This window comes from Pecten maximus, chromosome 1 (genome assembly GCF_902652985.1).
Source record: "Pecten maximus chromosome 1, xPecMax1.1, whole genome shotgun sequence".
In the NCBI taxonomy this organism is placed as follows: domain Eukaryota; kingdom Metazoa; phylum Mollusca; class Bivalvia; order Pectinida; family Pectinidae; genus Pecten; species Pecten maximus.
The window spans coordinates 19396465-19468553 of NC_047015.1; the positions used below are offsets into that span (position 1 = coordinate 19396465).

Genomic DNA, 72089 nt, shown 5'->3' on the forward strand with positions numbered 1-72089 from the left:
AAATGATAACACGAACTACAGCATACCTCGGTCTCCTTAATGATAACAAGAACTACAGCATACCTCGGTCTCCTTAATGATAACAAGAACTACAGCATACCTCGGTCTCCTTAATGATAACAAGAACTACAGCATACCTCGGTGTCCTTACAATAAGACGAACTACAGCAGATCACCTTAATGATAACACCAGAACCACTTGCAATTCGTTTGTTAAAAATATGATACAAACAAACATTCGTATTCGCTAATCGAAACTGATTAAAAGACTTAAAAAGGCCCGTCACAATCTTTCCCATTCCGCCCTTCCGAAAGTTTCGGAAACGGCATTAAGACAAATTAAAATATGCTTGACCTAATGATTCCAAACAGAAATAACACAATCTTACGATTCCTTAGTAAGATGATTATACTTGTTCTGGTTTCGAAATTAGATAAAGATTATAAAATAGACGGTGTAAGCATCCAACGTTTAAGGCTGATTTATGTCCCGTATGTTATCACAAATGTTAAAGGTTACAGCTTGTCCTGTATACGGTCCACAGATGATATCACAAATGTTAAAGGTTACAGCTTGTCCTGTATACGGTCCACAGATGATATCACAAATGTTAAAGGTTACAGCTTGTCCTGTATACGGTCCACAGATGATATCACAAATGTTAAAGGTTACAGCTTGTCCTGTATACGGTCCACAGATGATATCACAAATGTTAAAGGTTACAGCTTGTCCTGTATACGGTCTACAGATGATATCACAAATGTTAAAGACTACAGCTTGTCCTGTATACGGTCAACAGATGACATCACAAATGTTAAAGACTACAGCTTGTCCTGTATACGGTCTACAGATGATATCACAAATGTTACAGCTTGTCCTGTATACGGTCTACAGATGATATCACAAATGTTAAAGACTACAGCTTGTCCTGTATACGGTCAACAGATGACATCACAAATGTTAAAGACTACAGCTTGTCCTGTATACGGTCTACAGATGATATCACAAATGTTACAGCTTGTCCTGTATACGGTCTACAGATGATATCACAAATGTTAAAGGTTACGGCTTGTCCTGTATACGGTCTACAGATGATATCACAAATGTTAAAGACAACGGCTTGTCCTGTATACGGTCTACAGATGATATCTCAAATGTTAAAGGTTACAGCTTGTCCTGTATACGGTCTACAGATGATATCAAAAATGTTACAGCTTGTCCTGTATACGGTCTACAGATGATATCACAAATGTTAAAGACTACAGCTTGTCCTGTATATGGTCCACAGATGATATCTCAAATGTTCAAGGTTACAGCTTGTCCTGTATATGGTCTACAGATGATATCATAAATGTTAAAGACTACAGCTTGTCCTGTATACGGTCTACAGATGACATCACAAATGTTAAAGGCTACAGCTTGTCCTGTATACGGTCCACAGATGATATCACAAATGTTAAAGACTACAGCTTGTCCTGTATACGGTCTACAGATGATATCACAAATGTTACAGCTTGTCCAGTATACGGTCCACAGATGATATCACAAATGTTAAAGGTTACGGCTTGTCATGTATACGGTCTACAGATGATATCACAAATGTTACAGCTTGTCCTGTATACGGTCTACAGATGATATCACAAATGTTAAAGGCTACAGCTTGTCCTGTATACGGTCCACAGATGATATCACAAATGTTAAAGGCTACAGCTTGTCCTGTATACGGTCCACAGATGATATCACAAATGTTAAAGACTACAGCTTGTCCTGTATACGGTCTACAGATGATATCACAAATGTTACAGCTTGTCCTGTATACGGTCCACAGATGATATCACAAATGTTAAAGGTTACGGCTTGTCATGTATACGGTCTACAGATGATATCACAAATGTTACAGCTTGTCCTGTATACGGTCTACAGATGATACACAAATGTTACAGCTTGTCCTGTATACGGTCTACAGATGATATCACAAATGTTACAGCTTGTCCTGTATACGGTCTACAGATGATATCACAAATGTTACAGCTTGTCCTGTATACGGTCTACAGATGATATCACAAATGTTAAAGGCTACAGCTTGTCCTGTATACGGTCCACAGATGATATCACAAATGTTACAGCTTGTCCTGTATACGGTCCACAGATGATATCACAAATGTTAAAGACTACGGCTTGTCCTGTATACGGTCTACAGATGATATCACAAATGTTACAGCTTGTCCTGTATACGGTCTACAGATGATATCACAAATGTTAAAGGCTACAGCTTGTCCTGTATACGGTCCACAGATGATATCACAAATGTTAAAGACTACAGCTTGTCCTGTATACGGTCTACAGATGATATCACAAATGTTACAGCTTGTCCAGTATACGGTCCACAGATGATATCACAAATGTTAAAGGTTACGGCTTGTCATGTATACGGTCTACAGATGATATCACAAATGTTACAGCTTGTCCTGTATACGGTCTACAGATGATATCACAAATGTTAAAGGCTACAGCTTGTCCTGTATACGGTCCACAGATGATATCACAAATGTTAAAGGCTACAGCTTGTCCTGTATACGGTCCACAGATGATATCACAAATGTTAAAGACTACAGCTTGTCCTGTATACGGTCTACAGATGATATCACAAATGTTACAGCTTGTCCTGTATACGGTCCACAGATGATATCACAAATGTTAAAGGTTACGGCTTGTCATGTATACGGTCTACAGATGATATCACAAATGTTACAGCTTGTCCTGTATACGGTCTACAGATGATACACAAATGTTACAGCTTGTCCTGTATACGGTCTACAGATGATATCACAAATGTTACAGCTTGTCCTGTATACGGTCTACAGATGATATCACAAATGTTACAGCTTGTCCTGTATACGGTCTACAGATGATATCACAAATGTTAAAGGCTACAGCTTGTCCTGTATACGGTCCACAGATGATATCACAAATGTTACAGCTTGTCCTGTATACGGTCCACAGATGATATCACAAATGTTAAAGACTACGGCTTGTCCTGTATACGGTCTACAGATGATATCACAAATGTTACAGCTTGTCCTGTATACGGTCTACAGATGATATCACAAATGTTAAAGGCTACAGCTTGTCCTGTATACGGTCCACAGATGATATCACAAATGTTACAGCTTGTCCTGTATACGGTCCACAGATGATATCACAAATGTTAAAGACTACGGCTTGTCATGTATACGGTCTACAGATGATATCACAAATGTTAAATGTTACAGCTTGTCCTGTATACGGTCCACAGATGATACACAAATGTTAAAGACTACGGCTTATCCTGTATACGGTCTACAGATGATATCACAAATGTTACAGCTTGTCCTGTATACGGTCTACAGATGATACACAAATGTTACAGCTTGTCCTGTATACGGTCTACAGATGATACACAAATGTTACAGCTTGTCCTGTATACGGTCTACAGATGATATCACAAATGTTAAAGGTTACGGCTTGTCATGTATACGGTCCACAGATGATATCACAAATGTTAAAGACTACAGCTTGTCCTGTATACGGTGCACAGATGATATCACAAATGTTAAAGGTTACAGCTTGTCCTGTATACGGTCTACAGATGATATCACAAATGTTACAGGTTGTCCTGTATACGGTGCATAGATGATATCACAAATGTTAAAGACTACAGCTTGTCCTGTATACGGTCTACAGATGATATCACAAATGTTAAAGACTACAGCTTGTCCTGTATACGGTCCACAGATGATATCACAAATGTTACAGCTTGTCCTGTATACGGTCTACAGATGATATCACAAATGTTAAAGACTACAGCTTGTCCTGTATACGGTCTACAGATGACATCACAAATGTTAAAGGTTACAGCTTGTCCTATATACGGTCTACAGATGATATCACAAATGTTACAGCTTGTCCTGTATACGGTCTACATATGATATCACAAATGTTAAAGACTACAGCTTGTCCTGTATACGGTCTACAGATGACATCACAAATGTTAAACGTTACAGCTTGTCCTGTATACGGTCTACATATGATATCACAAATGTGAAAGGCTACAGCTTGTCCTGTATACGGTCTACAGATGACATCACAAATGTTAAAGACTACAGCTTGTCCTGTATGCGGTCTACAGATGATATCACAAATGTTACAGCTTGTCCTGTATACGGTCCACAGATGACATCACAAATGTTAGAGCTTGTCCTGTATACGGTCTACAGATGATATCACAAATGTTAGAGCTTGTCCTGTATACGGTCTACAGATGATATCACAAATGTTACAGCTTGTCCTGTATACGGTCCACAGATGATATCACAAATGTTACAGCTTGTCCTGTATACGGTCTACAGATGATATCACAAATGTTACAGCTTGTCCTGTATACGGTCTACAGATGATATCACAAATGTTACAACTTGTCATGTATACGGTCTACAGATGATATCACAAATGTTAAAGACTACAGCTTGTCCTGTATACGGTCTACAGATGACATCACAAATGTTAAAGACTACAGCTTGTCCTGTATACGGTCTACAGATGATATCACAAATGTTACAACTTGTCATGTATACGGTCTACAGATGATATCACAAATGTTAAAGACTACAGCTTGTCCTGTATGCGGTCTACAGATGATATCACAAATGTTACAGCTTGTCCTGTATACGGTCCACAGATGATATCACAAATGTTAGAGCTTGTCCTGTATACGGTCTACATATGATATCACAAATGTTAAAGACTACAGCTTGTCCTGTATACGGTCTACAGATGATATCACAAATGTTAAAGGTTACGGCTTGTCATGTATACGGTCCACAGATGATATCACAAATGTTAAAGACTACAGCTTGTCCTGTATACGGTGCACAGATGATATCACAAATGTTAAAGGTTACAGCTTGTCCTGTATACGGTCTACAGATGATATCACAAATGTTACAGGTTACAGCTTGTCCTGTATACGGTCCACAGATGATATCACAAATGTTACAGCTTGTCCTGTATACGGTCTACATATGATATCACAAATGTTACAGCTTGTCCTGTATACGGTCTACATATGATATCACAAATGTTAAAGACTACAGCTTGTCCTGTATACGGTCTACAGATGACATCACAAATGTTAAACGTTACAGCTTGTCCTGTATACGGTCTACATATGATATCACAAATGTGAAAGGCTACAGCTTGTCCTGTATACGGTCTACAGATGACATCACAAATGTTAAAGACTACAGCTTGTCCTGTATGCGGTCTACAGATGATATCACAAATGTTAAAGGTTACAGCCTGTCCTGTATACGGTCCACAAATGATATCACAAATGTTAAAGACTACAGCTTGTCCTGTATACGGTCTACAGATGATATCACAAATGTTAAAGACTAGAGCTTGACCAGTATACGGTCTACAGATGATATCACAAATGTTAAAGGATACAGCTTGTCCTGTATACGGTCTACAGATGATATCACAAATGTTACAGCTTGTCCTGTATACGGTCCACAGATGATATCACAAATGTTAGAGCTTGTCCTGTATACGGTCTACAGATGATATCACAAATGTTAAAGACTACAGCTTGTCCTGTATACGGTCTACAGATGATATCACAAATGTTAGAGCTTGTCATGTATACGGTCTACAGATGATATCACAAATGTTAAAGACTACAGCTTGTCCTGTATACGGTCTACAGATGATATCACAAATGTTAAAGACTACGGCTTGTCCTGTATACGGTCTACAGATGATATCACAAATGTTAAAGACTACGGCTTGTCCTGTATACGGTCTACAGATGATATCACAAATGTTAAAGACTACGGCTTGTCCTGTATACGGTCTACAGATGATATCACAAATGTTAAAGACTACGGCTTGTCCTGTATACGGTCTACAGATGATATCACAAATGTTACAACTTGTCCTGTATACGGTCTACAGATGATATCACAAATGTTAAAGACTACGGCTTGTCCTGTATACGGTCTACAGATGATATCACAAATGTTAAAGGTTACAGCTTGTCCTGTATACGGTCTACAGATGATATCACAAATGTTAAAGACTACGGCTTGTCCTGTATACGGTCTACAGATGATATCACAAATGTTATAGGTTATAGCTTGTCCTGTATACGGTCTACAGATGATATCACAAATGTTACAACTTGTCCTGTATACGGTCTACAGATGATATCACAAATGTTAAAGACTACGGCTTGTCCTGTATACGGTCTACAGATGATATCACAAATGTTAAAGGTTACAGCTTGTCCTGTATACGGTCTACAGATGATATCACAAATGTTAAAGACTACGGCTTGTCCTGTATACGGTCTACAGATGATATCACAAATGTTAAAGACTACAGCTTGTCCTGTATACGGTCTACAGATGATATCACAAATGTTAAAGACTACAGCTTGTCCTGTATACGGTCTACAGATGATATCACAAATGTAACAGGTTACAGCTTGTCCTGTATACGGTCTACAGATGATATCACAAATGTTACAGCTTGTCCTGTATACGGTCTACAGATGATATCACAAATGTTAAAGACTACAGCTTGTCCTGTATACGGTCTACAGATGATATCACAAATGTTAAAGACAACGGCTTGTCCTGTATACGGTCCACAGATGATATCACAAATGTAACAGGTTACAGCTTGTCCTGTATACGGTCTACAGATGATATCACAAATGTTAAAGACTACAGCTTGTCCTGTATACGGTCTACAGATGATATCACAAATGTTATAGGTTATAGCTTGTCCTGTATACGGTCTACAGATGATACACAAATGTTACAGCTTGTCCTGTATACGGTCTACATATGATATCACAAATGTAACAGGTTACAGCTTGTCCTGTATACGGTCTACAGATGATATCACAAATGTTAAAGACTACAGCTTGTCCTGTATACGGTCTACGGATGATATCACAAATGTTAAAGGCTACAGCCTGTCCTGTATACGGTCTACAGATGACATCACAAATGTTAAATGTTACAGCTTGTCCTGTATACGGTCTACAGATGATATCACAAATGCTATAGGTTACAGCTTGTCCTGTATACGGTCTACAGATGATATCACAAATGTTAAATGTTACAGCTTGTCCTGTATACGGTCTACAGATGACATCACAAATGTTAAATGTTACAGCTTGTCCTGTATACGGTCTACAGATGATATCATAAATGCTATAGGTTACAGCTTGTCCTGTATACGGTCTACAGATGATATCACAAATGTTAATTGTTACAGCTTGTCCTGTATATGGTCTAAATTAGGTTTTTATCCATTTTGGTTTAAAGGATCAGCATCTTAAAGCAAACATTCTACCAAGTTCCCAATCTTGGACCATTCCCCTCTGTCCCCATGGGTCAGACTAGCCTCATATAAATTAGGATTGCCCTTCCCCAATGATGTTTCATACTAAATATGTTTGTAATCAATTAAGGCATTAAGGAGGAGTAGCGTCTTGAAGCAATATTTAACCTAAGTGCTCCTTTTGGGGTCCCAATCTTTTTTCCCCAGGGGTCAGACCCGTCTCATATGATCATATGATTGAACTCCCCCACTGATGTTTCACACCGAATTTGGCTGTAATCCACCCAAGGGTTCAGAAAGAGTAGGGTTTTAAAGCAGTAATTCATCAAAGTTCCCCTTTTGGGGCCTCGCCACTCGGGCACCTTGGGTCACACCAGCCTCATTTATATACAAGAGATCCCATTTGGATCTTGGTGCCCACCATTGAATGCTCTTTATAGGTTCCATATCAGATTGATCTCTGTATTTTCCCCTTCCTCTTAATAATCTGTGTAAATTGAGAAACATCCCTCCAGTACTTTTCAAACAAGGGGAACCTATATATATGAAATTTGAGATTTAGCGATAATTGCTGTCTGTCGGCTATGTTGTTTTCAGATTGGTCCTAAAATGCATACAAGGAACCAAGGGGAACCTACATATGAAATTTTAGAAAGATCCCTTTATTACTATCTGAAAAATAGAGATAACAAACTTAAAATGTCAAAATCCAAGATGGCTGCCTGTCGGCCGTGTTGTTTTCTGATCAATCTGAAATTACTATATGCACAACTTGGGATCAAGGGCAGCCTACATATTAAATTTTCGATCCCTTCAGTACTTTCTGAGAAATAGCGATAACAAACTTCAATTGTCAAAATCCAAGACTGCTGCCTGTCGGCAATACAGTTTTCCGACTGGTCCGAAATGCATATGCATTATTAGGGAACAAGGGGAACCTACATATGAAATTTCAGAAAGCTCCCTTCAGTGCTTTTTTTTTTAGAAATAGCGATAACAAACTTCAATTGTCAAAATCCAAGATGGCTGCCTGTCAGCCATCCTACTGGTTCCAAAATGCAATATGCATAACTAGGGACCAAGAGCAACAACATATGAAATTTCAGAAAGATCCCTTCAGTACTTTCTAAGAAATAGCGATAACAAACTTCAATTGTCAAAATCCAAGATGGCCACCTGTCTGCCATGTTGTTTTCCAATCGGTCCCAAAATGGGAAATGCACAACTAGGGATCAAGGGAAACCAGCATGTGCAATTTGAGAAAGATCCCTTCAGTCCTTTCCGAGATCTAGCGATGACAAGATTTTTTTTACGGGCGGACAGAACACGGACACAAGGCGATATACTTCATAGAAAAAACACAAGGGTGAGGATTGCTTTGTCGGTGTAAAAGTCTACAGGTGAGAATTCTTTTGTCAGTGTACAAGTCTGTCTATAGGTGAGGATTCCTTTATTGATGTACAAGTCTGTCTACAGGTGATAATTCCTTTGTTGGTGTACATATCTGTCTACATGTGAGGATTCCTTTGTTGGTGTACAAGTCTGTCTACAGGTGAGGATTCCTTTAATTTGTTGGTGTACAATTCTGTCTACAGGTGAGGATTCCTTTGTTGATGTACAATGTTTACAAGTGAAGATTAGTGTCATCAGCATTAGGTATACATTAAAAAAGATGAAATAACAAGGGCCCAACGGGTCTGTGTTGCTCACTTGGCTCTACAACAACTTTTCTTGGTCATTTCTGCAGATACTATATGCTGATTACCACTTTATTCAAATATCAGATTAGTCTAGGTTTATTTTCTAGTCCTTCATTCCAGCATACTATTGGCCTAATATCAGGTTTCCTGGCTATCGAGAAATCATTGTGTCAAGATTTAAACCTATTTGTCCCCTGTGACCTTTAACGTAGGTCAAGGTCATTCATTTGAACAGACTAGGTAGCCCTTCAGCCAAGCATGCTACAGGCCCAATATCAAGTCCCTGGGCCTCTTGGTTATTGAGAAGGTAATTTCAAGATTTTAGCCTATTCGAACCCTGTGACCTTAAATGTAGGTCAAGGTCATTTATTTTAACAAACTTGGTAGCCCGTCACACTATCATGCTACAGACCCAATACCAAGTGGAAAAGTTGACTCCGGATAGATGGCTGGACCACGGACGGCGCACCATGACATAAGCTCAGTTGCCCGTTTGGCAGGTATGCTAAAAAGCATAATGTGTGAAGTTTCAGGTGCTGTACTTTAAGGGCACTTGGTAATACATCAATCACAATGTCAGCTAAACATAACACGTAATCAAATATAAATAAATTTATTTCTTGTTGAAATTACAAACTGCAATTAAATCATAAGGAATAGCATTTACTAGTATTGATTAAAACACATGCCATTTCATTTGCAATGTGGTTTCACTTTACGAAATGTCAGCTATCAGCAGGCCTTAGCTTTTACAAAAGTGAAATTCACATATATAACAGACCATAGCATTTGCATGAGTGAAATTCACATATATATAAGTTTAATAAATATGTATATATACTGAAATATCCACTCACCATATCAACGGACTAGTAATTTACAAACACTTAAATGTAAAAATTATTCTTATTTATTTGTCTGCAGAATTTCATCTTGTGTGAAATTCTGATCACATAATTAAGGTTAACAATTTATTGCAGTTTATTTAATCTTGCAATTCGTTTGAGTGAAAAAAAGAATTCCATTTATATAATGAAAAAAAAACCCAACTGTTATTACAATATTTCCTCTTTAGCTTGTGATAAGTTTTATTAAATGATAAAACTTTCTGGCATACAAACTACTGTATCTAATTAACATCAATGATAATTGTATCCACTAAGAATATGTTAAGAAAACTGGTATATACATGTATCCTGGCTAGGAAAACTTCACCCTGTGGGACACTTGTCATTCCATTTTTTTTTTTTTATAAATCAGTCCGATATTATCATATATATGCAATATTAAGGAAATTATTATTTCATTTAATACCGATAACTTTAAAGGAAAACTGTGATGTTTTAGTATCTTAAATCAAACTCAACTCAAACAGGAAACTGCTTAATAAATTAGTACAATGTAATGATAGGAGTTTCACTGAATGAAAATATCCACAAATTATCATAAGTTACCATTTTCATATGTTTGACCTGAATATATATATATTTATCAATCACCAGTTATTGGCATACCGTGATCTGCATTCTTGATTATTGAGTCAAATCACTTATCTGTTTACAATAAAATATTAGTGTAGCATTGTAGGATTAATAAAGTTAAAAATAGAAACATTTAAATCAACTTAGCTACGCGTATACGACCAGAAATAAAAATCAACATGCACTTAACAGCTACAGCCTATAGCCATACCTCTACAATTAGTTCTGTATTTCAGTTCTTGACCGATAAAAACATCTTGTCTTGAAACAACGGATTATAACAGTGTCAATACTGGTATTTCACAATTAAGATTATAAAATGAACTTATAAAAGAATATATTGTTAGGATTTGTTTCTACCAAATTAAATATACATGTATTCAGTATTACCTGTCAGAATTGAATGTCTGCCTGCATGATTTATAATTGTACATACCTGTACTTAAGTCTGTATACTTAAAATTAAACCTAGCACTGATGTTCAAACTGAGAAATGTTCCATTTCAATGCTTACCGGTAATTACTTGCAACAGTTAACAGGATAAGAGTTTATGGTTGACATGAGCAAGAAGAGGAAATAAAATCTCATTTCAGAGTAGACAGGGCTTAGATCCAACAAGACTCACATACCATTGAGGTAATGCTATCCGCCATACCCAAGCTGGTCTATGAAGTAGATATGGATTACGAGCTATGGATTAAAGACAGGTTAAACTATTAACAAAATCAGAAAACACTTCTTCAAGGTTAGGTGATGTACCTACACATATGTAAAGCAAGTTGTTTCATTTAAACCTCCGTTTCTTAATTCTGCACGTCATTCATATAAAATAGAAAGGATTTGTGAAGTTAAACTCTTATTAACCCTGAACATTTCATTTAAATATTAGCAATAGCATACATTTTGTGACAGTGCAAGGTGCAAAAACTTTACTTCACCTGGATACAATATCGAACCAAAACATAGACATTTCCTGGACACAAATTGAACCATAAGATAGATATTTTTAGGTCGTTGATTTATAAAATCATCCTGATTAACCAACATCAAACCATTTAAAATTAAGAGTCTAAAACAATATGTGTATAACGTTAATACAAAACTCATCATAGACAAAAAATAGAGACATTCCTTCACCATTCCAACTCAATCAAAGGAGTCAATATGTTTTACAGAGGTCAAATGGAGGATAGCAAGCCTGATATAGATGACCTATAGACAAAATAGTCTTTAAAAGATCTCTATATGCATATGATAAAAACACAACGGTAATTAACAAACAGAACAACCAAAAGTTATACTCATAAAGCTTTTAAAAAACGGAAATACAGATAAACTATTTTCTAGAATACTTTTGTAGCTCCTAATGACTACAGGATTCAACATCAACCCTGTTTCAAATGACCACATCTACTTGGCCCGAACCCATTCTTTGAGGCCAGGGCCTACTGGCCTTGAGGAAACATCAGAGTGCAATGAGGGAAAGTCTGAGCCTGTGTCGTGCATAGAAATGTGATGACTGTAGTCCTTCTGGAGCAGGACCTGTCTACATGTTGGACACACAGAGAAGGAGGGTACCTCCCATCCACCTTTTCTGCCATGTCCTCCTTTTTGTGACATGCCACTTGGTTTTCCAGACTCCATGCTATTGAAGGTTGACAGAAGTTCCTGCTGTTTACTGATGTCAGGAAGAAGAGCAAGAAGTTCTGGAAATACTGAAGTAAAATTTTCCTTGCCAAGTAGGCTTTCACACTTGTCATAATAATCAGCAGCTAACATCTTTCCATTGCGAAACTCTCCAGCCCAGGTCTTGAACTTGTCAAATTCTCCCTGTGCATGATTACGAATATCTGAAATCAACTTATGATTGCGTGATTGGGAATCTTCAAGTGGTGCATACAGGTAGTTTCCCATGTTGACCGACACTGGCACCATTGTCTTTAGGGTCAAACTTTCCTGTATAGCATGAAGGTCCAATACTTCACGTTGGACGGGGTTAGATTTTGTTGATGATCCAAAACCAGGAGGGGGCTTTTTAGGTGCTGGTTTGCTATCAAACCCTGGAGGAGATGTAGGCACTGGGGTCTTAGAAAATCCGGGTGGAGCTTTAGATTTCTTGTAACCACCAAGTCTTGGATACTCTTCTTCATCCAATAGTACATTGGTTTTCCCTTTACGGGGCTTTTCAGAAGCATTTGCCTTAGACACACTGTCCGTCAGCTGAGGGAAGTTCTCTGATCCCAATAAATCAAATTTGTTGAAGGTAGAATGATTCTGGACCACTGCTGCACAAGCACTTTCCGTAGGTCCATTTTTGTCACTAATACTGACCACTGGGTATCCTTCGAATTCCTCATCACTAAAATGTTTACTGTCCTTTGAACCCTTTTCAGGGTTTTTGTTCTCCTTTAACTTTTGCTGTTCAGTTGAGTCTGGTTTGCTTTTTACTGAGAATAAGGAGCTTGCTATGTTATCTAGTGTAGTTTGTCCTCCTAATGACGATGAATTTGTGTTACCTGATGTTGATTCAGCTACTCCCTTCAGTTTCTTTTTCTTTTTCTTACTTTTACTTGCAGTGTCACTATGTGAAATGTCACTCTTAAAATTATTAATACTGTATTCGTTGTCTTCAACATCAAACCAATCAATTTTCTTACTTGGTTGTGTTTTTTTACTCTCCGAGCTAGATTTCCCCCACTCCATGTTCAGTGGAGGGGTATTTCCTAGTGAAGGAAATTCTTTATCATCTACAAGAACTCTTTTAGAAGGAATAACATTATAATGTTTAGATTTATTAACTTTAGAGCCTAATGTCACATTCACACTTTGTGTAATGTCTTTCTTTGGTTGGACAGGTGAGTGAGGTTTAGGGGGAGCTGTAACACCCCATGACCCAACTTTGGAAGTGTTTTTTGATAATACATTTTTGGCAGTGGGTAGTTCTGGGAAATCATCTTTTTTCAATGACCGCACAGAATTAGAGTGGTTCTTATTTGACACAGTAGTAACACTTTTACTTGCTTCAATATGTGGTTCATTGTAGACTTTCCTTGGCACAGAAGGTTTTGATGGCTCAGGAACACCTCCGCTAGACTGTCCCAGACTGGGGAAGTCTGCCATTCCTAGACGACCATGTTGAACTGACATGTGATTGGCCTTGGCTAATTTGTGAGCGATAGACTGGTCCTTGATTACTTCTTCTGTTGGTGTGTGGGACCTTGCAGCTGGAATAATGTTTCCTAGAGTAGGGAAGTTGGATTCATCATGTACAATCTTTGGGCTTTCCTGTTCCATCTCCTCAACTGGGCTCTTTGATGGTTTTGTTCTTTCTTCCTTCATTGTTTCAAGAGACACCTTAATAGCCTTTTCAACATCTTCATCCCTAAAATCAAAATCAAACAATGTTAATGTCAGTGAATCATCTCATTGCAAAGTTTGTCCCCATCCTGTTTGGTAGTTTATGCGCCAAAGGCAATAACATAAACCTGCCTGTTCCTCCCAACCAGGCCTTAAGAAGTCCCTTCATGTGAAAGTAAGGTTTATTAGGGTCCTCCCAACCTCCCTGTGGCATCGAGCATGAATATATTCCATATCTTTTCTGTTGATGTGACTAAATATGCATCTGTAAGAGGATTCCCTTCCAATCACTTTCGATATTTGCTTCAAAACTCTATAACTGTAAGTCTGTAAGCCCTCTCATCCTCGACATAAGGCCAAGTCTGAATATATATACCCTCCCCCTCATCTACATGGCAATATGTCTTTATATGTCCCTCCTATACTCCTTGTGACAGTAAACCTAACTATTGCCCTTCAGTCTATACCCTCCCTACACTGTAATCAGGCTGTGATTATACTAACCTAAAGCGGTCCCTGTAAGAGGTCTGTCTGCCAGATCCACCACCTCGCCCTCTGTTCCTTGGTCCTTTCTCTTCATAGTCATCTCCAGATACAACACCTAGTTATAGGAAACAAATTTGTATGATACAACTCTATTGAGCCAAAACATGTAATCACTGAATTTAGAACTCGATATGAGCCTACTAATTATATAACAATAATGTAACTACTATCACAAACTAATTAATGTAAGCTAAGATGACTTATTAGCAAATTATTACTGCCTTTAAAATTGTTCAAATCATAAATAACTGTTTATAACTATTCTTTAATATCGAACTGTATTGTGTGCTATGAGTTTTGCAGTTATTGTTAACCTAATAGTGAGTTACTCTGGAGCCTGCTGTAAAGGTATGTATATTGTAGTGTTATTTTGTAATGAATTTTAGTGTGAACCCATCGGTAAGATCCTCTGTATTGTATGTTGTATATTTTTGCTGCTGACTGTTGTAAATCTATTTAGTTTTATTAGTTGCAGAATATATATGCTTATTTATGTTACACAATGTATACATATAGTCATATATACATGTATGTATTGCTAGCGACAGGTCAGCTGTTAAACAGTTACAAGTCTTTTCTGTTTAAGTTTTGTAAAAAATGTACATAATAGTTTACCTCTCTGTGGTTTTTTCCTGGGAGCCAGATGTATGTCTACATCTACAACACGCGACTGTCTAACCTGAGCCTTGGTGAGACCACGATTATGTTCACTTGTTTTGTGTGCCTTAAGGTCTATTTCTGAGCGGAAAGCATGTGTAAACTGTGCATTCACACAGTCCTCTTCTTGACATAGGTAATGCTGATCCCTGAAGTGTCGCTTGAGGTCTTCATAGTCACTGCAAACACACAAATAATTATTGAACAATTTACTGTAAAAAATCAGTTCTTGACTGTATAATATTGCACAGCAAAATTTATTGATAACTTTACTAGTGTTGAGAATCAGAAGACAGATTTACTATTGATTATTTGACATATTACAGTAACTGTGAACGATTAATTGATTAATCAGAATTATACAGTTTATTATTTATGTTTATAATGTCATATAATAACATATATATACAACACTTATTATTCCTATATTGTGATGGTATATTTGTATTTTGTTCTTTGATTTAGACCTATAAATGCCTGTCTTGTTCTGTTTTATTTTGCTGATGTTTAATCATTTTGTTGAAATATTGTGTTGATCAATATAACCATTTGGCATTAGATATCTTGTGAATGATAGCTGATTCATGTAGATGGTAAACCAGTAAAGATCAGGCAGTAACTATCTAACAAATAAGTTAATCAAACTTTATTTTCTAATCAACCAGAGAAACATAAACAACAAACATTGTCCTTCAATCCCTTCCTTTTTCCTGGATACAGATACAGGCCCTCGTTAGTCATTTCCGCCATTTTGAATGCATACATTCTTATGGCAACATTTTCGTACTTATTTTACGATTGTAACCTAAATGTGTATTCGTTGGAAACCACCATTTCCTTTCACAATACAAACAAAGTCTATATTTCGGTTTATTTGTCTGGATTATCAAAATTAATTCAGTGTAAGGGTTACTGAAAAGTACAAAATTACGTCTGATTAATCAAGCTTACACAATATGAGTTGAGCACTCAATCATCGTCCGTAGGCAATCGATTTTTGACTAAGGCAAAAGATAGAGTGCTGGACTATCGGAACACCATTAAAATTTATGTAGTATTTTTACTGTCAAGAAGTTTGGTATTACCTGTGTTTTACACATGCATCACAGTGTTTACATACAGGGGTAGAATTTAACTTTTTTAGTAACTCGCACGTTGTTGCGAGTGGATAAAATTTTAACTCGCAAAATTACAAACTTACTCGCAATTTTGAAATTATGTGTTAATATTAAATATAACAGATGTTTTATGATAAATAATCTTTACTTTTCAGAACCACAAACAAAAGAACAGTTGCTTCAAATAAAGTTTTTATTTGAGCCAAAATACAAATTTTTGTTTTGTTTTTTGTTTTTGTTTTATTTAACTCACTGTTCATATAAGCCAGGGTATACTCCCTTCAAATATCATCAACTTCAAGATCAATGAATATTGAAGGATTTTGATTCTATATATTACTTACATGTTATAATTTATTTTCAAGAGAACAAAAAATCAAAAAAAATCAGTCATTTCATTTGATTTAATCACGTATGATTTCTCATAAAATCTTTGACTAATAATGAAATAAGTATTAATTCTATCATATTAAAATGCTATTCCCTGTCCATCATGATTTTACAACATATTCGTGATTTGGAAAAAAACCCCGAATTTTTTCGTTTAAAAATTTCATTTTGTTTTTGTCATATCTGAAGTTGACTTGTTAAATTAGAAAATGGACAATACAGTAAGTGCTGATAGAATTTCAAGTAAGAACAAAATATTTACTGATGATGACTTGTCGGGACTATATTCTTTGCAAGTTTTGCAATAAATTTCAATAACGTGCACATGATCATCGTCACGGTTTTTTTCCAGGTCAATATGCAGTTCCCATTTCTCGACAGTTTGTTTTGTTGGCCTTGGGATGCATGTCACTTTTTTCTTAGGAGTTGGGCTACTTTCTCTACATGTGTCCTTGCTCTCATTATTTTCGCCGATCTTTTCATTTGATGTTCCGGCAGCGGCGGACTTAAAAAAATTGATTATGTCAGCCATGCTAGCGAGACGTCACGCTTTGTTTCTCGGAAACTCTCGTTTCTTTTCCATTACAATATATTCATGTATATCGTAGTCTTTGAGACGCTTGAAACTAACGAGTGCTGTGTACAAGCATCACCAAGATAATGCATTGTCTGTGTGTCGGTTTTTGTTTAAAGGTTTCGTCGATGTTTTACTAGATTCTATGTGTGTATGTCTTACCAGGATTTATATGCACTCGCAGAAAAATGCGAGTACCACAATTTTCTACTCGCAAAATGAAAAATCAGCTCGCATTTAGCGAGTGTGCGAGCGTTAAATTCGAACGCTGTTACATAGCTATTCACTATGTTTTGTTTATACTCTATTTCTTTATACAAAAAGACTAGTATCTTGAGGTCTGATTAATCACAAAGAGAACAAAGAGAGATGTCTGAGGTCTGGTCATCTAAGGTCTGACTGATCACAAAGAGAACATAAGGGAGATGTCTAAGGTCTGGCTGATCGTAACCACAGGGAGAGGTATGAAAGTCAAATTTTGTTTTTTTATTTTTATAACCCAAGAGATGAATTTACCTGTAGTAATCATTACAACCATCCTTCTCACAAAAGTGACAGTAGTAATGATCCTTCCTCAGGTGGCGATACAGCTCATCGTTGTCCATATAGCGTTCATCACAAAAGTGACACAAAGGGTGGCCTTTGTAGGATTTGTCATCCTTATCTCCCACACGGCGATGGGTAGCTAGGTCTTGACGGCTGTAGTATTTCCTCTCAAATGGAAAAATCTAAAAAAAATATAGAATGTGATGTGTTCAAATATTGGAAGCTTGTCTACCAAACATTAACTTGTAAGAGACCACAAACATAAATCTAGAAAGCTTTACTACCTGGCCAATATGATATGGCATGAACTTAAAACTGATAGATGGATATAGATTGCATGCATAATTAAGAAATAATTGTTATTTTTTGTTGTTCACTGGTGTATGAACGGTATTTTTTGACAGATATTTTAAATGACGCGCGTGTTGAAATATCTGTCAAAAAATGCCGTTCATACACCAGTGAACAACAAAAAATAATTATTTCTTATATTTACATTTCAAAACTATTTTTCAACTTAATCTTTGAAAAAAATCATAAGAAACAGTATTCTACGTTCGTTATACGTAGTGACGAAACAGCTGAATGATCGATGTAACAGCGTAACAGATAGTTCCAATTTGGCGGGAAAGGTGATCAAGTACACAAGTACACAAAATATAGTTCCACACAAATTCATTATTTTAATCATCATGAAAGAAAAATATTGAAATACTGTCTTCAATTTTACAATTATTAACAAGTTTTAAAGTTGATAAAACATTATTTCATGTGTAAAATCTTAGGTAGATTATCAATGTTGACGTTGGCACCGTCAACAATGCACTGTATGTATTCATCTAGGAATGAACGCTTATTTTGTTGTCTTCATATAGAGAACACACAGTGGAAATGTAAATATTACACTGTAAACTAAAACTATCAAAGAATCAATGGATCAAAACATCAGTATTTACATGAATATACAATTATTGATGTAATTTTAATTAGAAACATACCTTTAAATGATCAATGCAGAGATCACAGTAGAAAAGTGTGTGTTCCTTCCTCATGTGAGTCTGAAGTTCTCTAAATAATCTGAATGACTGTTTACACTTCGGGCAATTATATTCTAGCAATTTATCAACTTTTTTCTTAATAGAATCGTCTTCGAAGAAAATTTTCAGTCTCCTGTTTGGAATGTAACCATGACGGGGTATCTCAGACTCCTTTACTAATTTATGAACCATGTAAAGCTGAAACATAAAAAAAACACACAATTAAATATATATACACATATACACAATATAGCAATTTTAACTTCAGACTTAACAATTTTTCAAATAACGGGTACATAAATGTCATATATAGAGTAATAGTATGTTAGTAATTAGGTTTTGTCTATTTATGCCTAAAACTTAAATCATATTGCTGTATTTATGTTTTAAGATTTTGTGTTTTCATATTGGGTATAGTCATAGCCCCAAACTAGACACCAAAACATCTGTCTACCAAAATACCCAATACCTGATGGTGCCAGATGTTTTTTCTGAGGGCTTTTTGGGACTGTTAATGTCAATTTTTGTCAATTTTCAAATTCCCAAAATTTGCAGTTTACTCCTGAAAAAACAAACCTTTCCCAATTCAAATTTTGCCCACGAAAATGTGACAAAAAGGACCCATCCCAAACCAGTGAGAAAAAGTCTGGTAGATCAATGCAGCCATTAGAAATTTGGGTTTCATCTTATTGGTTTGAAGGTAATGAATATGTATAGTGTTGTATTGGGGATGTATTGGAACTTGTACAACTTAACTTGCTTGTCTAATGAAAGCCTGTGAGAGTGGATGTAAACAAACTATATCTTTTAGTTATTCTCTTAGGGATGTCCCATTTTTAGCAATTTTTACCATATGCATATGGTAGTGATGGCTTAAGTACTGTGTACTTATGTAGTTGTGAACATAAAAAATAGTGTACAATTCACGAGTTAAGAAAACCAAACACTGAAATATACTCTACTTCTGATTATATTGTACTTGTTGACCATTTACAATTTGTATATTGATGTTTAACTGTAGTGTATATACATATATACTGTACCATGTTTGTTATCGTCATGAATAAATGAAAGTATATCCACCTTAATGTTGTATTTTGTATGGTGTTAGATACATACATATTTTTATACACTCTTCTACAGGCACTTGCTTTGGTCAAAACCTCTACTCTTTACAGACAGATACAGACAACAAATGACTCTTACAATTACTCATTTTCCCACATACAATGTCAATGGAATGTCATACCAATTTGAATTGTTTGTTAGCTCTGCCATTCCTGAACACATATTTCAAACTATGTAATTTCATCAAATTCTGTATAAAGTCTTGTGTAAAAAAGAGAAACAGTGCACGACATTTACTCTTTCAATTTTGATTTTCGGTTACACTATAGAAGAAATCAACATAAGATATATACATATATATATACTAGTAGTACTACCCTATATTTTTAACTGGGTTACTATTTTTTACAAATCAATGTACATGTGATCATGACTTTATATGCCAGCTACTCTAGCTAGACTACAGTATTTAAAATTTGTTGGTCAAACTTTTCACAGATAAATCTAATTGACTAATTATAATATGTTTTCACTTGTATCACTATATATAACTTCATAATGCAGGTTAAATTATATTCAGTGATCTATTGTAATAGGAACGGGTAATGTTTGTAATGGGAGCTCGAGGGGTGTTCTATATATATATATTATATTGTTAATATTGACCAACTGGGTGCAATTAATATTAAGTTATATAGGATTGTATTAAGAGGCCTTGGGAATTATGGGATTCACTGATTTAATCTCCATCGGAAACATTTGTTTTCTTGTTAGAAACTTTTATCTTTGGTTTAATCAACTATTCTTAAAGATACATAACTTAATTTGTACAAAGTGGAATGACCTTTTAAAAATTATGAAAAATGCCATATAAAAATGCTGACATCGTTCATTTCTGTAAAGAAGGACCTCGTTAACAATAGCCTTGTATGCCCCTCAAACAAGGTTAAATTAGGGACACTGGCCATGGACTAACAGTACTTTGGTGTATATAACATGAACATAGTGTACTAGATAGTACTTTATAGAAGTACTCTACCAATATAGAACGGCTGCAGCAGCTCGTTAGATAATTTCGGCAAAAAAGACGGATAGATCAATACAATTTTAACTCAATGTACCTTGATCAGGTCAGTCCTACATATGGGACAGTAGCCCTGTTCACACAACGCCCTCATCCTTAGGGCACACCGGTAACAAACGGGGTGATCACAACTTCCGATCGCGTAAATTTCTACTGCCTCGTGGCAGACTGGGCAAGATTCATTGGCACTTTCTCTCCTCTGGCGCTTCTCCATAGTTCTTCTAAATTGTTTAACTCACAAAACGAAAGTTGTGTAGAGATGACGTGTTTGGACTTCTTAGTAATGGAATGGCGTATACGGTATATATAACCGTTCTGTGTTCTTAATATAGATTCTCATGGCTACTCTTTCCGCCGGGTTGTGCAATGTTTGCGGTAAACGTCATCAAAACATGAGATGAACTGTACCAGATAAAACAAATCTGGACAATCAACAAATTGGATGATCTGAAATGCATTTGTTTTTATCTATATTATTCATAATAGACTTTCAATATAAAGATACACATTTTAAATATTTGAATAAAAAATACAAATTAATTATAAAGTCATGACGTCATTTCCTCGTGATCATGATAATTTTTCCAAGATGTCCGGGACGGAAGGTGGTGCTTTCGGTGCTGGGAAAGCTGGAACCCCATTTGATCCAGTGGCGTTCATTAAAAAGCCACAAGTGATTTTGCGACTTGCAAGCACGGTATGTTAACGTTATCCAGTGGTGAAGATGTTTATAGAAATCTCCTTGACTGAATAGTTTACAATGAAAACATACCGGTGTTGTGTGAAGTCAAGTTGACATGTAGCAGCAAGATCTATTTACTTTCAGGCCAAGAACCTGTGGTATGGCACGGTGCGACTCCGAATCAATTTACAGCTTTCTTCAAATCTGTCAACTTAAATCTAGAAATGACACATAACACAGTACTAGAATTCTAGATGGCCGATGCCAATAAGGCACGAGACTGTCAATACACACATGTGTTTATAAATAAATCAAGGTTACTAACTCGATTGTTGTGATTCTAGTTGGTCTGCAAATACATCCACCATGATAAATTCAGTAGCATAATAATCTTCGTAAAGCAATTATTTGATTATCCAAGGAAATCTGCCATTGTGACAATGTAAAATATAACCAATGCAATTAATGGAGGCAGTTATAATTTATATTGATTTTCTTTAATTGGTACTGTAGTGTTAATTATTGTATGTAATGTTAACGAATTTCCAGTAGACGATCATGAAAACAACAGAGTGAAGTTTTAGTTGGTCAAAGCATTTTCTTGAAGGTACTAACCTGCGTGCACAGTATATCCATGTCACAAACGTTTGTTTACATGTATTCACCTAATTTCTCCAACAACCATAGATTCTAAGCACAATTTATCCCCTGTTAATCAAATACTGCAAGTCCATGATCAACTCTTGCACAGCTAGAATTGGATTATCTTCAGATTTGATACACTGTGTGTCTACATGTACATCATCAGTACTATATACAGAGAATACATGGTCAGTGTCTTAGAATGTAAGCTGTATTTTGGCGAGGGTAAAGAAAGACAAAAGTGACTAGCCTTGGCAAGTCACTTTTGTCTTTCTGTCCTAAGCCAAAAATACAGCTTATATTCTAAGACACTGACCATGTATTCTCTATATATAGTACTGATGATGCACATGTAGACAAAATTTGAACAGATGGGTCAGAACGGCAGGTCAAAGTTAACATTAATTGTTACCTTAAATGTTAGCATATTCCAAATAATTGTGAGCATTATTTCAAGAATTTGGACCACATTTTCATCAATTTCACAATCTGATCACAAGAGTTCTGACCTTCTAAGGTCATATTAGCATGCTAGGATGAAGGACTGCCAGGTGATATTAATTCAAATGATTTATAATGATCTTGACCTACTTTCAAGGTCACAGGGGTCAAATATGTTATTTTAAAAGGAAAAAAATCATCTATCATTATACAATTTACAAATCAAAACTCCGCTGGTGACATGGGCCTATTGTTAATTAGAAGAATTGCTTTTTGAGTTAAACAGTTAACTGTTTTCTGGCTAAACAGTGAAGTTGATGACAACGGTTGAGATTTGTTAATTGTAGTACTGTTTGTTTATTAGATAATTTTCTGAATTTTTATGTGTCTGGAAACATACTCATATATTTACATTTTCGCTTCGTTCCGCCTCAATGAACATAGTAAACTCAGATCACTTCATTTCCCGTTGGAGATTTTGGGTCGCGTGCTTCTGTTCTGAGAGATGAATCACTTTCTTGCCGGCGTGTGAATACATTCACTGAGTTTACAATGGCGATCGAGTTCTGTACCGCCTCAGACTTGAATGCACTTTCACTTAGTGAATTGTGTAACATTGTTATAAACGTATATGAACACAAGTGAAATAGCCGTTTATGTGCTAATAAAATGCCAATATAATGCAGACAGTTTAGAAAACAGGATCTGACAGAACACTGACACTCTCGATAGCACCGAGCTCATGACCTACGTAGCGCAGTAGGTCTAACGTTAGCTGTATCTCGAATGCCATGCTTAATACCATTTCAGTGGTCACAGAAAATAAACCTCAATTTAAACACTATTTAACAACACAAAACAGACTGGTAGCAGAAGTATGCTATATCGAGAACAGGGACACATTATTGTCGTAATTTGACTCAATCTAAACATATGGAGGACACACATTTCCGGCTGTCGAATACCGCCAATTTTTAAATCAATGTTTCTTTACTTACTATTAGTGTTGGGAATCGGATGTGATTTCCTAATCGATTAATCGGCATAATCGGAGAGCCCCTTCCGATCGATTATAATCGGATAGTATGTAAATCAGAGTTATTTATTAAATGTATTATGAATATTTGAAAAAATGTATTGTGAATTCATGATTAAAAGTTTAAAACAATATTAACAAGTTTCCAATGAACATACCAGATTAATAGAAATAGAAGAAGTCATACGAGACGTTGTTGTTATTATTTCCCATCCACAATCTGTATAATACTCATATTAATTGGTACAGAAATCCAGTATTTGAAGCATGTCAACGTAATCCAAAACTAAAGCCATTGTTCAAAGTTGTAACGTAACAGACCAGTCAGTATGTAACTTTTGGTTTCGTTTACTTTAGCATGAATATCACCGGCAAACGTTGAAATTCAAATTGAAACTGAAACAAGTCACTTGATACGCCATCATACGGGAGAAAAAAAATACGTCAACTTATCTTTATTAACATATCAGCGAAGGCGACAAACTGCCGCCTTCATATCGAGGTTTTCTTTATTTGGAGGCCCTTTTTTAGGTCACCTGAGACAAAGTCTCAGTTGACCTATTGCAATCGCCTTTTGTCCGGCGTCGTCCGTCGTGCGTCGTAAACAATTTACATTTTCAACTTCTTCTTAAAAACTGCTGAACTAAATTCAATGAAATTTTACAGGAAGCTTCCATGGCTGAGGGTGAACCAAAATTGTGAATTATATGGTCCCCACCCCCCAGGGGCCTGAGGGGCGGGGCCAAAAAGGGTCAAATTGACTAAAACTTCAAAAATCTTCTTCTCTACTCTCAGATAAGATGGAATCAAACACTCTTCATAGATGAAAGGGTCTTAAGGTGCTTTACCAAAATTGTGAATTTCATGACCCTGGGGTCTCATGTTTGCCCCTGGGGAGGGGGTAAACTTTACTATAGTTTATATAGGGAAATCACATTTTTGACTATTATTTGTTGGATTTGTATTGGAATTCATTCTAACTTGTATCAAATTATCAGCATGGGATGACAGTTTGATGGTATGTACATGTTGCCCTAGTTTACCCCCAGGGGCTGGTGGGCGGGGCCAAAAAGGGTCAAATTGACAAAAATTTCAAAAATCTTCTTCTCTACTCTCAGATATGGTAGAATCAAATACTCTTCATAGATGGAAGGGTCTTAAGGTGCTTTACCAAAATTGTGAATTTCATGACCCTGGGGTCTCATGTTTGCCCCTGGGGAGGGAGTAAACTTTACTATAGTTTATATAGGGAAATCACATTTTTGACTATTATTTGTTGGATTTGTATTGGAATTCATTCTAACTTGTATCAAATTATCAGCATGGGATGACACTTTGATGGTATGTACATGTTGGCCCTAGTTGACCCCCAGGGGTTGGTGGGTGGGCCAAAAAGGGTAAAATTTACAAAAATTTCAAAAATCTTCTTCTCTACTCTTAGATATGGTAGAATCAAATACTCTTCATAGATGGAAGGATCTTAAGGTGCTTTACCAAAATTGTGAATTTCATGACCCTGGGGTCTCACGTTTGCCCCTGGAGAGGGGGTAAACTTTACTATAGTTTATATAGGGAAATCACATTTTTGACTATTATTTGTTGGATTTGTATTGGAATTCATTCTAACTTGTATCGAATTATCAGCATGGGATGACACTTTGATGGTATGTACATGTTGGCCCTAGTTGACCCCCAGGGGCTGATGGGCGGGGCCAAAAAGGGTCAAATTGACTAAAATTTCAAAAATCTTCTTCTCTACTCTCAGATATGGTAGAATCAAATACTCTACATAGATGGAAGGATCTTAAGGTGCTTTACCAAAATTGTGAATTTCATGACCCTAGGGTCTCATGTTTGCCCCTGGGGAGGGGGTAAACTTTACTATAGTTTATATAGGGAAATCACATTTTTGACTATTATTTGTTGGATTTGTATTGGAATTCATTCTAACTTGTATCGAATTATCAGCATGGGATGACACTTTGATGGTATGTACATGTTGGCCCTAGTTGACCCCCAGGGGCTGATGGGCGGGGCCAAAAAGGGTCAAATTGACTAAAATTTCAAAAATCTTCTTCTCTACTCTCAGATATGGTAGAATCAAATACTCTACATAGATGGAAGGATCTTAAGGTGCTTTACCAAAATTGTAAATTTCATGACCCTAGGGTCTCATGTTTGCCCCTGGGGAGGGGGTAAACTTTACTATAGTTTATATAGGGAAATCACATTTTTGACTATTATTTGTTGAATTTTTATTGGAATTCATTCTAACTTCGTTAACATTATCAGCTTGGGATGACAGTTTGATGGTATGTACATGTTGGCCCTGACTGACCCCCAGGGGCTGATGGGCGGGGCCAAAAAGGGTCAAATTAACAGAAATTTTAAAAATCTTCTTCTTACAGCCAAAATAAGGTAGAATTAAATACTCTTCACAGATCGAAGGGTCTTAAGGTGCTTTACCATAATTGTGAATTTCCTAGCCCTGGGGTCTTGCGTTTGCCCCATGGGAGGGGATAAACTTTACTTTTCAAAAATCAGGTGACCGTTAAGGCCCATGGGCCTCTTGTTACTTTTCCAAATCCAAAATATTTCCATACTAAAGGTACTCGCGCCTGGGTGGTGGAATAATTCCGCCTCATGTGTCACCGTCTCAAGTGCCTCCATTTTGTTCAAGCGTATGAGTTAAACAGACGCTTTATAACTGTATATAATTTGAGTGCGTGAAGCGTTTTTGTGACCGGAACAGTGACTAACAAAGAAACCAACACAGGGCACTTATTCCGGAAACGCCGCATTTTTTACCGGAGATATTTTCAATGGAAATTTCACTAATAGATTATTGAATTTAACAATCGATTATCGCTGTATTTTGGTAATTTCGATTAATTTTCGATTATAATCGATAATCGGCCCACCACTACTTACTATTATCAGAATTTACATCCCAAAACGCCAGTGCGACAATGAAATCCAATATGCTAAGAACACTATGTACATCACCAGCTAACCTGCGACTAAAATCCACATTGTTACACTTTTTCTCGAGCTCTGAACATCCCGGCTATTAGACTGCATCACATCATTTTTTTTAACCGAGTCCCTGTGTCTCGAGTGACCAAATCACACACATACTATACTGTCAACACTGCACTTTAAATTCGTATTGATATGGGTATTGCTAAGTTTTTATTATACAATATCATAAATATTTGTTATAAATGAATATTTTACCTTGAAAATATCGTATCTATGTGTATCAACATCGTAATAATCAAAACGTGTATGGCACTATATTTTGTGTTGCCTTGGCGACGAGAATAGTTGACTGTCTGCTGTTCCACTACTGTGCACACATGTACGATAAGTATAACAATGTTACAAAGTAACGCACTTACGTCACACTGTTGCGACCGAATTTTGCAATCTGGTGGCGAAGTTTTAGATTTGGTTAACGTAAATATAAGGATTGATTGTCAATTTTGTTGCTTGTATGGACTGATGAAGGGAAGTGAACCTCGTGCAAATGGTACATGAACTGCTTCGCAGTTCACTTCATTTGCACGAGGTTCACTTCCCTTCATCAGTCCATGCAAGCAACAAAATTGACAATCAATCCTTAATTGAAAGAGTTGAATCAGAGATGGCTAGAAAAATGATTACAATATGCTCTTGTTTCCTTTGCATGCAAGTCAGTTTTCAGATACTTCACATGCAGTATATCATGTGTTTGTGTTGCAGGTATGGGCTATGGTTGTGTTTGGATGCATATCGGCTGAGGGCTGGTATGATGGTCATTGTCAGATGAAGGATGACTCCAATGCCTGTAACTATGGTGTAGGAATTGGAGTTTTAGCATTCCTTATTTGTATCGGATTTCTTGTGGTTGATGGCCTGTTTGAAAACATCAGCAGTGTGCAATACAGAAAATATGTTGTTATTGCTGACATGTGTGTATCAGGTAAGTGTCCTCACAGTTTTAGGATCTGAATTAAAAATGTGTGTATTAATGTACTAAAGTCATCTTCTAACAACTTTATTTTTCTTATGAATAAATTATAACCTAAACCTATCATATAGAATACAAAATATAATGGATGTATGTCTGTCCATCAGTTTGTCAAGTTACTTTCCATTTAATGCTCCAAGTACAGTTTGGTATGCATGCTTTGGTATGATTGCCAATGTGAGGCATGAATATATGAGAATAAATATTTTAACATGCATATGGTTACCATGGATTTTATTTAAACCTATTAATAGCAAACAAATGAATTTATGATTTTTTTTTCCAAACAGGACTCAAAAAGGGTATTTTAATAAAGATCAGTGTGAGTTGACATTGAGTATAAAAAGGCTGATCCTATCTCCATTAAATATTTGAAGTGAAGAACATTTCTAACTGTGTTAAAAGGGTTCTGACCTAAAATGATCTAGGGTATTGATTTGTTTAAAATGGCATTCTATGAAAAATTCTCATCCACCCTTCTGCATTATTTTAATACCAAATATTTAATGCAGGTCATTGCATAAAAAAGAATCAGAAAAGAAAAATATGTTTGTAGTATACTATTAATGCTATTGCCACAGATTATTACAGTAAGACATCTGATACAGCAGGTATATTGAGCTGTGATGTATGAGGGTGAGTGTGTATGTGTGTTTTGCTAGCTCCAAGGCAGCAAGACTGAAGTATTGACTAAGTATTGATTGCCATCTTGCCAGCCTAAAAGCTTATCAGTGTCTTGCCCTGAGCTAACAGCCTCATCAGTAGCTACCTAATGTCTTACACTCCATCCCTATAGTAATACAGCCTCTGACCACTTGTACATTAGAATTTAATTTTATACTATATTAAATAAGGAAATTTGAGGTACCTAAGGAAATTTGATTTTGAGGTCTGTTTCTAAATAATATTTCCTGATGTAACTGTTGCAAATATATATATTATGTAGTGTATAACACATTATATTATATGAACCTTTACAGTACAATTTCTGTCCCATTGATATAGATTTAACATGTTTTCATATACACTTTGCTTCAAGGAAATTGTGATGTTATCATATTTTGTAATTTTCTGGATTTTTCTATTACATTGAACTTTTAATTATTTTAAATGTGGGACATCATCATGAGGTGCTTTCCAGCTCACAGCTTGAATAGTTATACATCATTAGATGATCATAACTAGCAGGCTTGGTGGAATGTTCAGAATATCTTTCAATTGTTACTTTCCTTTGGTAGAACAGAGGAAAATAAATGGTGGGTCTAGAGGCAACATGTAGTACTCACCGATGACCTTGATAAACCTATAAACTATCCTCCACCATACCCTTACTGCAAAGTATTATATTGACCCTGTAGACATTATCTACCTCCCCCATTCACCAACACAGCACTGTGACGTTGCATCCCATTACATTTGTACCTTCATTACATACACTATTAGTACTGACTTTGTTAAAAGCTGAAATGATGATTGATGATAAAGTTAAGTGATCAAAAGCACCCCTCACCCAAAGGCCATATGCTTCAGTGTTGTCTTTGTAAAATCTTTATCAAATTCTGTTAAATATGATTAATAATTCGTATGTAGCAAGTATTTATTACAGTAAATATTTCTCCCATTTGAATGGAAACAAATAGTATTAGTACTGGTTCTTCTGCATGGCTCTTCTTGTTCTTCTAATAACTTCTTGTCCAGGCCATTACATCTAAACTGTTGAAGATGACAAAACTTGCAGGAGTTTGTACCACATAAAATGATGTGAAATGCACTGCCGTTAGGTCATTGTGACTTTGACCTCGGCTGCAAAATTTCCCAATAAATTCTCCTGTTTTCTTGTAAAAAAACAGTTAAAGATATCATTAAGCATGAAAGTTGCGGGATACTTTTAATTAATCATCTACTGTCAGTGTGCATACTCTGTCACTGGATTATTTTTAAGACCTCACTTGACAGACTCGAAGATAACTTTGTGGGTGTAATAAATTGGGCTCCATCTGTCCAACTACTGTTTCTGATGCATAACTCTTAAACTGTTATTAAGGATAACTTCACGAAACCTGGCACACACATTGTTCTTTTGGTCTTTTGGTATGGATTGACTTTTTACTGTATTTTTCATGATTTTCCTGTAACAATGGAGACATGGCCCAAACCTATAATATTATATTATCATCAACAAAGTGTAACTCCAAAACTGTTGCAGAAACTTTGATTCATTAACATCACTTCAAGTAATTACATTAATTGGTATATAGCTATATATATATAGTGGTCTAGTGGATATGGTGCCCTTTGCTATTTTGAGGTTTTCATTTTAAATAATTTTTCTTTAACCATGCAAATAAATAGCCAAAATCTTGAATATTGCATTTTTCCTCATAATTGGGGTAGTGATTTAATAATGCTTTTTTTTTTTTTTTGCTATCAAGAGGATTTAAGATGATGTTTCTGTAACCATGCATATTTGTATCTAAAAATACTCTGTATAGATCCATATTAACAATAAATATCTTGAATAGTCCCTGTATTGTGGACCATAATTTTAAAGATTACTGCAGTATCATACGTTCTGAACATTATATATTGTAGCTCTGTGGACATTCCTGTGGTTTGTTGGTTTCTGCTATATGACGGATGCCTGGAACCACTCTCCTGATGCTAGCCCGTACCGTGCTCCTCATGGTCATGGACGTGATCATGTCCAAGCAGCCATAGCATTTTCCTTCTTCTCCATTGCTTCTTGGGTAAGTAAAAACAACGATCCTTCGTCTCCACTCGCGTCATTAATGTGCCTTAGCTTGAGCAAATTGCGAACTCCTCGCTGAAACCAACACGACACACCAATAGATTAGTTATTGCTGAACATGCAAAAATTAATCAAAATTAGATTAGCTATTGATATCTCTCTCCAAGATCGGAGATCGTCGCCGCGCCACCTATTGCAAGGGGACGTAAGTCCTGCGCCCTCCAAGTATGTTAACCTTCTCCACGGTGAATGTTAAACAAATTTAATGAAACTTTGCATGCAGTCAATATCGTCAAGATCTCAGACAAGTTCAAAAATAGAAATTATTTCACTGTAACTGTTAGAGTTATTGCCCTTTGTATAACATCATTATTAGATCTTGTGAACACCAATACTCGAGTCAATGATGAAACTTTGTATATAAGCATATATTGTCAAGATCTTGGACAAGTTTAAAAATGGGAATTATTTTATTGTAACTTACATAGTGCCCTTTGTAATAATATTAGTAATGTCAATATTGGACCTTGTGAACATGATAACGAGTAAATATGAACATAGTTTGATGAATCCATGTATGTAGCCATATATAGTCAAGATATCAGACAAGTTGGAAGACGGAAATTATTTGAGTGTAACTTACAGAGTTATTGGCCTTTGTAATGATATTATTTACAATTTTTTGGTTCACCTAGGCCGAAAGGTTTTTCTTTTCAAAACATTACTAATCCCGAACATCTGAATGGATTTTGATGAAATTTGGTCTTGTGTTTTATTGAAAGTGTTGAATGTTGTATAAATGAAGGATGTGGCACTCCTGTGTGTCGGAGAAGGGGAGCCCAATAGGGGAAATATAACAAAAAAAGAAAAGAATATATATATATATATATATATGTTTACTACAATAGTAGAAGGGTCTTTAGAGTCAGATGACAGTAAAGGCCCATGGGCCTCTTATTCACATAAGTTTAAACCTAGCTTGTTAGCTCAAATTGTAATTTGTTACATAATAGCGGGTGTTATTGTGGGAGGGTAGACAGAAATTCATGTTAATAATTATCCCATACTTGTTCATCTCTGAATGGAAATCTGAGTTCCACTTTCTCATCAAGTTGCACTTTCTCATCTACAATTTCCAAATTATGCTTGCGAGCATTTGCGGGCATATGTTGACATGCTTGACGGGGTGTTGTTTTGATATTAGAATTGGTGTTTTTACTTGTAAAATACAGAATAATATCCCTTTTCTTAATCACGTTTTGGCCATATGTATGTAAGTGGAGAAATTCAGAAGGCTTGAAATTCTCTGCTATGGTTTTGTAATGTTAATTATGACCTGATTGTTTGTGTTTTCAGGGTGGTCTCACCTTCTTTGCTGTAAGGCGCTACCGGGAAGGTTCCCAGGAAACATTCACTCAAGGATATGAAACCGAACAAAATGCATCCTCTCCATACTCATCATTCCCTGGCAGTGATACCGGTGACCCATATCAACAACCACCATTCAGTGGCCAGAAGGAGGCTCCTGATTTCCAGCCACCAACCTATTAGGAAAGGAGTATTTAAATACCCATAGTCAATGGTGGGGAAACAAGAAAGAATCAAAAGGATCAGCCACACTAGTGTTACCATGGTCACTGTTAGGAAGTTGTATTAGACTGTTGTCAAGTGTAGGATAAGGATTGGATATTTATATATGTAGATGTCAGATCATGGTATATCTGGGATGCTTGAAGGTCATTTTGGCTTCATGATTTTTAAATACAAATGCATAGTTAAAGCCTATTTATTTATTGTCTGATAAGTATTAAAGAAAGAAGATTCCAATTTGTTGGGTTAAAAATGTAAAAAGTGAAATTGATGGTGTGATCACTGCAGTGCTGCTAACTTTTTAAAAGAAGTTCTAGAGATCTTAGCTATGCTTTTTGATTCTCTCATATGTGGCTGACGTTAAACAATTAGTCCAGGGACTTAGGAAAGTTTGGTGGAGTAAACAAATGGCAGACAGTATATGAATCAATTTTGCAGTCTTTCTGATACTTGAGGATTTCTACTAAAAAAGATAACTCAAGGATATATTTTTTGGCAAGCAAATATTGATCTGTTACTGTAGAAGGCAGTGTATATGATGGTCTACCATATACTTAATGGGGTTATGGTTTGGGAAAGGGTGACTATCAGCAGGAATTTATATTTATTGAAGTGATATGTGGAAAGTGTATTGTATTGAGGGACATGGTATGATTTTTTTTATATATAAAAAACAGAAAAGAAGACAACTGAGCTAACCAACCTCAGTGTGTTCAGCACCAAGGACAACTGATCTCATAGTTTCCCTGGTAGGAATAAGGCACAAAGGTAGGAAATCCATATTGTATAAGTATGATCTTTGATTCTCTTCTGTGTTGTGATTAGCTAAGACTATGTATTTATCAGTTTGATGGATCTCTTTGGAGTGTGTAGCTTTACTTGAAATGGACTTTCTATGCTATTACTTAACATCTCAAAATGTTATTTACTCTAAACCAGGGGAAATTAATCCGGTGGAATTCCCTTACCTATAAATATTTAATAAAAGTGATATGATAAAAAAAGATAGCCACAGTCAGAATGAAGTATACATTACCCACCTGTAGATGTAGGCATATTCACTAGTTAGGATGCTCACATTGGCATGTTGTGTAGATGTTGAGCCAGCATTGGTGATGTGACTGACTTTAAGAGCTATACTTGTTAGCCTCAGTGATGTGACTGGCCTCTAAGAACTAGCTTCCATTATTTGACTGGACACTATATATTATAACTAGCCTCTGTCATTTGACTGGACACTATTATAACTAGCCTCCATCATTTGACTGGACACTATTATAGCTAGCCTCCATCATTTGACTGGACACTATTATAACTAGCCTCCATTATTTGACTGGACACTATATATTATAACTAGCCTCCATCATTTGACTGGACACTATTATAACTAGCCTCCATCATTTGACTGGACACTATATATTATAACTAGCCTCCATTATTTGACTGGACACTATATATTATAACTAGCCTCCATCATTTGACTGGACACTATTATAGCTAGCCTCCATCATTTGACTGGACACTATTATAGCTAGCTTCCATCATTTGACTGGACACTATTATAGCTAGCTTCCATCATTTGACTGGACACTATATATTATAACTAGCCTCAGTCATTTGACTGGACACTATTATAACTAGCCTCCATTATTTGACTGGACACTATATATTATAACTAGCCTCCATTATTTGACTGGACACTATATATTATAACTAGCTTCCATCATTTGACTGGACACTATATATTATATCTAGCCTCCATCATTTGACTGGACACTATATATTATAACTAGCCTCCATCATTTGACTGGACACTATATATTATAACTAGCCTCCATCATTTGACTGGACACTATATATTATAACTAGCTTCCATCATTTGACTGGACACTATATTTTATAACTAGCCTCCATCATTTGACTGGACACTATATATTATAACTAGCCTCTGTCATTTGACTGGACACTATATATTATAACTAGCTTCCATCATTTGACTGGACACTATATTTTATAACTAGCCTCAGTCATTTGACTGGACACTATTATAACTAGCCTCCATTATTTGACTGGACACTATATATTATAACTAGCCTCCATCATTTGACTGGACACTATTATAGCTAGCCTCCATCATTTGACTGGACACTATTATAACTAGCCTCCATTATTTGACTGGACACTATATATTATAACTAGCCTCCATCATTTGACTGGACACTATTATAGCTAGCCTCCATCATTTGACTGGACACTATTATAACTAGCCTCCATTATTTGACTGGACACTATATATTATAACTAGCCTCCATCATTTGACTGGACACTATTATAGCTAGCCTCCATCATTTGACTGGACACTATATATTATAACTAGCCTCCATCATTTGACTGGACACTATATATTATAACTAGCCTCCATCATTTGACTGGACACTATATATTATAACTAGCCTCAGTCATTTGACTGGACACTATTATAACTAGCCTCCATTATTTGACTGGACACTATATATTATAACTAGCCTCCATCATTTGACTGGACACTATTATAGCTAGTCTCCATCATTTGACTGGACACTATTATAGCTAGCCTCCATCATTTGACTGGACACTATTATAACTAGCCTCCATTATTTGACTGGACACTATATATTATAACTAGCCTCCATCATTTGACTGGACACTATTATAGCTAGCCTCCATCATTTGACTGGACACTATATATTATAACTAGCCTCCATCATTTGACTGGACACTATATATTATAACTAGCCTCCATCATTTGACTGGACACTATATATTATAACTAGCCTCTGTCATTTGACTGGACACTATTATAGCTAGCCTCCATCATTTGACTGGACACTATATATTATATCTAGCCTCCATCATTTGACTGGACACTATATACAATGTATTATAACTAGCCTCTGTCATTTGACTGATATGCTAATGCTGGTAGTTAAATTTGTTTTGACTTCAATTATATTGCGATAGAGAACAGATGTAAAGGCACTACCTGTTCTTCAAAAAAGTTTAGGCTAGCTTGTTGATCTGTAGAACATTTAACTACCAACTTGCTCTTTACTAAGCATGTTGTGAGGTAAGCTTGTCAGCCAGCAGTACTGTACCAGTTTTAATCGTTATTCATGTGATATTCCTTTTTTTCACAGTTTATTTTATTTGAAAGTGAATCATTCCATTTCTTTAATTTGTGTGTAACTTGTGCTATCTATATATATTATATAAATGTATTCCTGACTGGGTGAGTGTAAGAGTGTCTCTAATGTCTTCGGCAGACTAGACTGCTATTGGTATGGTTTCTTTTATAGTATTTTAATGTTGACTTGTATACATATATATATTTACATTTTTTATTATTATCGTAATTTATATCTTTATTTCAAAATAGATTATTGATTTTGTTATGTTTGAGTTTAAAGTACATTTATTTCTGAATCAGTCAATGATTTGTTATTAACTGTCTGATGTAAACATTAATACTCCGAAAATACCACAAATATTCAAAATGTAAGAGACCTTTACCATAAACATGTATTCTAGTTTGCACAGACTCTTGTATTCTTAAACGTACAAAATTTCTATTTTATCCTAGTTTATGTGGATTTTGTTGTCATAGTAACTACAGATGCTTCCATTAATCCTGGTTTTGTAATATTAGGTTCAGTTATTGTTTTAGATTTTGTGTTATTATCCTGATTCTAACCAATATGACCTGTGTTGATGTTGGTGTCATTGTGGCTCAGGTTTTCATCGCTTCACTTCCAATGTATTGGCTCATCAATGATTGACAGGGCCCCATCGTGGTGTCAGTGTGGTTGCTCCATCAGCTGAATTGACATATCACCGATGTTGTTGGCTGTGTATCCTGTATGTGTGTGGTGCATGTTAGACTTGTGCCACTATGCTGTCCCATAAGCCAAAGTGTATTTCTTGTGGTGGAAGAGCTACTTTTTGTTTTTTGATTTGTAGACTGATTATACAAACATGATTTAATTGTTTTATTGTTTGTGATACATATTATTGAAAAACACAAACAACAGAAACATTATAGATAGGCTTTGCAAAAACAAAGACATGTGTCTTGCTTAGTGTTTTAAAAAGTGTGTACTGGATTTTTATTTGAAAACTGCAAGGCATGATTGATTAAAATGAAATCCAGTCTTTAATTTGTTTTAGCTGTACTAAAAGATAAGAAGTAAGCATCTAGAAATCCATACAATAATACAAATAAATGTTTTCTCAGACTCTAATTAAAATTAATTCTAAAAGTTGTCACATTTCTGCACAGATAATCTAATTAAAATTAATTCTAAAAGTTGTCACATTAAACTCATTAACAGGATTGACCATAGACATTACTGGTAGTATTTAAAACCTGGCCAACAAGATGTTTGTGACACATTGTATATACTTATAACATTATATAGAATAAATTAATGTTGACTTTTTAAGTTTATTTCTTTATACTTTTTTGCAATATACTGGTGAACATATCTTTTCAACATTATTTATTCAAAACCATTGCTGAATAATAAAGTGTATGATCAATTGAATATACTGCCTAGTGCAATATTATGTTGGCAATCATAAAAAGCTTATTAGTTATCGCAGGATCAATGACTAGACAATGACAAATACTAGTACTCTTCTGGTCAGAACCTGTCTCTTCTATGCTTAGCACGTCTTTTCTAATCCATTTTCATCAATTTCTTGATTTACTGAATTATTAGAATTTTACAGTAAGAACACAGCAATTCCATAGCAATACTTTGCCAAAGAACATCCCTTTAATTAATGGACAGGACAGTTCTTGACCAGGACATAACAAATCTCTTTTGTTTTTTAAGGTAGGCAAAGGCACCATACTTACAAAACGTGTGAGCTGCTGAGAATAATCAAATGAAGTGAAGAGTGGTATTTTGTTGTGTATAATTTCAATACCATAATTTTTCAAAGATTTGAGCTTTTGAATTTTGATTTTTGATATTAAATGGTTCTGAATCCATACACCAATGTTGATACGTACATTTGTGCACTGATCATACTTTTACTTCCAAATTCCTATGTATTTGCAAAGGAAATATTTCTACTACTTTTGATATGAAACATCCAAATGTCTTAACATATCTAAAGCATAGCGATCTCAACAATTAATTTGCCAAAATGTCATTGATACTGATGTCACTGTTGAAGAAATAAAGATAAAGGTATATATGTGTTTGATGGGACAAAAATAGGGATATTTGTGTTTAATAAGCATAGCATTCTTTAATGATATTACTCATCATGTTAGTATCTAGAAGGGATAAGTCACTGTTTGCATACTGTTATTAATATGTCCATCATTCACTTGTATTCATCAGTACAACTTATTAAAGCCACATTATTTTAACTGTGTTGAAGGCTTCCCAATGTTCTCTGTTACACAGAACTGAACCACACCCCATCTTGCCTACGTAATGTTTTGTCAACACCAGGTATTACCAAAATTTTGCTGCCTTGCTATCAATTTCAAATTTGGAAAGAGGGTCCATCAACTAATAGTCTCAAAATTATGCATTTTAAAATATTCATATTTAATATAAATATCTCGTGATTATATGAGCTAAATGGAACGTGACTATTTGCAATCCAATATGTTGTGTATGTTTTACATGTGTACATGTAATACAAATTGTATATGTTCATGTAGCTTATATTACAAGTTGTGTATACTATCTTTTTACAAGTTATAATATACATTTACTTGTAGTACAAGTGGTGTGTGTATAATTCCTTGTATTATAAGTTGTACACTCCTAGTTTGTGTCACCAGTTGTTAACACTATGCACAGAGAATCCTATTCAGATTATTGTTGTTATTGTCTACATTACCAGCTATTATCATATCTTTGTAACTAAACACCTTGTTTATCTGTTATATCTGTCACCAAGTCATGGTTGTTTCACTGAATTTTACTACACACCTCGTCTGTTATAACTCACCGAGTGTAACTACACACCTCGTCTGTTATAACTGTCACCGAGTGTAACTACACACCTCGTCTGTTATAACTGTCACCGAGTGTAACTACACACCTCGTCTGTTATAACTGTCACCGAGTGTAACTACACACCTCGTCTGTTATAACTGTAACCGAGTGTAACTACACACCTCGTCTGTTATAACTGTCACCGAGTGTAACTACACACCTCGTCTGTTATAACTGTCACCGAGTGTAACTACACACCTCGTCTGTTATAACTGTCACCTAGTGTAACTACACACCTCGTCTGTTATAACTGTCACCGAGTGTAACTACACACCTCGTCTGTTATAACTGTCACCGAGTGTAACTACACACCTCGTCTGTTATAACTGTCACCGAATGTAACTACACACCTTGTCTGTTATAACTGTCACCAAGTGTAACTACACACCTCGTCTGTTATATCTCACCTAGTGTAACTACACACCTCGTCTGTTATAACTGTCACCGAGTGTAACTACACACCTCGTCTGTTATAACTGTCACCGAGTGTAACTACACACCTCGTCTGTTATAACTGCCACCGAGTGTAACTACACACCTCGTCTGTTATAACTGTCACCGAGTGTAACTACACACCTCGTCTGTTATAACTGTCACCGAGTGTAACTACACACCTCAACTGTTATAACTGTCAATGAGTGTAACTACACACCTCGTCTGTTATAACTGTCACCTAGTGTAACTACACACCTCGTCTGTTATAACTGTCACCGAGTGTAACTACACACCTCGTCTGTTATAACTGTCACCGAGTGTAACTACACACCTCGTCTGTTATAACTGTCACCGAGTGTAACTACACACCTCGTCTGTTATAACTGTCACCGAGTGTAACTACACACCTCGTCTGTTATAACTGTCACCGAATGTAACTACACACCTTGTCTGTTATAACTGTCACCAAGTGTAACTACACACCTCGTCTGTTATATCTCACCTAGTGTAACTACACACCTCGTCTGTTATAACTGTCACCGAGTGTAACTACACACCTCGTCTGTTATAACTGTCACCGAGTGTAACTACACACCTCGTCTGTTATAACTGCCACCGAGTGTAACTACACACCTCGTCTGTTATAACTGTCACCGAGTGTAACTACACACCTCGTCTGTTATAACTGTCACCGAGTGTAACTACACACCTCAACTGTTATAACTGTCAATGAGTGTAACTACACACCTCGTCTGTTATAACTGTCACCTAGTGTAACTACACACCTCGTCTGTTATAACTGTCACCGAGTGTAACTACACACCTCGTCTGTTATAACTGTCACCGAGTGTAACTACACACCTCGTCTGTTATAACTGTCACCGAGTGTAACTACACACCTCGTCTGTTATAACTGTCACCGAGTGTAACTACACACCTCGTCTGTTATAACTGTAACCGAGTGTAACTACACACCTCGTCTGTTATAACTGTCACCGAGTGTAACTACACACCTCGTCTGTTATAACTGTCACCGAGTGTAACTACACACCTCGTCTGTTATAACTGTCACCTAGTGTAACTACACACCTCGTCTGTTATAACTGTCACCTAGTGTAACTACACACCTCGTCTGTTATAACTGTCACCGAGTGTAACTACACACCTCGTCTGTTATAACTGTAACCGAGTGTAACTACACACCTCGTCTGTTATAACTGTCACCGAGTGTAACTACACACCTCGTCTGTTATAACTGTCACCGAGTGTAACTACACACCTCGTCTGTTATAACTGTAACCAAGTGTTACATCACACCTTGACTATTATTAGATCTTCGTGACATAGCCTGTGTGTTAGTGTCCCATTGTTATGTATAGATACCTAAATGTTATTTCCAGCTGGTATGTACATGTATGTAAGGAGAGAACAGACGGTTGTCTTACTACCAGTTGGTTCATATGTAAGTTAGTTTCAACAACTGTGTATATCTGTTCTAGTATAGGTATAATTAGACTACAATCTGTTGTATGTACAGCATAATGGTTCTCGTCAACATGTCTTGACATGTATGGTTGAATAAAAGATTTTCAAACGAATCAGAATCTTGTTTTGTGATATTGATTACATGTATCGGGTAACATCTATTACATCTGAATAATGGTAATGGGCCTACCTCTACAATTATTGTATTACCTTTAATATTTACCATATATTGGGTCTGAAGTGACGGCAGACATGAGACATGGCAGATTGTTATTATAGAATGTGAGGTTTCATCTCATTCCATCTCTCCAATGGTAACAAGTACTTGTAGTTAATGCCATGATTATGACACCGGGGCTGAAGGTTTGCCATACCACGGCGTCTGTCTGTCGTCTGCACACCAAGAGACTGGATACATCCCTAGATGGTGGGATTCAATTGTACAAATAGTGGGGCTGATGGTCGGAGCCTAGGAGGAGGTGGGGTTATATGTTATTTCTTCCCCAGAACTTGGCACTGGGTGTCGTATTTGACTGGAAACATGAGCAGTAGGGATTCTAATTTTACAAATGGCAAGGCTGATGAATGTTGTATAAAAGGATGCAGTGGCTCACAAAGAGAGACGAAGGAACAGTTCCCCATAGAGAAAAGTGTTTTGCAATTACATGTGTATGCCGAAATATATCCAGGTGACTGATACAAGCCCTCTAGGCCTCGTGTACTGTATACGTTCTTCTGAATGTTCATAATATATCCCAAGAGGACGATTAGTCTCAGGAATATGAAATGTTGTATTAAGGTTGTTGAAATAAATGATCAGTCTGTACTTAAGATCACAAAGTCTGGTATCCTAGTTGCAAACTTCAAACTGTAAAAACACAATACACGGGTCATATTTACATTGCCGTCATACGGTACAGTATTTTGAATGAAGCTTTAAAAATGACTCCTCCAAGACCAATGCTACCAGTCAAAAGAGTTCTGGAATCAAAAGCCTGTCCAATTTAATTTAACAAATCATCAACAGTTGTGATATTTGGTATTTCAGTACCATTAACTGACTTACACAATCTATGCATATCTTACCAGTATTAGGATGTTGAAAACCCTGTCGGCTCAATCATTTTAATTTGTAAATTTGATTTGTCTTTGACCTCCCCAAACATCCACCCTAGCTCCTAAATAAAGCCGTGTCGCGAGGCTCGTCTCCGAATACACAATTACCCGTCATCATGTTAATTGGGGACTTGTAATTAATTTGAAGATGAGAGTGATGTCTCGATCAAAGAAATAATTACTCCCAGCTTCCATCACATTTCAAAAACATATTCTAAATTTGGCAACATAAAGACTTTGTATTAGATCCCGACCAATTCACTACGTCCCTTATCTATATAAACATGTCATTTTTTTGGTTTTGTCTTTTATTTTTGTAAACTCATTGTTAAACTGTATTAACATAGAGTCCCCAGTTTACTAATTACTATACAGGGATTGTGTCGGTCCTAAAGGTAATACTAATATTCAATCGTCGAATTTAATCTGTAAAACGTTGTAGGTATCCATTTATTTAACAATTCGAGGGATTTATATTTTATTTTCTGTTATTTACAAGGTGTACAACTGAAGAAATAGTCGCCTAGTATTGTGCCAGTCCTCTTCAATCACAAATATATACACAATAATGGGTTTTCCCATAGTTCTCGATTGTAACATATACATTGTAGTACCCATTTTCTTTTAAATGCAGAAAATACGTTGAAATTTTAGGATGACGCTATATTATAGTATAGTTCGTATTTAAAGTTGGAAATTATATATATATTACAGTGGCGTAGGAAGTCGTCAAAAAAGTGGGGGGGGGGGGGGGGGGGGGGGGGCAATTTTTTTTTAACCTTAAATTTTACGCACTAAACAAATCGTATGCCATCTCCGCAAAATTAGCCAATAATTATCATTTCAACTTCCCATGATAATTTTGATAATTTGATAAATTAAATTTGTAGATCTGCAATCGAAAGGGGAGGGCAGTAATTTAGTGATAAAGCGAGCGCCGTAGGCGCGAGCCGAATTTTTTTTTTGTATTTTCTCGTACCTGTCGGTAATTAGTATCACTCTATTCACGTTAAAACCACACATTCTTATTCATGTTGTGTTTCTGTCTTGTTCTCATTATGAACTCAATTAACTTCACAAATTATCATCAACGTATTTTAGTTTAAACATATTTTATTGACATATAATAATGACAAAGGGATTAGTCAGCAAGTTTTTCCAACTTATAGACGACTTCTCCCATAATAATAACAAAATAATTAACAATAACATAGTCACATGATGGCATATACAAATATTCAGAAATTCGATAAAGAAACGAAAATATAATGAGAGAGAGAGAGAGAGAGAGAGAGAGAGAGAGAGAGAGAGAGAGAGGGAGGAAGGAGGAGGAGATAGGTACATTTAAAGTTAAATGACTGCATCGGGAAAGATCATGACATATAAATGTTTGGAATGAATTCAAATATACTTAATCGATTAGAAGAAAAAACATTTTTATATTATATGGATAAATGGAGCATTTTGGATAAAGTTTTTTTATTATAGGAAAATAGTATGAAAAGAAGGGGGGGGGGGGATAGGAAGTGATGATTAGTCGAATCTTCCCGACCTACTCAAGAAGTTTTGCACAACTTTGGCGATTTTTATATTGTCAGTTGAGGAGATATTCGTGTCACCATTGCAAAGTATATTTACATTAACAGGACCGTACCAGGTTAAATCAGCAATAAGAGTTCCTCTTAAATTGTTGTACAGGGGACAGTTAAGGAAAAAATGATGGGAATCTTCACAGGGATGTCCACATTGACAAGCAGGTGAATCAACGAGATTGGCTCTAAAAAGATCATAGCTTAGTGCACTTGCTCGATTTCTTATTCTGTTGTGTAGAATATTTAGTTTTCGAGGACCATAACTGATAAAATGCTTGTCATATATATTGTTTACTGTCATAGATTTTTTTAGATTAGATTTGAAGGAACTTAAAGTAGGCGAGTTTCTGATAGTGTTATGTAAGTCATTCCAAAGTTTTGAAGTAGAAGGAAAGAAGGAGTTTTTTGATAGTTGTAGACGAAAGTGTTGTTCCCTAAATAAATCTGCATTTCGTAAATTATAAGGAGCTATGTTGCCAATATACATTGGTAGTAGGTCGATAAGAAAAGTAGGTGCCAGATTATTTACTATAGAATAGAATAAGGAAAGTTTCCGAGCATCTCTTCTCTTCGAAAGTGGTAACCAACCGGTTTCCAGATATAAGAACTCTTTTTTTGTGAATATGGGCAGCCCTGTGACTATTCTTGCGGCCTCTAGATTTATCTTTTCTAATAACAATGAGTTTGTTGTACCGCAGTTGTCCCATACTTCACATGCATATTCAAGTAATGGTCGTATATAGGTAAGGTACATTTTTTCTAATGTGTTTCTGTTTAAGATAAGTTTTAATTTACGGAGGGTGGCTATATATTTAGTTAATTTATTGACTATAGATTCTACATGTACGTTCCACTTACAATCATCAGAAAGAATGACTCCTAGGTGTTTATGGTGGTTTGTTATTTTAATCGGGGTATTGTCGAATGTAAAGGACGGAACAAAAGGAAGCTGTCTAGTTGATATTACGAGGGCCTCGGTTTTATTAGGATTAAAGGACATAAGCCATTCATTGGACCAAATTTCAAGTTTTAATAAGTCCCGTTTAGCCTCCGTCTCAATAGGGTTGAGGTCATATGACGCGTAGGATAGAGAAGTATCGTCAGCGAAAAGCCTAGATAGAGATGAAAGATTACAGGAAATATCATTTATGTATAGTAGAAAGAAAAGTGGACCAAGAACTGACCCTTGGGGGACACCAGCATTTATAGGCTTAAGAGAGGATAGTGAATCATTGATAAATACAGCTTGTTTTCTTTTTGAAAGATAACTAGCCACCCAACGAAGAAGAGGTCCAGAGATACCATAATTGTCGAGTTTATGTAAGAGGCCTTTGTGCCACACGCGGTCAAATGCCTTAGAAAAATCACAAAAAATTAAGATAGAATGTTCATAATTTTCTAAGGAAGAAATGACTGAATGATATATTTCAATAAGTTGATGTGTTGTGGAGTGATTTGGTAGGAATCCAGACTGATACTTATAAATAAGGTCGTTTTCGATTAAAAAATTGTAGATATGCTTATATACTACACGCTCAAAAAGTTTACCAATACAACTTAGCAGCGAGATAGGTCTGTAATTGGAGACAATGCTTGCATCATTGGCCTTAAATATAGGCATGACATGAGCAATTTTCCAGCTCTCAGGAAATATACAAGATGACAAAGAATAATTGAATATAAAAGAAAGTGGTATAGAAATTTCACTTGAGAGTAATTGTAGCATTCTGTGGCTAATACCGTCAGGACCTGACGCTTTTTTAACATCTAGTATTTTTATAATGTCTTCAACTTCACTGGAAACTATATGTATTGCTGATAAAATAGAATCTGTCCTCTTTTCAAAAAAGGGTAATTCTTTATCTATGACATTTTCTGACTGAGTACACACAGAGCTAAAATAATTGTTCAACAGTTCACATTTCCTATTGTTGTCATATATAATTTCATTTGTAGTACTATCAAGTAGGGGAGATATATCTGTGTTTTTTTTTACCTCTGATAAGGTTTCCCAGAAGTTTCCAATACACTTTTGGGTTGTTATTACTATTGTCTATAACTGTGTTAATGTTTTCATAAAATATTTCTTTAGCCCTCTTTATCATATTATTTACTTTATTCCTCATATGTTTGTATTTATTTTTATTGGACTCTGAATTATTATTAAACATTATTTTTTTAAGTCTGTCTCTTTTCCTTATATTACGTCTAACCATTCCATTCATCCACGGTTTATCACTGTCGCGTACTAGTATTTCTTTAGATGGTATACATTTATCAATAGCATCATGGAATTTTTCAGTAAAGAAATTACACATTTCATTAACATTTGAAAGATTGGTAAAAGTGTCAATCCAGGGAATACTGTTTATCATTCCTTTTAACTTATTAATATCAGTTTGATCATACAGCCACACTTTTCTTTTAAAATAATGTTTGACTTTAACAGGAATATTTATAATTGCGAAAACGGCATCATGGTCACTTATAGTTCGCTCAATGTCAATAACATCGGAAAAAAATTACATTTACAGTATCACTTACAATGATAGGGTCAAGAAGGGTTGAGGAGGTATCGGTTTGTCTAGTGGGTTCGGTAATGACATTGGTTAAATTATAATTGGACAAAATATCACATAGATCACCTCTGGCGGGTTTAAGAAAATCAATATTTAAATCACCTGTAATTAATAGATTGGGCGTTTCTTCGAGTGCTGTTTCAATGGAATGTCTTAAATGATGCCACAAACCAGCGCCACTATAAGAGGGTGGCCTGTATACGTTACAGATTAGATAAAAAGAATTACGTAATTTGATTTGAGACCATATCATTTCATCATGACCATATTCGAGATCAATTCTCCGTTTAGCTACAAGTGTTTCAGAAAAGTATAGGGCAACACCTCCCCCAAACATGTTACGATCTTTGCGAAAGGGTTCCGAAAAACCATCGATTTGTATTGCAGAGTTGGGGATAGAGTTGTCGAGATGGGTCTCAGTTATACATACTATATCAATGTCGTCTATCAAAGAACTCAAATACTGAACCTTGTTACGCAAACTTCGAATGTTTAGATGGAGCAAACTAAGGACACTGGAAACCGAACTTTCAGAATTGGGTCCTGGGTTTGGGTGGATATCCCCAGCTATTAATAAAATTATCAAGGTTGCGTTAAACGGATGCTGGATGTAGTGGGACAACTGCAGTAATAAAATATAGATCCTATGAAGACAGTTGAGATTGCAGATAACTCTTTTAAAAACTCTGAAGAAGTCATTGTTGAAAACAAAGGTGACTGGAATACAAGACAACTTACAATAGAAGCATCCTATGGCAGCCCTCCAAGCGCAAACATCATTACCCGTCATGGAGGGTCAAAGGTGAAAATCTCAAAGAAGTTAAGGAGGTCTGCCGTAGGTGATAGCTGGTGTGCGCACGTACATCTTGGGAAGGAGGGGGAGTCGAGTAAGGAGAAGATATAGAGGAGAAAGAACAGAATGAATGCTTTAGAAAGAGGAAGACAGAAAAGAGGATAAAATAATACAGGTAAATTACAGCTTATTTTCAGCATATACTCGATTGAGTATCGGGATTGAGTGGTGGGTATTTATATTATATGTATTGATACAGATGTACTATGGATATTGTATAGATAAGTTCATTATTTATACAGAATATATTGATTACAACAATCACTTGTATACTAAATATATATGATGAACATGATCGATAATGAATAAGATATATATATATTATATATGAAAGGTATAAGCTACTAAACAGTTGCAATGTAAAAGATTATTATATATACATGTACAGTTATGTAGGGAACATAATGGTCTCATGTCTACTATATTGTGGTTTATATGTTATAAGTACTGATTTTGGCTAAAAGTATGCTTCTTTTGAAAGGTTTACACTACAGATAGAATATAAAACCATGAATAATTGAATTGAATAAGTGAAAGATCCAAATAACAAAACTATCAAGATTTCGAACTACAACTGTACATGTAATATTACTTTTACAACAACTAAATTAAAAAATAAAATTAATTAAAAAATAAAAATAATAATAATAATATCCAGTATGATATCTACATTGATCACACATAAATGTATTTACACCGTCGGAATTTACCGACCATATTGTATCCATACAATTGTATACATGTAAGCATGGAGACATGAATTTGTACACGTGAGGACCTTATGTATGTGCTCACACATCATCACATATATTATTTACAATTGAACACCGGCTACAACGTAACAGTCGCTAGTACTGTAAGCGGGAAACAATACATTAACTTAAAAAATAAACTATATATAAGACATATTTCATATTCCATATACATGTAAGCATGACGACATGAATTTGTACATGTGAGGACCTTATGTATGCGCTCACACACCGTCACACACCCCTATATACAATTGAACACCGGCTACAACGTGACGGTTACTAGTACTGTAAGCGGGAAGCAATACATTAACTTGAAAAAATAAACTATATATAAGACATATTTCATATGAGGATTCGATACTTTACATCAGGTAGGTTTCAACAATGCAGGTAGGGTATGCTTGGGTAAACACATAAGTTGCTCTAAATATAACGCATCATATAGCACACGCTATTTATTACACTCATATACTGTACATGTACACTAGTACCTGTGTGTGTCTTCGACGACGTCCGAGCATTTCAGCTTTCAATTACCATACATACTAATGATAACATTAAATCATAGTAGTAAAGAGAAACCACACACATGCCGAGAAAAACAAAACAGTTAACGATGGAATGAGCACTATTTTTAAGAAGTTGTATATGTACATCCGAATCTATACTTACATACTATTATGGTGTTCAAATTATAAATATTGGGATGTAACAGTGACACTCGTATCTAAAGTTATGGTGTGATCAAACTTGTAATAATTACATATATTTATATACATGTACAATTACAGAGATGGTTCGGTCGATGTCTGGAGGACGGCAGTGAGCTGCTATGCTACAGAATTGTCAGATCAAGGGTTGAAGAACAAGAGTCATCAGGAATCAGCGAAACTGGGATTCAAGTGCACTCACACAAGCCCCGGATTTAATCAGGATTTTTTCAGAAGATTCACTACATTTGTAAAAGATGCGACCATCCATGGTCCACACGGCATAAATATGTTTGGCTTTGCGAAGAGTGTTGAGGCGGCCTACCAGGGAAGATCTGTGTTTGGTGAGACTTTCGGTAATGAAGATGGAATCCAGTTTGTCTTTACAAAGTTTTTTATTTTTAAACACCCTAAAGCGATCGGTGTAGCGGACGAAGCGCGCGATGATCGTCGTTTTACCATCCCGAACTCCCCCAAGGATGTGGGACCTGGAGAGGTCTTCACGTCTGATGTTAACATCGATCTTCTTGGCCATATCGATAACTGCCTGATGGGTATCAAAATCCGCAACATTACCTCTAGGTACCGGAACGTTATGGAATTTTAGAGCAGTGCGCCTCGAATATTGGTCCTGTTCATCAAAGGACAATCGGATATCGTTTATTTCTGATTTCAGCTTGTTTATCTCTTGCGATTGTGACTTGATTACATCAGTCAGGGGGCGCTACAGCGGTATTAACTTGCTCATTGATAATGGCATGTAACTGTTGATTGTTCCGAATGGCAGAATTCACAGCACTGTGAATAAGGGGCTCAATGGATTGAGTTATCGCAACAGATACCATAGAGGCTATAGTAGGGGCCAATAGCTGCGCGAAGGTCTGCATATATTCAGGCGAAAAAATAGGATTGAGTTCGTTCTGGCACAGGTGCCTGACTCGTTTTATAAAATAATAACATATAGAGTACATATAAATGAGAAAGGTTCTGAACTCCCCCAGGCTTGAAATCTGATGTATTTATTTCTAAGTACCGTAGCTTCGGTTGTTTTGGGTGGATTTTTTCGAAGTAGGACTTAAATTGAAGAGAAATGGCCAATCTTTAAAATAAGCCATAACATGTTGTTGATTTCTCGATATTAGTTTACGAAATCGGGCGTGAAACTTCAAAATCCCCTCGATTTTGTTTAGTCGGACAAGTTGACGTAACGGGGTCACCACACTTTGACTCTATTGGACATAGCTTTAAATACGAAGTCCACGGGTTAATCAAGAGGTACGCTTCATCAGATCACCGAATACAACTATTACATACACTTACTTTATGTATACGAGCACCCTATCGACGGCCCCGGGACTTTTTATGCATACTGATAGCAGATTTTCCACTTGAGTAGCCATGTTGTGTCAGCCGCGGTAAATTTGAACAAGCATTCTGATTGGTTCAACACATTTTCTATAACCAATCAGAATGCTTGTTCAAATTTACCGCGGCTGACACAACATGGCTACTCAAGTGGAAAATCTGCTATCAGTATGCATAAAAAGTCCCGGGGCCGTCGATAGGGTGCTCGTATACATAAAGTAAGTGTATGTAATAGTTGTATTCGGTGATCTGATGAAGCGTACCTCTTGATTAACCCGTGGACTTCGTATTTAAAGCTATGTCCAATAGAGTCAAAGTGTGGTGACCCCGTTACGTCAACTTGTCCGACTAAACAAAATCGAGGGGATTTTGAAGTTTCACGCCCGATTTCGTAAACTAATATCGGGAAATCAACAACATGTTATGGCTTATTTTAAAGATTGACCATTTCTCTTCAATTTAAGTCCTACTTCGAAAAAATCCACCCAAAACAACCGAAGCTACGGTACTTAGAAATAAATACATCAGATTTCAAGCCTGGGGGAGTTCAGAACCTTTCTCATTTATATGTACTCTATATGTTATTATTTTATAAAACGAGTCAGGCACCTGTGGTTCTGGGTACATGTAGGTGTAGGTACGTGGGTAGATACATCATGACTGCCAATAGTAAACGAGCCTAGATCTGGACGTTTGTTTTCAATTATTTCTGGGGACAGCGGACTTGACATTGTCTTGCGTTTGTCGCTAGTCATATCAATAATTGGAGTTGAGAAAGAGTTCACTGAAGTATCCTGCTGTTCAGCCATATCTGGGATGTATACAGAAGTACGTACGTGTAGTGTATCTATATTTAGAAATGGCGTACGCGTGCTGAACAAAAAGTGACTGGACAATCACAAAAATGGTATGTTACTGGATATCACTGGATTTTGACAACGAAGTGCACATCAATCATGAGCCGAATGTTCCAAACAACACTTACTTGGCATCAGAACATCAGAAAAAGGTCCATAGTATCCATATTTTAGAGAAATGTTATCACCACAAAAACACCGGTCAGTTCACTATGACATCACGTGACCAGCCAACGTATTGAATCTATGTGATGAAGTTAAGCAAAATTTCGTATTAAGATATAAATATTGACTTACCAGGCTATTGCAGACGACCGACACACAGGTCTGAGGATTGATATATTAGTATAAAAGTCGGAATGTTCCGGATGTACAAGATAAAGTTTTTATCGTTGCCTTCAAGAAAACATTATCGGTTCGAAAATATACAGATATTTATCGAAATGAATGTATAAATTCGTGTTTTTTCCTCTTTTTTAGATTTTGGATGTCAAAAAGTAGGGGGGGGGGGCAAAAAGATACGTTTGCCCCCCCCCCCCCCCACTGTAAAAAGTGTAAAAAGTGGGCCCCCCCCCCCCCCCCCGGCTTCCTACGCCACTGTATTATCATCGTGTCCAAGGTCCACATCGGGGTCTCTTAACTGTGCACACGGGGGGGGGGGGGGGGGGGGGGGGGGGGGTCTCTATTTTAAAGCGGTAGAAAGTAGTTCAGCTAAGGAAAGGTGTCTCTTGTGCTCCAAAACTTGTGGACCGCAGCGATTTTCAGTGATCTTTTACGTCCGTGAATGTGACTGAATACTGCATGGTTATTTCAAACACCTCTGTACAGTTTGGCCAGTCGGTAAATTTTACATCTCACTTTGAAAATCGCCTTTTCTCTATTACAAAGCTATTTTCCCTGGCAAACTTATATTGTCGACTTATGTAATAAAAAACAGCATATCATGTGTCAAAAAGCCATCTTGGAAAGCCTCTCCTGGCTGAAGAAAGCGAGCTAAATCCAGATAGGTAGTGAAGTCGAGGTACGGACAAAAGCGCCCCCCCCCCCCCCCCCCCCCGACCATAAGACCCCCGGACATTAGCCCCTAGGACGAAAGCCCCTTCACACTAATCAAAAAGTGGACAAAAGCCCCTTCATAAAAAAATGATATTTATTTTTTTATTGATTTTTTATTGCTAGTTCGTCTACATATACATATGTCATCAGTAGTTTCGGCAAAAGCCCCTTCTTAAAAAAAAATGATATTTTTTTTTTTTTATGATTTTAATTGCTACATATACATATGTCATCAGCGGCTTCGGCAATGTAAACAACCGGTTCCAACAACAACTACTTGAACTGTTACATAAACAATAAGCTGTTACAAAGGTGTTTGGTAGGTTTTTCAGTGATGTTGTATTCTCCTGGAAAGAAATATATCATTAATGGCTTCATTGTTTCTTTGATTTTAATCATTCCTTAAAATAAACTTTTCTTATTACAACGCAGAGCAACATGTATGGTTAGGTACTTATTATATTATAATTTGAGACACTGCAAATAGGGATCAAATGTTTATTGCTTTTGTAGGCATTTCTTTGATTATCAATATTTGCAGTATATTAGGAAGTCAAAAATTATGTGTAATCGGTAACAATTAGTTCATCATGGAGAGTTTCCTGAAATTTTTAGCTAATGTCCGGGGGGGGGGGGGGGGGGGGGGGGGGGGCTTTTGTCCTACACTCAGTGAAGTCATATCACACACGATTCAAGCAATGGCTGCTTTTCAAAACACAACTCGTCTCCAACAATTTCTTTGACGTCATCGAGGCACTCGCTGGAATAATAACAGAAAGGATAGGGTGCTGGCTGACAATGAAAGTGCCTTATATTATATTTCAGAGTTCACACAACAAGTTATGTCCTACACTCAGTGAAGTCATATCACACACGATTCAAGCAATGGCTGCTTTTCAAAACACAACTCGTCTCCAACAATTTCTTTGACGTCATCGAGGCACTCGCTAGAATAATAACAGAAAGGATAGGGTGCTGGCTGACAATGAAAGTGCCTTATATTATATTTCAGAGTTCACACAACAAGTTATGTACATGTACCTGTATGTTGAATCTAAGTTGAATGTTTTTGATGTATATATTTTACCTCTCCTTAATTACAGCTGTGAAATATGGGGTTTTATCCCGGCTGATCAGAGAGAATAAAATACATACCGACTTTATGTTGAATCTTGAATGTTAAAAAGAGTACACCTACTTTTATGTTATACTCTGAGCTTGGTCGTCTACCTCTGCAAATTACTCGCGGAAATGCCGAATAATTAAATACTGGTTGAAGTCAACTAAGAATAATAATTGTACATTAAAGTCAGTATATGACGATATGATTGTATGTAATCACAGAAACTGTAACTGGCGATGCCAGGTTAAAAACTTACTGATGTCTACTGGCTTTGGTGATGTTTGGTTAAATCAAAGCGTTAATAACGAAAACGTGTTTTTGCATCTTTTCAAACAACGCCTAACCGATAATTTTAATCAATTAAGGAATGAGTTTACTGAAAATTCATCAAAATGTTATTTGTATAAATTTTTGTTAAACTCTTTTACTCTACAGTATTATTTAACAAAATCAATTCCAGATATTTAATCTCGGCTTAAATCAAAGTTCCGTTTATCATCTCATCAGTTAAGAATAGATGAAGGCAGATATCGTAATATCCCAAGGGCACATAGAATTTGTATTTATTGTAACCAAAATAAGATAGAAGATGAATTTCATTTTATTCTTATTTGTCCTCTGTATGCAACTTTACGTAAAAAAATTATCAAAAATAATATTGGAACCGTCCGTCGTCGTATAAACTTGTACAGTTACTAGCAGTACGTAATAGCAAGGAACTTTGTCATTTAGGTAAATATTTACGATCAAGTTTATTATTACGTTCAACGTTTCAAGCTTAATATGTAATATGTATTGTTTAATTACCATGCATTTTCTTCCGGTTACCTCCTGCAAATGACATTTTCTGGCACATTTTTTACTTCATATGTTATGCCTGTCGTCTTCCAATCTATCAAATTATGAATATGACTTCATACAATTATCTCATATATATTTCACAGCTGTCCGCCTTCTATCAAATTCATTCTTGTCTTGTACAATGTAGGTTATTTTTCATATCATACTTAACATTTTATATATGTTTTTGATATCCTTATTGTACATGCACATGACATTATTCTGTTTTTGCTGTAATACCGATGGGCCGCAAGGTTTTAAGTGAATAAACAAACAAAACAAATTTATAATTGGTACTCTCGATCAGGACAAGCCTGTTGTCATGGCCACCTGGGCCCCAGGGCCCAAACCCAAACTCACCACTACCTTATGGACCTCCATATTACACCTTACCTATATATATGTATCAGACGAGGATCAGTCTCTGAAGGTGTGCCTATTTTAACCTGGCTATAGTTTTGTCAAGTCCCCAATTACCCCCCAGGGGCCATTTACGGCATACTGTGCCAGGCTCCTCTGCCTTACCTACCTGTAATTAGCATCTAACACTACACATATATAATATCGGTTGATGTACCTGTATTACCTGGCCAACATGTCAAATTTTACACCTGAGTGAGTTTCAGCTATAGTCTGTTCTTACTTTCCATGAAAGAAATATGAAAATAACAAGTTGAATATGACTTATATAATAAAGATTTGAATGAACTTATATAGACTATTTCAGTCTAGTTATCATAATAAATCTTTAGATGTTTGCGGTAAATACCCAACATATGTGATGAAACATAGCTTCATCTCTAGTTTCAAGTGCTTTTAATAATAGATTGTCTTAAGTCACTGTTACTTAATCTGTGTGTACTTATTTTATTTATTTATTTATTTATTTATTTATTTTTTGTATAAAATGACTGATTTAGAAATAAAACCAAATACAATCTATTCCCTGAATACCAGTACTTATAAAATTACACCAAACTAGCAGCGGATGTGTTTCTTAATGAAGTAAAGCAAGGTTGCCATGAAGAAGTTTGTGCTATTCCATCGGGAGCCTGAAGTTGGTTCCGAGTTCCGAGTTCCGTTTAAGTAAAACGGAACTCGGAACAGAAAAACGGAACTAGGAACCAGTTCCGAGTTCCGTTTGAGAAAAACTGAAATACTATGAATTAGCTTTATTGATTAAGGTCCCAGTTCCGAGTTCCGTTGAAGAAAAACTGAAATACTATGTATTAGCTTTATTGGTTTTGGTCCAGTTCCGAGTTCCGTTTAAGAAAAACTGAAATACTATGTATTAGCTTGATTGGTTTTGGTCCAGTTCCGAGTTCCGTTTAAGAAAAACTGAAATACTATGTATTAGCTTTATTGGTTTTGGTCCGAGTTCCGAGTTCCGTTTAAGAAAAACTGAAATACTATGTATTAGCTTTATTGGTTTTGGTCCGAGTTCCGAGTTCCGTTGAAGATAAACGGAACTCGGAACCAGTTCCGAGTTCCGTTTAAGAAAAACGGAACTGCAATGTATTAGCTTTACGAGTTTTGGTCCCAGTTCCGAGTTCCGTTTAAGAAAAACTGAAATACTATGTATTAGCCAGTTCCGAGTTCCGTTTAAGAAAATATTCTATGTACTTTATCTCAATATGAGACCCGAATCTCAAGAAGAAAAACTACATGTGTCAAATGGGTGCAAAGTCATTTATCATTCACGTATGAATTTTAAGGGACTTGGTCCTGGTTTTCAGTTCCGTTGAGCAAAAACGAAACTGGGAACCAGTTCCGAGTTCCGTTTAAGAAAAACGGAACTGGGAACCAGTTCCGAGTTCCGTTTAAGGATAACAACACGACTGGTGTTGTAAAATTACGAGAAATTGTTGTGTTGTAACCTCCAAGAGAGAATGTTACAACGCAGTTTTCGTTCATGGTACATTTCTTTTTTTTTTACCCTTTCGTAAATTACAAGTAGTTTGTTAAGCAGCTTTCTAGATATCGCGAAATGTGGGTCCATGGAGGGAGATATGAGTTTTTATTTGTAGTTAATGTATCTATATGTGTGAAGTTAAAGTACACAAGCAAAGCAATAACTGCAAAGTATATTTCATACACCATACGTTTATCTTAAACGGAACTCGGAACTGGTTCCTAGTTCCGTTTATCTTAAACGGAACTCGGAACTGGGACCAAAACCAATAAAGCTAATACATAGTATTTCAGTTTTTCTTAAACGGAACTCGGAACTGGGACCAAAACCAATAAAGCTAATACATAATCAGTTTTTCTTAAACGGAACTCGGAGCTGGGAACAAAACCAATAAAGCTAATACATAGTGTTTCAGTTTTTCGTAAACGGAACTCGGAACTGGTGAGTTCCGTTTATCTTAAACGGTACTCGGAGCTGGGACCAAAACCAATAAAGCTAATACATAGTATTCCAGTTTTTCTTAAACGGAACTCGGAACTGGTTCCTAGTTCCGTTTATCTTAAACGGTACTCGGAGCTGGGACCAAAACCAATAAAGCTAATACATAGTATTCCAGTTTTTCTTAAACGGAACTCGGAACTGGTTCCTAGTTCCGTTTATCTTAAACGGAACTCGGAACTTGGACCAAAACCAATAAAGTTAATACATAGTATTTCAGTTTTTCTTAAACGGAACTCGGAACTGGGACCAAAACCAATAAAGCTAATACATAGTATTTCAGTTTTTCTTAAACGGAACTCGGAACTGGGACCAAAACCAATAAAGCTAATACATAATCAGTTTTTCTTAAACGGAACTCGGAGCTGGGACCAAAACCAATCAAGCTAATACATAGTGTTTCAGTTTTTCGTAAACGGAACTCGGAACTGGTGAGTTCCGTTTATCTTAAACGGTACTCGGAGCTGGGACTAAAACCAATAAAGCTAATACATAGTATTCCAGTTTTTCTTAAACGGAACTCGGAAGTGGTTCCGAGTTCCGTTTATCTTAAACGGAACTCGGAACTGGGACCAAAACCAATAAAGCTAATACATAGTATTTCAGTTTTTCTTAAACGGAACTCAGAACTGGGACCAAAACCAATAAAGCTAATACATAATATTTCAGTTTTCTTAAACGGAACTCGGAACTCGGAACTCGAAACCAACTTCAGGCTCCCGTAATAAACTATGATATACAATATAGGTCTATTTCACTAAGAGCAGAGTGAAACTTGAAGTTCGATATTTTATGAATAATTTTTTTTTTTGAAATCATTGAAGGCTCATCAACACGTGAGTATGACTTCAAGATTAATATCCTACTTTGTCAAAATATAATCTATGTATGCATATATGTTAAATACTTAAAGGTCTTAATGTAGGAATGCAGTATGTAACCATATGTGACAACTGTTCAAGTGCGATTTAGTGTTTCATCGCGTCCCTGATTACATGTTATTCGAATAAACTAATGCAATCGTTCCAACAGCATAAATGCACGCTTTTCATACAGTTATGATCGAGTAGCGTTTTCAGTTTCGGTTTCAAACAGATATATATCGTTACAGCACCATATAAAGATAACTGTCTATTATCTTATTTCTATGTTTAATGTCTTCGATATGAGAACTTAAAACTAATAGATGTTTACTATAAACTACAAGACTGTCATTTTCAAATATACCAATCTGACGAAATCGTGTCAGCTACATAAATGCGTGCTCTCCTGTTAACCATATAGGCGAATGTATCCGATAGATTTCAGGTGTTAGTGAATCATGGCAGCGACAACATGTCGACTCGTAATTCTGGCGGTGTCGATAGTTTTGACTACCTGTCAAACACAAGACACAAACTATGTGATTGGGGCAGGGATTGCTGACATTACAGGTCCAGCAGCCGGAATTAATATGGTAAGATTGTGTAACCTGTGGAGACCACACACTATACAGTTGAGTGTAGACTAAAGGTTACACCCAAGTGCACTCCGAGTGCACTCCGTTTGGACTCCAGGTAAACTTGGAGTGCACTCCAAGTGGACTCCGAGTCTACCTGGAGTCCTATAAGACATCATGTCTGCCCCGGGTCTATAATCAGACTATATCATATATATATATTAATACTTTGATGCTTTTAATATAATTTATTATAAATAAATAGATTTTTAGGTCACCTGAGACGAAGTCTCAGTTGACCTATTGCAATCGCCTTTTGTCGTGCGTCGTGCGTCGTAAACAATTTACATTTTCAACTTCTTCTTAAAAACTGCTGAACTAAATTCAATGAAATTTTACAGGAAGCTTCATGGCTGTGGGTGAACCAAAATTGTGAATTATATGGTCCCCACCCCCCAGGGGCCTGAGGGGCGGGGCCAAAAATGGTCAAATTGACTAAAACTTCAAAAATCTTCTTCTCTACTCTCAGATAAGGTGGAATCAAACACTCTTCATAGATGAAAGGGTCTTAAGGTGCTTTACTAAAATTGTGAATTTCATGACCCTGGGGTCTCATGTTTGCCCCTGGGGAGGGGGTAAACTTTACTATAGTTTATGTAACAGTGTCATTATTTAATGACATTTGGGTATTATTTAGATTTATCCATTTTTGTACTACTGTGCATGTACAGGCTCCGTATTTATCATATGTATATGTGTACGCAGTTGTATCGTATGCTATTTATATATATATGTAAACCTGTTTAACAGGTCAGAGGTCAGAGTTATTTTTATAGTAGAGTGACCATGGGTCAATGCGCACCCGCGCTTTTTAGGGTAGCGTCACTCCCGTACTAGGCACCGTTGTGAGTGGACGTGTAATATTGTACGGGTTGTCTCCCCGGGAGTCGAGCCCTCTTCGTCAAATGAAGAGGGTGTTTTATGGACTAATAAATTATGAATTGGAACTCAAGCGTTGGAGTCATGGTGTAGACAATTTGAATAACCGACCCGGCTCAAAACGACCGGTTACATTTGGCGCCCATGTATGTGTGTTCTACACAACACCCCTTCGCTGGAGGAGTCCATGTTAACGGAAGTCTACTTACACAAGACTGTGATGATGTTTCAACGACATGGTGTTTGTTTTCGTAGCTTGAACTTTGCAGTGCAGTGATAAATCCTACTGACATGAACATAAGGTATTCTGTGTTATGTTTAATTGTATAGCCTCTCATATGTGTTGATTATATTTGGCGATTTGCTTGTCTGTTCCACATTTCGTGTGAATTACCTCGCCATGGATGCTGTGTGTCCAGTGACATTTGTTTACATTTGAGGCACGGGGCCAGTGTCATGATATGTTAGCCTTAGCCTACGTGTAGAGACATTTCATATTTGCTTTAGTCATTGTGGTACATTTAAGCTGATTGTGGTATAATATCTCATCATACAACCTGTGAATATTTTGTTGATAATTAACCACATTTAAAACTATTTGAAATAGTATTTCACTGTATTTATTTTGAATCTTGTCAACTTATTCTAATTAGTAATTGCAATTTATTCATCTGTATACATATACATGTATTCATGATATGATACATTGAACTTGAGGTTTCCATGTGTATTACCATCTGATATACACTTTGTATTGTGGTGATTCTTTACAGATATTATTGTTTCATACTTATCACTGCAATTTATTTGAATTTGGTGATTTTTGCTGATGTACAGTACTATTTTTTGAATTATTATACAAATATTATATAATCAGTATCACATTTAACCATGGCAACGGGGAAAGATAAACTCAACTTACCGAAGCAACAGCCTGAGGCACCAGTTTCCGAAGATCCATTTAGAGCGATGGCTGAGATGTTTCATAGGATATCTACTAAGGAGGGCAAGGCAGGTAGTGAGAACTTACAGATGCTACAGAAGCAGATGATAGATTTTTTGAGAGCGACCAAGGGTTTACCTGAGGCAAGTGGTGATGTTAAGACAGAGGCCAGTGATCAGTCAGAGGATAGTGCACATGCTGGAGATGCTGTTCCATTACAGGTCAACTCATCTGTTTTGGATACCCGTTTTTATAAATTACCTACATTTTCTGGTGAGCATGGTAAAGGGGAATCATCATTTGAACTTTGGCGATATGATGTCCAGTGTCTAATAGATGCGAGGAAGAATGATGAGGTTATTCGTCAGTCCATCAGAAGGTCTCTGCGTGGTCCTGCAGCTGAAACTGTTATGAGGTTGGGGTCATCTGCAACGTCTTCCCAGATATTGGCAAAGCTGCGTAGTTTATATGGTATTGTCGACTTACAGGAGACACTGTTGGAAGATTTTTACTCGGCACATCAGTCTTCAGAGGAGTCTGTGACAGACTGGGCTTGTCGTCTTGAAGGGTTGTTGACGCGTGCTGACCCGTCTTTGTCGTCGGTGGACAGGAATAAGAGGCTTCACAACAAGTTTTGGTCTGGGCTTCGACAAGATCTGCGGGAAGTATCCGGACACAAGGCTGACGCTATAGAAGATTTTGAAGAACTTTGTATTGCTGTGAGGTCCATAGAAAGATCACGACATAGTAAAGATGGGGTCAAGGTCAAGCCAACCACAGCAAAATCAGCAACCTCAGCACCAGCTCAAGAAGATGAGGCTACCGGTCTGAAGACAATGGTAAATCAGCTCACTGCAGCTATTAAGAGTTTAGAGAAGAAATTTCAGGAGGGGCCGCCCAGTAATGCTGGATACAGACCCAGAGGTCAAGGTTATACTTCTCGAGGACGAGGTCGAGGTTACGGAGCCGGCAACCAGTCTAAACCTAATGTAAAATGTTGGCGATGTAATCAGTGGGGGCATATTAAAGTCAACTGCAAGACGGTGTTGCCAGATGATTTAAACGAGGAGCCACCTACCCCGAAGGACCAACGGTAGGTGAGAGAAGCACAGGTCCTACACCTATGGCAAGGTCATTACGGACAACTGAGTTAGTCGGTAGCACTAATGAGGTAACCATACAGGTGGAGGGAATTGATGTTGATGCACTCCTCGACACAGGGGCCACTATTTCTACTGTTAGCGAGTCGTTTAGACGGGATTATTTACACCATTTACCGATAAGACAGCTTGATACCATTTTGAAGGTAGAGTGTGCTGATGGCCAGCCGCTGCCATATAGTGGATATGTGGAAGCTAGCGTTAGGTTTCATGGGTTAGGAGGGAGCAGGGATCTTAGTTGTTTATTCCTCATTGTTCCAGACAGCGAGTATAATACCCGTGTACCTGTTCTCCTGGGAACTAATGTCCTCACACCACTTATGGAGGATTGTCGGAAGGAGTTGGGAGTCCGGTATGCCCAGCATGGGAATTTTGGAACTCCATGGTTTTTAGCTTTCCGGTGTTTGTCCATGAGGGATTGGGAGTTGGCTAGGAATGGTAATGTTATTGCTTTGGTCAAGAATGCAGCCACAGAGGGGCAGATCTTGAAGCCTAACTCTACTGTTACAATACAGGGAGTTATTGACCAGAAGGTTCCCTACCCTGTTACCTGCGGAGTTTTACAGAGTTCCAAGAGGTCCACATTGGCAGGAGATATTGATATTACACCTTCTATCATCTCTTGTAATACCAGTAGCAACGATTTTATAGATGTACAGCTGTCTAACGTTACTACCCACACATTTGTAATTCTTCCTGGGGCTACACTGTGTGAGATTCAGCCTGTGATAGTTCAGGAGTTGCCGGTTACTGAGGAGAGAGTCCTGCCCAAATTTATGGAGAAGATAGACTTTACCGAGTCTGTTGTTGATGGTGAGGAGCTTCAGATGGGAATCAACCTGATCAGGGAGTATGAGGATATCTTTTCTCACGGTGATGAGGATCTTGGCTGTACCAATCTTGTGGAGCATAAGATTGAGTTGCTTGATGATCGACCTTTTAAACAGCGGCATAGGAAGATTCCTCCATCGATGTACGAGGAAGTACGGACGCACCTGCAGCAACTGTTGTCGGCGGGAGTTATTAGGCACAGCCACAGTCCGTTTGCAAGTAATATTGTCCTTGTTAGAAAGAAAGATGGATCTTTACGTATGTGCGTGGATTTCAGACAACTCAACCGAGGTACCATCAGGGATTCCTACGCACTTCCAAGGATCGATGATATCTTGGAGAGTTTGTCAGGATCCAAGTATTTTACCAAACTTGATTTAAAGTCGGGTTACCATCAGATTATGATCGCTGAGGAGCACAAGGAGCGAACAGCATTTACAGTGGGTCCGTTAGGTTTTTATGAGTTTAACCGAATGCCGTTCGGATTGACCAACGCACCAGCCACTTTTCAGCGACTCATGGAACAGTGTATGGGTGATCTTAACTTGACTATTTGTTTAGTCTATATCGACGACTTGATAGTATTCGCAGACTCATATGATGAACATTTGGATCGTCTCAGAAGAGTATTTCAGCGTCTTCGTGAGAGTTGCTTGAAATTATCTCCCAAGAAATGTGACTTCTTCAGAGATAAGGTGATTTATGTAGGCCATGTTGTTTCGGCAAGTGGAATCGAGGCTGACCCTGCCAAGATAGAGAAGGTTCGTGATTGGCCGACACCTTGTAACTCAGATGAGCTTAGGCAGTTTTTGGGATTTGCCGGGTATTACCGCAAGTTTGTGAAGAATTTTAGTCAGATCGCCCGTCCACTGAATGATTTACTACCACCTACCCGTAAAAAGAGGTCCAAGAGCCCGCTACCATCCAGTGCCATCAAGTGGTCATGGGATACGGAGCAGGAAGAGGCATTTAGACGACTGAAGGATGTACTTTGCAGTCCTGTGGTACTTGGATATCCAGACTACAGTTTACCTTTTGAGTTGCATACTGATGCTTCGGGAAATGGATTGGGTGCAGTGTTATACCAACATCAAGATGGACAGCTTAGACCCATACATTACGCCAGCCGGGGAACCAGTAAGTCGGAACGCCACTACCCAGCTCATAAGCTGGAATTTTTAGCACTCAAGTGGGCCATTACAGAGAAGTTCCACGATTACTTGTATGGGAGGACATTTACTGTCTACACTGACAACAATCCCTTGACTTATATTTTGACGAAGGCTAAACTTGATGCTACAGGACATAGATGGCTGTCAGCATTGTCTACATACCATTTTGACATCAAGTATCGACCTGGAAAGGGGAATGTAGCTGCAGATGCTTTATCCAGATTACCAGTTTCATCAGACAGCAAAGATGATCAGCTAGATACCCACACAGAGGAAATATCCATAGACGGTGTGCAGGCAGTCTGTAAGGGAATGGTATTTGCTGAAGATCCCTTGGTGGAGAGTGTTTGTATGTCAGCTGATGCTGCAGATGTACTGGACCAAGATGTACAGGATATACAGGCTATGACACCTCACACCTGTAGACAGCTACAGTCTAAGGACCCTCTCATTGGACAGATATTACCTCTCGTCCGTCGCCAAGAACGTCCAAGTAAAAAGGCGATTCCTAAAAATCCTGAGTGGGCTACTATTGTTTGGGTTTGGGACAGTTTGAAGCTGAAACGTGGGGTATTGTATCGATGCTTGCAGCAAGGAGATTCGACCATAGACCAACTTTTCATTCCAAGTTCTATGAAAGACATGGTTTTGACATGCTTACATGATGATGTCGGCCATCCTGGACGCGGCCGGACATTGTCTTTGTTAAGAGATAGATTCTTCTGGCCGTGTTTGTCGAAGGATGTAGATGCTTGGATAAAGAAGTGTCCGCGATGCGTGCTGCGCAAAACCCCTACCACACAGCGGGTACCATTGGTTTCCATAGTTACGACACAACCCATGGAACTGGTCTGCATAGATTACCTTACTCTAGAGACTTGCAAGGGTGGATATTCCTACGTACTAGTAGTGACGGATCACTTTACGCGATACGCTCAAGCTATTCCGACGCGGAACATGTCCGCTAGGACGACGGCAGATGCACTGTTAGCTTACATACAGCACTATGGTATACCACGTCGTTTTCACTCGGACCAGGGTGCTAATTTCTGTGGGGAGTCATCCGCCATTTGTGCTTGTTGTTGGGGATTGAGAAGTCCAGGACCTCGCCATACCACCCCAGTGGTAACGGTACCTGCGAGCGTTTTAACCGTACATTGATGAATATGCTTGGGACTTTAGACGTGGACCAGAAGCGTGATTGGAAGCGTCACCTGGGACCCTTGACCTTTGCATACAACTCTACTCGACATGACTCAACAGGTTACTCGCCGTTCCAGTTGATGTTTGGACGCCAGCCACGGTTACCTGTTGATTTGGTTTTTGGATTGGGTGAGAGTGAGGCAGCCCCGAAGATACCCCAGTATGTTAAGGATCTCAGGAAGCGGATGAGCCAGTCTTTTGAGCTAGCCAGCAGGAAGGCTAGAGATGCTCAACAGCGCCAGAAGGCCACCTATGACCTTAAGGCTCGTCACGCAGTTTTGGATATTGATGACCGAGTTTTGGTCAAGATTTTAGCTTTCGAGGGGCGGCATAAATTGTGCAATCGATGGGAGTCTGATGTTTATGTCGTCGTGGGACAGGACAATCCAGACATTCCAGTATATCGAGTAAGGAAGGAGGACGGTCACGGCAAGGACAGGGTGTTGCATCGGAACCATCTACTCCCCATTGGATCTCTGCCCATGGGGAATAAGGTTGAGATGGCTCGGCCATGTCCAGCACCTTCGGACAGGGATAACCCGGAGTCGGAGGTTGGAACCAGCTGTAGAGTCAGTCTCTGATCACCAGTCAACGAGTGATAGCGACGATGATTTTGATGACATGGGAGAAGATGTAGCAACCTACATCTCGAGGCCACCCATACCGGAAGGGAGTTCTTCTTCATCCGCAGACGACTCGAGTTCAGATGATGATGATGATGACGAGTTGGGTGAGGAAGAACCGAAAGCTGGAGTTCAACCTGAACATTTAGCAACGCCACCAGCCGATCCAGTCAACGCTCCGCCTACTCAGGATGTGCCACCAGCAGTACCAATTCCCACTCCAGTGCCTAGGAGATCTACAAGGGAAAGGAAGCCTCCGAGTTGGATGCAGTCTGGGGATTTTGTCTGTAAACAGGCATGTTTCCAACCCGAGATTGCTGAATGGGAGAAGAAAGCTATGTTTTTAATTAACATTACTGCAGGAGATATGTTTAATCGAATGTCTGATGTTGCTAGGGATACGTTGCTCCATATTTTGAAATCTTAGGTATGGAGTTTGTATACCTGGGATATATCTGTTTTTATCGTTATCAATTTTTTTCCTGAATACATTGTACATTTTACTTGGTATTTTCCATTTGTTTGATGGAGTTTTTTTGTGGAAGATGTGAACATCTTCTTTGAGAACAGGGAAGGAAGGTGTACAATTTTTGTGTGTTTTTGAATTTTTATAAAAGTATTATCATGTCGTTCATATTTTTTGAACATGATGGTCATATAAATATGTGACTGCGAATTGTATTTTAAAGTTTTTGTATATGGGTAGTTTTTTGTAAGAACATTGTGATGCTGGAAAGATGTGGACATCTTTCATACAAGGTGGGGAGAATGTAACAGTGTCATTATTTAATGACATTTGGGTATTATTTAGATTTATCCATTTTTGTACTACTGTGCATGTACAGGCTCCGTATTTATCATATGTATATGTGTACGCAGTTGTATCGTATGCTATTTATATATATATGTAAACCTGTTTAACAGGTCAGAGGTCAGAGTTATTTTTATAGTAGAGTGACCATGGGTCAATGCGCACCCGCGCTTTTTAGGGTAGCGTCACTCCCGTACTAGGCACCGTTGTGAGTGGACGTGTAATATTGTACGGGTTGTCTCCCCGGGAGTCGAGCCCTCTTCGTCAAATGAAGAGGGTGTTTTATGGACTAATAAACTATGAATTGGAACTCAAGCGTTGGAGTCATGGTGTAGACAATTTGAATAACCGACCCGGCTCAAAACGACCGGTTACATTTATATAGGGACCCACACAGAGGAAATATCCATAGACGGTGTGCAGGCAGTCTGTAAGGGAATGGTATTTGCTGAAGATCCCTTGGTGGAGAGTGTTTGTATGTCAGCTGATGCTGCAGATGTACTGGACCAAGATGTACAGGATATACAGGCTATGACACCTCACACCTGGAGACAGCTACAGTCTAAGGACCCTCTCATTGGACAGATATTACCTCTCGTCCGTCGCCAAGAACGTCCAAGTAAGAAGGCGATTCCTAAAAATCCTGAGTGGGCTACTATTGTTTGGGTTTGGGACAGTTTGAAGCTGAAACGTGGGGTATTGTATCGATGCTTGCAGCAAGGAGATTCGACCATAGACCAACTTTTCATTCCAAGTTCTATGAAAGACAGGGTTTTGACATGCTTACATGATGATGTCGGCCATCCTGGACGCGGCCGGACATTGTCTTTGTTAAGAGATAGATTCTTCTGGCCGTGTTTGTCTAAGGATGTAGATGCTTGGATAAAGAAGTGTCCGCGATGCGTGCTGCGCAAAACCCCTACCACACAGCGGGTACCATTGGTTTCCATAGTTACGACACAACCCATGGAACTGGTCTGCATAGATTACCTTACTCTAGAGACTTGCAAGGGTGGATATTCCTACGTACTAGTAGTGACGGATCACTTTACGCGATACGCTCAAGCTATTCCGACGCGGAACATGTCCGCTAGGACGACGGCAGATGCACTGTTAGCTTACATACAGCACTATGGTATACCACGTCGTTTTCACTCGGACCAGGGTGCTAATTTCTGTGGGGAGTCATCCGCCATTTGTGCTTGTTGTTGGGGATTGAGAAGTCCAGGACCTCGCCATACCACCCCAGTGGTAACGGTACCTGCGAGCGTTTTAACCGTACATTGATGAATATGCTTGGGACTTTAGACGTGGACCAGAAGCGTGATTGGAAGCGTCACCTGGGACCCTTGACCTTTGCATACAACTCTACTCGACATGACTCAACAGGTTACTCGCCGTTCCAGTTGATGTTTGGACGCCAGCCACGGTTACCTGTTGATTTGGTTTTTGGATTGGGTGAGAGTGAGGCAGCCCCGAAGATACCCCAGTATGTTAAGGATCTCAGGAAGCGGATGAGCCAGTCTTTTGAGCTAGCCAGCAGGAAGGCTAGAGATGCTCAACAGCGCCAGAAGGCCACCTATGACCTTAAGGCTCGTCACGCAGTTTTGGATATTGATGACCGAGTTTTGGTCAAGATTTTAGCTTTCGAGGGGCGGCATAAATTGTGCAATCGATGGGAGTCTGATGTTTATGTCGTCGTGGGACAGGACAATCCAGACATTCCAGTATATCGAGTAAGGAAGGAGGACGGTCACGGCAAGGACAGGGTGTTGCATCGGAACCATCTACTCCCCATTGGATCTCTGCCCATGGGGAATAAGGTTGAGATTGCTCGGCCATGTCCAGCACCTCGGACAGGGATAACCCGGAGTCGGAGGTTGGAACCAGCTGTAGAGTCAGTCTCTGATCACCAGTCAACGAGTGATAGCGACGATGATTTTGATGACATGGGAGAAGATGTAGCAACCTACATCTCGAGGCCACCCATACCGGAAGGGAGTTCTTCTTCATCCGCAGACGACTCGAGTTCAGATGATGATGATGATGACGAGTTGGGTGAGGAAGAACCGAAAGCTGGAGTTCAACCTGAACATTTAGCAACGCCACCAGCCGATCCAGTCAACGCTCCGCCTACTCAGGATGTGCCACCAGCAGTACCAATTCCCACTCCAGTGCCTAGGAGATCTACAAGGGAAAGGAAGCCTCCGAGTTGGATGCAGTCTGGGGATTTTGTCTGTAAACAGGCATGTTTCCAACCCGAGATTGCTGAATGGGAGAAGAAAGCTATATTTTTAATTAACATTACTGCAGGAGATATGTTTAATCGAATGTCTGATGTTGCTAGGGATACGTTGCTCCATATTTTGAAATCTTAGGTATGGAGTTTGTATACCTGGGATATATCTGTTTTTATCGTTATCAATTTTTTTCCTGAATACATTGTACATTTTACTTGGTATTTTCCATTTGTTTGATGGAGTTTTTTTGTGGAAGATGTGAACATCTTCTTTGAGAACAGGGAAGGAAGGTGTAAAATTTTTGTGTGTTTTTGAATTTTTATAAAAGTATTATCATGTCGTTCATATTTTTTGAACATGATGGTCATATAAATATGTGACTGCGAATTGTATTTTAAAGTTTTTGTATATGGGTAGTTTTTTGTAAGAACATTGTGATGCTGGAAAGATGTGGACATCTTTCATACAAGGTGGGGAGAATGTAACAGTGTCATTATTTAATGACATTTGGGTATTATTTAGATTTATCCATTTTTGTACTACTGTGCATGTACAGGCTCCGTATTTATCATATGTATATGTGTACGCAGTTGTATCGTATGCTATTTATATATATATGTAAACCTGTTTAACAGGTCAGAGGTCAGAGTTATTTTTATAGTAGAGTGACCATGGGTCAATGCGCACCCGCGCTTTTTAGGGTAGCGTCACTCCCGTACTAGGCACCGTTGTGAGTGGACGTGTAATATTGTACGGGTTGTCTCCCCGGGAGTCGAGCCCTCTTCGTCAAATGAAGAGGGTGTTTTATGGACTAATAAACTATGAATTGGAACTCAAGCGTTGGAGTCATGGTGTAGACAATTTGAATAACCGACCCGGCTCAAAACGACCGGTTACATTTATATAGGGAAATAACATTTTTGACTATTATTTGTTGGATTTGTATTGGAATTCATTCTAACTTGTATCAAATTATCAGCATGGGATGACAGTTTGATGGTATGTACATGTTGGCCCTAGTTGACCCCCAGGGGCTGGTGGGCGGGGCCAAAAAGGGTCAAATTGACAAAAAATTCAAAAATCTTCTTCTCTACTCTCAGATATGGTAGAATCAAATACTCTTCATAGATGGAAGGGTCTTAAGGTGCTTTACCAAAATTGTGAATTTCATGACCCTGGGGTCTCACGTTTGCCCCTGGGGAGGAAGTAAACTTTACTATAGTTTATATAGGGAAATCACATTTTTGACTATTATTTGTTGGATTTGTATTGGAATTCATTCTAACTTGTATCAAATTATCAGCATGGGATGACACTTTGATGGTATGTACATGTTGGCCCTAGTTGACCCCCAGGGGCTGGTGGGCGGGGCTAAAAAGGGAAAAATTTACAAAAATTTCAAAAATCTTCTTCTCTACTCTTAGATATGATAGAATCAAATACTCTACATAGATGGAAGGATCTTAAGGTGCTTTACCAAAATTGTGAATTTCATGACCCTAGGGTCTCATGTTTGCCCCTGGGGAGGGGGTAAACTTTACTATAGTTTATAAAGGGAGATCACATTTTGACTATTATTTGTTGAATTTTTATTGGAATTCATTCTAACTTCGTTAACATTATCAGCTTGGGATGACAGTTTGATGGTATGTACATGTTGGCCCTGACTGACCCCCAGGGGCTGATGGGCGGGGCCAAAAAGGGTCAAATTAACAGAAATTTTAAAAATCTTCTTCTTACAGCCCAAATAAGGTAGAATTAAATACTCTTCACAGATCGAAGGGTCTTAAGGTGCTTTACCATAATTGTGAATTTCCTAGCCCTGGGGTCTTGCGTTTGCCCCATGGGAGGGGATAAACTTTACTATAGTTATAGGGAAATCACATTTTTGACTATCATTTGTTTTATTTGTTTTGAAATTCATTCTTTCATTCAAATTTACTGAAATATTTCAAAAATCAGGTGACTGTTAAGGCCCATGGGCCTCTTGTTATAAATTACTTTTGTTCTGTTCACATTACCATTTACATCTGTTTAGTCTATTAGGAATATTTATTTTATTGTTAATACGTGGTTTTAATGCCTACATGTTAAATATATATTTATTGAGATCCATAAAATACAGTTATACAATTTATGCTATAATCAGGTTTTTATGAAAGATAATTACTTATTATTTCATATTTTATTAAAATTTAATTAAATTGTATTATTTCATTTTATTAAGAAAGTGGAAATTATTTCAATTAGAATATCTATTTCTTTACACAATACATATCATGACTTTAAAGGAAGTTTAGATAGTGTATCTATATTATGTTATTGATTATTCATAATATTGAAAGTTAACAGTATTTCATGACTTATGTGTTTTTTGAATGAGTTATTCTCTACATGAAAGGAAAATATAACTACAGATATGTACTCAGTTCAGGCAAGTAATTATAAAATAAACATAATCAATATAGTTTATATAGGTTTATATTTTTTAAGGTATTGTTAAAAAATATACATTTACAACTGTAAATATTTACGAGCATTACCTGGTTAAAATAATGTTCTGACATAATGTACACACAAGTATGTAGTTCTGTACTACCCATAATAAATGGCAGCATCTGTTATAATTAGGGATTTCCATTTCGGATGGAAATCCCTATTGTTTTCGTTATGTTTTTTCTTCTTATTATTATTATTACAAGCTAACCGGTAATAAGTATTTATATATTAAAGTATTTAAACGGTAAAAATTGTAATCCAGACGATTCTGCCGTTGATAGATTTATTATGAGGTGTTTACAAAAGGATACGATATTAACGTGGCCCTGTGGTCAGGGTCAGCTGAGGGAGTCAGATCAGACCTGCAGACCAGTCAATTTTAAACAAAGATACACCCTGTACATGAGAAGAGCAAATATACTTGATACAAATATCACGCAATTAAGTAATTAGATCGACTATGGTTCAGAATATGAATTATTTTATGACCATATCCGTAAACTGTAAAACGAAAGTAGGTCTAGCCCAACTACATAGGTTACGATACGATAGTTATGCATTAAATCTGTGTTACTTTCCGTTGTATTTTAGCACATTGGTGTCTCAAAAATAGCGAAAATAATCCGGGAATGTTCAATGATCTTCTGTTTTTAGTATCGTTGTGCTTTCCGTGTCACGTTCTAATAACCGACGCTACGAAATATCATACAGCTAATGGACCGAAGTGGTATCCACTCCAAACCTCCATTTATCGACTATAGATGCCTGATTCTGTAGACTAACGGTTACGTCATCAAATGCATTTCCCGCGAAATTATTGGGAAATCTAAATCAATTCTTAAAATGATATGAAGAGAAAGATATAGAAAATGTCTAAATAAAAACATTGTGATCAGTATTGAGTGCAACGTTAGAGTGCATTGTAAATAATTGCTACGATTCGCTAACCTAATGCATAAGTAATTTAAATCAAATTATTTGAAAATCCATATTTCGTTTCTATTATAATCCTAAAATTTGTAACACAAGATCATTTAGAAGCTTTGCAGTACTGACTCTTTCAAACGCACAGATGTTTTGATATGAGCAAAGATGGCGACCCGAAGCTGTGAGGCGGTTTGGATTGGAATTAAAATGCGTATATTTCGGCAAGTAAACATCGTACAATGTCCCCGTGTGGTCAGATCATCTAATTTTGTCATAATGTATTCAGAACAGTTGTTGTTTGGTCGCTACGGTCATTAACATAAAAATTCGGATTATTATATAAATACTTATTTAATTAATTAGGGATTTCCATTTCGGATGGAAATCCCTATTGTTTTCGTTATGTTTTTTCTTCTTCTTCTTCTTCTTATTATTATTCTTTTTCTTATTTCCACAGATTTTGTAAACACTTTCATTCAAAAACGAATGAAGATAAAACGTTCATATTATAGTACATGATAGCACACATCGAGCTGATCCTTACACTAGCACTTTGGTGACCATAGGTTTAAAGGTCAAGGTCAAAGATCTAAAAAAGATTTTTTTAAAGAAAGCGTGCAATTTTTTTGATAATCGGATAAAAAATGACGGAGATATGGCACTTTGAAAATTTCAAAGTTTTCCCCGCCAAAATTCAAAAATCATGCAAAAATCCACTTAAAATGTTTCAGCTCCTTCATATATGCACATACAGACTTGAAATTTGGCATAACAATAGCATTTAAGAGTGGCTACAAAAGATGCTATTTTTCGTTGACCTCGACCTTCATTCAAGGTCAAATAAGCAAATAAATAAAAAATAGAAAACTATTCTTTCAAGTCAGGTTCTTTATCTGTTCATTTTTGTCCTTGTATAAGCAATGCATCTTGTAGTTTTTGGTTGGTACTAACTTTTCTCTGTAACATGTTATCAAAAAATATGTCAAGGTCAAGGTCCCAAGACGAGGTCAAATCGAGGTCAAAATTTTAAAATTCAAAATGATTTAATTTTTTAAATGCATTTCAAAGTGCATGATTAATCAAGACGAATTGTGCAAGTTTTATAGTCGTGCGATGAAAAATGACGTAGAAATGGCACTTTGAAAAATGTTGGTTTTCCCGCCAAAATTCAAATTTGTCCCAGAAATGCAATTAATTTCCCTCCTCTCCTATATCTTTACATACACATATTTGACATTTGGCACAGTGATAGCATGTACGAATGCCTACAAATTCTTTTACTTTTCATTGGCCTTGACCTTCGTTCAAGGTCATGGAGGTCAAATGATGAAAAATCGAAAATTTCAAATTCTCTTAAATACGGTTTATTTTCATCATATATGAAAGAAAACGTTCTTTAGAAGATGTTTGCAACGTTTCAAGGTCAAATCATCAAATATATCTCAGAAAAAGCCCTTTGGAAAACATGTTACTGCCAAAATTAAATATTACCCTGCAATTACACTTGAAATGTTTTACTTTCAATACTCTGACAACTACATACTTGATAATCAAGACTTACTTTCGTTTTACAGTTTAAGGATATGGTCATATAAATAATTCATCTTCTCAACCATAGTCGAATTATTTCACGGGATAGTTCTGTCAAGCATATTTGTACTTCTCATGTACAGGGTGCATCTTTGTTTAAAATTGACTGGTCTGCGGGTGTGATCTGGCTACTCTCAGCAGACCCTGACCCCAGGGTCACGTTACTATCGTATCCCTTTGTAAACACTTCATAATTAATGTATCCACGACTGATTCGTTTGGATTACTACAACTTTCTACCTTCTGGAAGAGACGTGTATATGATATACCATATTTACGTGGATGGATACTTCAGCATTTTAAATACTTTAATGTATAAATACTTATAACCGGTAAGCTTGTTAATTAAATAAGTGTTTATATAATAATCCGAA

At 37.1% G+C, this 72089-nt stretch overlaps 3 protein-coding genes across 5 annotated transcripts in view; 2 read left to right on the plus strand and 1 right to left on the minus strand.

Annotated features, from left to right (window-relative positions):
- Positions 1-9690: 9690 nt before the first annotated feature.
- Positions 9691-21327, minus strand: LOC117327126 (E3 ubiquitin-protein ligase ZNF598-like). The gene is made up of 6 exons (XM_033883976.1): positions 20990-21327; positions 18762-18998; positions 17734-17945; positions 15094-15314; positions 14437-14533; positions 9691-13957 (listed from the first exon to the last, which is right to left on the minus strand). Exons 1-6 carry the CDS (start codon positions 21164-21166, stop codon positions 11986-11988), a joined length of 2916 nt encoding a protein of 971 aa, XP_033739867.1. The 5' UTR covers positions 21167-21327; the 3' UTR covers positions 9691-11985.
- Positions 21328-21530: 203 nt separating this feature from the next.
- Positions 21531-40196, plus strand: LOC117327134 (synaptogyrin-2-like). Its single transcript, XM_033883985.1, has 4 exons — positions 21531-21649; positions 27498-27717; positions 30358-30512; positions 31871-40196. Exons 1-4 carry the CDS (start codon positions 21542-21544, stop codon positions 32063-32065), a joined length of 678 nt encoding a protein of 225 aa, XP_033739876.1. The 5' UTR covers positions 21531-21541; the 3' UTR covers positions 32066-40196.
- A 16443-nt stretch (positions 40197-56639) lies between these two features.
- Positions 56640-72089, plus strand: part of LOC117327142 (neutral ceramidase-like) — a 155626-nt gene continuing 140176 nt past the window's right edge. For all 3 annotated transcript variants that reach the window (XM_033883996.1, XM_033884002.1, XM_033884010.1), the window contains exon 1: positions 56640-56795. In XM_033883996.1, coding sequence (XP_033739887.1) covers positions 56661-56795 — 135 coding nt within the window. In that variant the 5' untranslated portion in view covers positions 56640-56660. The remainder of the gene's footprint in view (positions 56796-72089) is intronic.

Coding starts and splice junctions, on each gene's coding strand:
- LOC117327126 (XM_033883976.1), bottom strand. CDS start 21,166: ATGGAGAAGCGCCAGAGGAGAGAAAGTGCCAATGAATCTTGCCCAGTC. Junction 15,315..17,733: donor GGTTGTAATGATTACTACAG/GTAAATTCATCT, acceptor GTGTGTTTGCAG/TGACTATGAAGACCTCAAGC. Junction 13,958..14,436: donor TCTTACAGGGACCGCTTTAG/GTTAGTATAATC, acceptor TTTTGATTTTAG/GGATGAAGATGTTGAAAAGG.
- LOC117327134 (XM_033883985.1), top strand. CDS start 21,542: ATGTCCGGGACGGAAGGTGGTGCTTTCGGTGCTGGGAAAGCTGGAACC. Junction 21,650..27,497: donor TTTTGCGACTTGCAAGCACG/GTATGTTAACGT, acceptor TTTGTGTTGCAG/GTATGGGCTATGGTTGTGTT. Junction 27,718..30,357: donor TGCTGACATGTGTGTATCAG/GTAAGTGTCCTC, acceptor TATATATTGTAG/CTCTGTGGACATTCCTGTGG.